Genomic DNA, 72089 nt, shown 5'->3' with positions numbered 1-72089 from the left:
ATCACCTCTCCATCTTATATGCTTATAAATGGAAATCAATGTCTCTGGTGAAATATAACAGCACCTATAACTTCCAGTTTTCTTTAATACATAATATCTAGAGTAAGATTTTTAAAGTTATGAGAGATGAGGAAACAAAAATCAAGAGGTAAGACAACAGAAGTAGATGCAAAGATGATCTGACTATTGGAAGACAAGGACAAGGAGTTCCCACTGTGGCACAATGGGATAAGTGGATTTCCTGGAGCACTGGGACACAGGTGTGATTCCCAGTCTGGCACAGTGGGTTAAGGATCTTGGTGTTGCCACAGCTGTAGTGTAGGTTGCAACTGCAGCTTGGATCTGATCACTGGTCCAGGAACTCCATATGCCAAAGGGTGACCAAAAAAGAGAAAAAAAAAAGAATAAAAAGAAGACAAGAAATATACACTGACAGAAACCAATATACTTTAATTGAAGATGGAGAATTTCAGCAGATAAATAGAATCTAGTATTTATTTATTTACTTATTTATTCAGTCATTCAGTCACTCAGTCTTTCATTTTAGGGGCACACCTACAGCATCTGGAAGTTCCCAGGTGAGGGGTTGATTTGGAGCTGCAGCTGCTGGCCTACACCACAGCAACAACAACGCAGGTTCCCAGCCATGTCTGCAACATACACCACAGCTCATGGACAATACCAGATCCTCAACCCACTGAGTGATGCCAGGGAATGAACCCACTAGTATCCACTCTTGGATACCAGCTAGGATCATAAATCACTGAGCCACAATGGGAACTCCTTAGAATCTAGTTTTTAAATGGATCTTCTGGAATTGAAAAATACAGATTTGAAATTGCTAATGCATTAGATAAGCTTAAAAGCAGAGTGGAACAATGAGAAACCTCACTAAATAACTAGAAAAGATATCAATGGAAAATAGAAAACATCCATAATAAAACACAGAGATTAAGAAAAAAAAACAAGGAACAGAAATTTAAGAAGAATATGGAACATAAATGGGATAGTCAAAATGTCTAGGATGAATTTGAAAGATCAACAAAAGGTAAAAGTAATATTTGAAAAAATGATAGCTAGAGTTTCTACTGAGACCTAAAGAAAAGCCTGAATAGCAGCTTCAGAAATAAAAGCTGGGGTAAGGTGTGTGGGGAGAGGAGGATGAGGAGGAGACAGGGACACAGTACTACCAAAAGTGAAACAAAAGCCTATACTGACTTCTCCGTAGAAAATATAGAAGCCCAAGCATAGATAAATTACATACAGGAAATGCTGGAAAAAAAATAAGACAACCTATACAATGAAATGCTTTTCAAAAATGAAGGTTATGGATTTTCTGCTGTAGCACAACAGGATAAGTGGCATCTCTGCAGCACATAGACATGGGTTTGTTTCCAAGTCCAACATAATGGGCTAAAGGATCTGGCTTTGCCACAGCTGTGACATAGACTGAAACTGTGGCTCCGATCTGATCAGGAGCTCCATATGCCACAAGGAAGCCAAAGAGGAAAAAAAAAAAAAAAAAAGAAGGTTATACCATAATTTAAAAAGACACATTCACCTAAATGTTCACCGCAGCACTATTTACAATAGCCAAGTCATAGAAGCAACCCAAATGTCCATCAAGAGAGGAATGGATAAAGAAGGTGCGGTATGTACATGCAATGGAATATTACTCACTGTAATGTAAACCAGCTATAATGGAAAAAATAAAAATCATTATTAAAAAAAAGGAATGAAATCATGCCATTTGCCACAACATGGACGGAACTAGAGATTGTTATACTGAGTGAAGTAAGTCAAAGACAAATATCATGTGATATCACTAATATGTGGAATCTAATTAAAATGATACACAAGAAGTTATTTATAAAACAGAAACAAACCCACAGATTTCAAAACCAATCTTATGGTTAACACAGGTGAAATCATTCATAGTAGGGAGGAATTGGGAGGGTGGGAATAATATATACACACTACTGTATAAAATAGATGCTTTACAAGAAGAATCTACTGTATAGCAAAGGAAAATCTACTCTATAGTATGTAATAACTTATATAGGAAAAATAATGGATATATTTATATGCATAGCTAATTCACTTGTACACCTGAAACAAATACAATGTTATAAGTCAGCTATACTCCAAAAACATTTTTTTTAATTTTTTTGCTTTTTAGGTCCATACCTGCAACATTTAGAAGTTCCCAGCTGGGGGTTGAATTGTAGGTACAGCTGGCAGCCTATAACACAGCCACAGTAACACAGGATCTGAGTTGCATCTGTGACCTACACCACAGCTCATGACAACACCAGATCCTTAACCCATTGAGTAAAGAAAATTTAATTTTTTTTAAAATGAAGGTTATAATACACTTAGAAATTAAATATAAGGTAATAATAGCAAAATATGTGAGATAGTAAAAAAATTACATTGGAAAGTTACTTGCATAGTTTAAAAAGTGATAAAAAAGTAGAAATAATAAAGAAGATTTGAAAATTATTTGCAATAGTACCTGTCATTTATTGGACATTTCACTGAAAAGATGCAGTATATAAATTCTTTTCAAGTGTATATGTAATTTTTCTGAAATCAAACATATCCTGAGTTATAAATCAGGTCTAAACAAATTTTATAGGATTGAAATCATACAGAGTATGTCTTATGACCACACAACAGTAGAAAATATTTTTATTTAAATGAACTGAAGGAAGTGAAAAATGTAACTTAGAAAAAGTATAAGACCTGAATACTTATGATAATTTATAAAGAAACTAAATCCATAATTGAAGATCTTTCCATGAGAAAAACGCAAGCTGCAGTTTGCTTTACCAGTGAATTTTAATAAATATTTAATTAAATTAATTAACATACTCAGACACTCCTCCAAACATCAGAAGAACAGAGGACACTGCAGCCCATTTTCTGAGGCCAGTATAATGTTGACACGCACATGTAATAAAGATATTAAAATAACAAATATATTCTCTCATGAATATGGATGTGAAAAATTTCTAAAAATGTTAGCAGGAAAAAATCCAGTGATATAAAATAAATACAATATATAATGAGTTTATCCCATCAATGCAGTTTGCTTAGCATTAGAAAACAAATCAATGTAACATCATATTAACAAAAAGTTGAAAATCATAATCTTGAGATTCAAAAAGATTCAATCTCCATTTATAATCTTTAAAAATGTATAAGCAAATTAGCAATAGAAGAGAATGTTTGTTATCTGATTAAGAATACTTACTAAAAAATGTACAAGTAACATTATAATCATTAGTGAAATGTTCAATGTTTCCTCCTGAATTTAAGAAGAGGAAAAAGATGCCTAGTATTACCACTTCGAGTCAACACTGTGTTGGAAGGCTTTACAACTGCAGTAAAGCTGTAAAAAATAAGTAAAAAGTAAGGAGATTAAAAGGAAGAATGAAAACTGACTTCATACATGAATGGCTTGATTGTTTGCACTGAAAAAAGTTGAAAAGAGCCTATAAAATCTGCTATTAGAATTACTAAAGGAATTTAGCGAGGTGGCTAAATTCAAGGTTGATAGATTTAAAAAATAAATTGCAGTTATGTTGTGAGCCACATGGGAAGTGCAAAGAGAATAATGTGAGAAAAATAATGTATATATGTATGTGACTGGGTCACTTTTCTGTACAGTAGAAAACTGACAGAACACTGTAAACCAGCTATAATGGAAAAATAAAAATCATTAATAAAATAAGTAAATAAAAATTTCACTTCTGTATAACAGAGACAAAAATGTAAAAGAAATTTTAAAATGCAATTTTAAATCCTATAATTAAATATAAAATATCTATGAATGAAAATAATGAAAGATATATAAGGACATTAAACTAATAATCACAAATTTAGCTGAGAAAAACTAAAAACAAATAAATACAAGGTGTAGAGCAAATGATAAATCCCATATATTGCTGGTATGAGTCTAAATTTGTACAGTTTCCTGGGAAAAACTTTTGCCAACAACTACTAACACTTTATATTCACATAATCCATGATCAAGTAATTGCATTTTGAAGTGTATACCCAAGAGAAGTGCATACTTCTGTACATCAAATCTACTACACAAGATGTTCATCCATAGTATTAATATTTGTAATAGCCCCAAACTGGAAACAATACATGTTCCTATTTAAAGCTGAATAACCAGCAAACTGTGGTATGTGTATACAATTACTTATTACACAGAAATCACAAAAAAATGTAATTTCTCCTACATAAAACAATACAGATGAATCTCAAAGCCATAAGTTGCATGAAGAGTTCAGAATAGCCTTTATCTGGAGAAGCGTATTAATTGGAAAGAGGCATGTGGGAGCCTTTCAAATCTAGAAATATTTTATAGATGGTCCTAGGTAGTTATTAACACAAGTGAATACACATGGAAAAAATGTATCCAGTTGGACACTCAAGATGTAGTACTTGACTATTTAAATTATACTTCAATTTTTAAAAAGCCAGCAGATAGGGTAATGGAAGTGAACAATTCATCTTCTGAACCAGAACTGTCTTTTACACAGACTGCTCAGACTGCATTTTCATTGTGTATTTCTAATATTAGTTTATATGTGTTTTTAATTCTTGATTCTCTGCTACATGAAAATATACCAGTATATTCTAAGATCCTACTTATGACTGTATCCTGAGTTTCTAACTCAGTGCCTGACAGCAATATGAATACAAGAATAAACATGAAACGTGGCTGTGAGGGATAAATGTTCTAACAATTATTTTGAACGTATTAGAGAACAGTGCCAGAAAATAGCATGTTTTTAAAAATACTTAGTATTTTTCTTCCCTTCCTAGCAACACAAGCTAATTTTACCTGCTTCTTTCATTCTATAATGAAGTTCCCTCTGTGAAACGTACTGTGGGGTATATTCCTTTTTAATAATATGGATTTTGTGTAAAGTATGATTCAAAGTATATAACAGAATTACCATGTTGGTCAAATAGCAAAATCTTGAAAAATGTTGACCTTCCATCAAAGGTGAGCCAGAGTGATCTGTTTATTTATGGCAATGTAATAATATCCAGGGTATAAGACTTGATATTCACCTTGTTTTTAAATAAATATTATTCAGCAATAGCTAAAATATATAAAATATTTCTAAAAATTTCCGGAGTGATGAAAGTCTAACTTGATTAAACAATTGAATTATTTTAAATGATTTTGTGAGTAAAAGACATATTCTCAACTTATTATTAAGATTCTGTCTCTTCTATTAATTACTTCTAGGCTATGTATATAAACAATGTCTTCTTTGGATCTGGGGCAAAGGAAAGCGACATATAAAAGAGATAGGCAATTAACATTAAAAGTAGTTGAAAGTAAGGAACAGGACAGACTCTTTCTTGTATTTCCCAATCAGAAGTAAATGGCACGACTCCAATATGAGCCTTAAATTGTAATTCACAGGGACAGACACAAAATTACTAGCATTGATTTGTGATTAAACTGCTGCTCACATGAGTAATTCTATGAAGTATATTTCTCGGGTGAGTAGCATCAGGAATATATTCATTTTAAGAAGGGAAATGATTTTCCTCAGGAATGATGGGAGAGGTCAGCTAATCAAACATAAATTCATATGGCTGATAAAAGAGTTGTTTTAGAATGCTATGGGATAGAGTTGTTCTCAAAGTGTTAATTGCCTATGAATATGATATTTTTGTTATTGGGTTAATTTTTAGTATTATATGATAATTGTTATTTAAAACAATTTTTAAGCAGAATTTTAAAAATATTTAGCAGAGAGATTTAGGATAACCCCAATAACTTACCTAGATTATCCACATAATTTTACTAGCTCTTCAATTTATACTGAACAATTTGTCTGTATATTTGTGTATGTATCTTCCAGACACTTTATCTATTACATGCAAGAATGCAAAAGTGATCCCTCTGTGATGTATCTCCATATATCTCTCTTCTAATGAGATGTTTTTACAAGTACATATTTTATGTATTTTACAAATAAACCAAAGGTAACTTAGCCAAACATAAATCTGGGAAGTCATTGCTACTTCTAAAGAAAGAAAATAGTAATATATATTTACTTATCTGTAACCACAAGATAATTAAATGTTAAACTTTAAAAAAAATAATGTGCATGCTGACATAAATATATTGTTACTTCTTCATTAGCGAAGGTCAGAACATCCTACCTGTAGTAGAAAGTATGGGGACTGTAAATATGTTAAAAGCATTTGCAAAAGGTAGAGAGCTTCTCTAGCCAGCTACAATTCAAAGGCAAAAGGAGTAGGAACCTTCTCAACAGATGGGATGGTGTAATGTGTCTGGGGCCAGGGATTTGCATGAATATGAATTACAAATAGCACAGATAACATGGTGTTCAAAAGCTGTTACGAATCTTGAATGTCAAAGTCATTTAGCTGACATTTGAAGGGACATAATTACCTTAAGAACATGGAAATGGGTTGGTCTAAATTGCATGGGCAGAAACTCACAGGACACACAATGGCATTGCTTTGGCAATAATTGTGACAAGCGGGCATGGCCAAGAAGCCAAGAATGGCACACATTAATGCAGTGACATTTTTTCAATGCCTGCTGCCCTTTCAGAAATATGCATATGAGGCCTAAATAACCTCTGACCCACTATAAAATAACAGAAGACCAAAAAAAAAAAAAACAAAACCTACCATAAGCCCTATTACTGGCAGTCCAAAGAAAAGTGTTCATTCACATTTGATACATACAGTTTTACATATCTCAAACACTTAAAATGCATTTTACATTACCAGACTTCAAAGTTTCATCATTTGTATGTAGGTTTTCTCACAAGTTGCTAATGGTACCTGAGTATTTACATTGAAAAGACTGACAGTTCCTGATTGGAGAATATGATGCTATCAACTCATTTCCTATATTATCATAAATTATGTATCAAAAATTAAATATGCATTTATAGAGGAAAAATGTTTTTCATCAGTTTCTTATTCATTCAGGTGTGTAAAAAAGATGCTTGAAAGTGAGGCACTGTAAGATCTGGAGGAAGTGTACTTGACATGATATTTATAATAATAGGTCAGTTCATGGTTTCCAGGAGGAGGTAATTTACCACATGTGGTGGGGAACACAGGAGAGCATATTTTACTTCCTAATTTTTGACATTGGTGCTACATCTTTAGTATCAACCAGGATATGAGCGGACACAGCAAGAAAGTCATGCCCCATTAACATTTAATCAGATAATTCACGTATCATTTCTGAAATATTGATTAAAATTCAACACCAGTGATGCAATGAACATTTTAATATCTTCCCACTAACAGGAAATTTGTGAACTCTAATTAATATTTCATTTTCAAAAGTGAATGAGATACTTGATTTCTCTAACAGATCAATATCTCAGTCTGTAACAACATTTGGAGCCCAGCAAGTAGAGTTCAATATGCACCTCTATTCACCTCCACTCTGATGCTCTGATGAACCCAAGCCTCACCAATCACAAATTCCCCTTATCTTCAATGGCACCTGTGGTCTATTTCACATTGTTTAACACTTGCTCACTCCTGTATGGTTTGCTAAGCTTTCATATATGTTAGTATTTCCTTTTTAGTGGAATTATAAAAATTATTTAATTATATATATATTTGCTTTTAAGGGCCACATCTGCAGCACATGGAAATTCCCAGGCTAGGGGTCGAATTGGAGCTGTAGCTGTCAGCCTATGCCATAGCAATGCCAGATCTGAGTTGCCATCTGCAACCTACACCACAGCTCATGGCAATGCTGGCTCCTTAACCCACTGAGCAAGGCCAGGGATTGACCATGCATCTTCATGGATACTCGTGGGATTCGCTTCCACTGCACCACAGTGGGAACTCCTGATTATTATTATATTAAGGATGTAATAGCTGCTGATAGAATTAGTTGATAGATTAGAAAGACACTGATTGCTATATGGTGATGAAAATAACAAACATGGATTGTTTATTTATGCTAGAAACTGTGTTTAAAATACAGAATAAAAAGACAAACATGTAGTTACTTCTAATGAAGATCACAGGCTGGAAAAATCAGAAAGTAGATGTATACATAGTCTTAGAAGTCAGAGTGATTGAGAGCCAGAGAGACATGATAATAATTACTACATTAGAAAAACATTATGATAGCAAGTAATGTCAAAGATTCAAGGAGTTTCTATTAGTGAAACGAATACAACCACCCATCACAGAGAAGCTTATTTTGTAACTGTGAAATATTTCAAAGTCAAACTTGAAGAATAACTTAAGATCAGGAAAAATAAACTGACATAGCATTTTCAAGATTCATGAAAATAAAATCAATATAAAACTATCTCTAATCTAGATGAACAAAATAGGGAAATCATAAGATATGTGTAAAGGATTCTGTCCTAAAGAACCTGATTCTGAAATCTAATCAGCAGAATCAAAACTGGTTCATTTATTCAGTCATTGAATATTGAGCCCATACTCTACTGAAATAAAAGCTAAGGTGTTGAAAGAGAAAGGTGAGCAAGGTAGACTCAATCCTTTCCTATAACAGGATTTCCCTTTGTACAAAACTGTCCTTATTTAATTTGACTCAGTACAAATCTAAAATTTTAAATGGTTACAGTTACATTTCCTTGACAGTAATGATAATATATACACACTGTGGGAAAATTAGAAGACAGAAAAAGTATAAAAACCTGAAAAACCATCACTTTGATACTTAATAATAATTTCATTTTTCCTGAATACCTCTTTTTTCTGTTTAAATATCATATTTTAAAACCTGATATGTCATTGTATAGAGAAATTATACCATGCTTTCATATAGCTTTATGTTTTAATTATTATCCCCATAAATCTTCACAAGCATGAGTATGAATGTTTTCATATTACTTCAGTTCATTCATTCAACAAATAGCTTTCAGGGCACACTATGTTCCTGACACCATCCTAGATGCGGTGATACATCAGCAAACAAGGCAGAGGAAAGTCTTAGTCTCAGGGATCTCTCAGCAGCTCATATGGCTTTGCCATAATTAACTCCAATTCACTGGTTTGGACAACCATTTATTATTTACCGCTAGAGTAAGGAAGGGCAATGAAAGACATATAAATATGTCATCAAATACTTGATTATTACCTAATGATACAGTTCTTGAAATGTAATGTTGTGAGCATGAACAATTTAATATTATTGATGCATTATGCAAATTTCTTTAAAGAAGAATTTCAGAACTATCCACATGCTCACCTACAGTGTATGAGTGTAGACTTCATTACACACTCAAGGTTATAAAGGATGTTTTTATTTTCATTTATTTATTTATTTATTTATTTATTTGTCTTTTTAGGGCCACACCCACGGCACATGGAGGTTCTCAGGCTAGGGGCTGAATTTGAGCTGTAGCTGCCAGCCTACACCACAGCCACAGCAACACAGGATCGGAGTTGCATTTTCAACCTACACCACAGCTCACAGCAACCCTAGATCCTTAACCCACTGAGCAAGGCCAGGAATCAAACCTGAGTCCTCATGGATATTAGGGTTCACTAACCACTGAGCCATGACAGGAACTCCAAAGGATGTTTTTTAAAGTCTTTGCCAATTTAACAGTCAAAAAACAACATCAAAAATTGACTTATTATAAGATTGCACAGATTTTCTTAAATTCACTAGTAACTTGTATTTCTATTATTTAAACTGAAAAATGTTTACTTGCTTGTCAACTGATGGCGTCTTTAGTGGATTGCTAAGTACAATTTGTGTGGTTTAGTCTGTAATTTTTATATTTACCTTTTAATAAAATGGCTCTGTGCTGGAAAATGCTTTCCTACTTAAGATTAATTACCTTTTTTATAGAAATTTATATTTTACACTATTTTAATACATTTATTTTTCTCATTGACATAATGTATGAGATACATTGATTTTTGCTCCTATCATCACCATCAACATAGTAGCATCATAAGCTCATTTCAAAATAGTGGTTTAACAAAAATTACTAAAGTATTTCCCTCTTAATTGAAATGCTAGCTATTGAGATATATATATATTTCAATGAAGTTAGGGAAATAGTCTCCTGTTTTTAGTTCATAAAGAAGTTTTTTTCATCAGAAACAGGTATTAGGTTTTCTTAAACATCTTTTAACCATTTACTAAAAACTTGATGTTTTTACTTTTACTTGGTGATAGACTATATTTATTTTTCTAAAATTAGGTTCTCATTTGTATATCACAAAGTATTGAATCAAATTTATTATATTTTAATAAGCTTCTTAAATTTATTTACTGGTACTTTATTTGTATATTTACAAATATTATTTGTAAATCTCATGTATTCCCACATAAGATTTGTGTGTAGTTTTGTTTTATGCTCCATTTTTATGAGGTTTTGAAATTGGCATCTTTAGACCTTCATACAATAAATTTGAAAGAATTTCAAGATTTTTAAAATAGGAGCTCCCACTGTGGCTCAGCAGTAACAGACCCAACTACTACCCATGAGGATGTGGATTTGATCCCTGGCCTCACTCAGTGGGTTAAAGATCTGGTGTTGCTACAAGTTGTGGTGTAGGTCACAGACATGGCTCAGATATGGCGTTGCTGTGGCTGTGGTGTAGGCCCACAGCTGCAGCTCCAATTCAACCCCTAGCCTGGGAACTTCCATATGCCGCAGTGCAGCCCTAAAAAGAAAAAAAAATGTGAGATATAATTTCATGTGGCACATGATTTAATATCAGGAACCAACAACCACATATTTATATAGAAATTTTTGTTTACACTAAGTCCAAGCTTTCTCTTTGATGTAGACCCAAATAGACATAAAATAAGTAATAGTTAACACACAGCACAGATTTACACCTGCCTTTCCATACCAACATTTTTGTTTGCTTGTTTCTTTCATGTGTTTTGCTTTGTTTTGTCACTGTACTCAATAGTGTAACAATTCCAATCTGGAGCTATAAGGAGTGGGCATATCAGCTTAAAAAGAAATGAAATTTATGGTAACCAAAGGGGAAATGTGGGGTGGGAGGGATAAATTGGGGGTGTGGGATTGACATATACACACTATTATATGTAAAATAGATAGGTAACAAGGACCTAGTATACTGTGGAATAACTACTCAGTACTGCATAATAACCTATTTGGGGAAAGAATCTGAAAAGAAATGGTTTTATGTATATGTTTAACTGTTTTACTTTGCTGTACACCTGAAACTAACACAATTTCCTAGGTCAGTTATACTCCAATAAAATTTATTGAGAAAAAAAGAGAAAGTTTTACCACATTCCTTTTAAATAATTAATGTGATTTGTATATTTTATAGATGTTCCTTGGCATTAATTATTCCCCAGAAGTTAATAACTGTGAATGTATAAATAATGAACTAATTGAAGGTGGGGTGTCATTTAAGTGGTCGGCAAATTGTTTTAAGATTTACACTCTTTTCTCCAACTATTTGCACTTATTTTAAGGTGCTACTTTCTTCTTAATGTCTTTAAAATCTCAGATAACTACACATGGAAAAGGCTCTGACCGCGGCATGACAAACTTAATTAGAAAAGGGGAACTATGGTGTTATAGATCTTATGAGAACATAATATTTTCATAGTTTAAACTGCTGACTTTCAAACGTGTGAGGGAAACAATATCGTATTCTTTGTCTTGCATATCATGGGTTACTTTGTACATGTGCGTGCGTACTTGACTGACGTCATTTGGCTCAATGAACAATGCCAACTTATCAAGGCATCCATGAGAACTGCATTTATGGAATTCATTCAGTTATTTTCTTTTGTATATATCCCTTTGGCATTTCCTTCCATTAAAAAAAGTAGAACGGTTTTAATATTTTTACTGCGGAATTTCTCCAATCTGACTTGCCAAAATAATTAATTCTTTTCATGTCTTCTGAGTCTTAGTTCTTTCATATTTAATACATTCCACTAAATTTGAAAATTTCTGAGATCCAATCCCCATGTAACATTATAACTAATAGGCCATAAAAGATATGGGTATTGTAGACAATATTAATGACTTGAAAGTGAGTTTTTTTTAACTTACATACATTTCTTCATAGCTAATTCAATTAAATCAATTAACTCTGAGTTATCTACATATGAAAAATAATGATAGCAATAGACACTATATCATAGGATTGTGGGCAAATTTTTAAAAATATGTTTGCAAATGCTTTTACTGTACCTAGCATATTGTGAGTACTTAATAACTCTTGTTATTATTATAATGATTATTATTATTCCTTCACATTAATGGGGATGTTTTTAATCATGTACTAATATCAGTGAGGACAAGGTAGCCTATAAAATATATTTTTAATAAGAAGTTACAATCATAATCTATATCATTATTTTTAGTTAAATTCTATTCAACTGCCATAAAATTTCTTATGTGCCTGTTTTGGAAACATTTAACAATTCTTAATTTTAATCTTCACATCTTTATTGTAAGATTATTAAAATGTTATAGGCAGGAGTTCCTACCGTGGCACAATGGGTTTAGAATCCAACTGCAACTGCTGCAGAGGTGCTATTCAATTTCCAGCCTGGCTCGGTGGGTTAAAGGATCTGGCATTCCTGTACCTGTGGCACAGGTCACAGCTGTGGCTCAGATTCAATCCTTGGCCCGGGAATTTGTATACACTGAGGGGATAGCCATAAAAAATAAAATAAAATAAAATGTTATAGGCATAGTGTGGCTGATTTTGAATAATAATTTTAATAGTCTTAGATTTCATTTTGCAAAAACTAAAACAATGAGTGCTGAATTAATGTTTAATGGCTTTTCTGTGGGCTGAATTGTTGTTCAATGGGTCATTACTAACTGAGCAAAGTTCACATGAAAAAACAACTCTATAAAATTCTGGGTACAACTTTAGCTACCAAAACTGTCGAATTTTTGAATAAAGAGATAGTTGACATCAAATTCAGAGGTGACATAGAACTGGATATAAAAACCAGAAAAATAATAGGTTAGAATTGTAAGAAATCTTACCAGTCTATAAAAATTGGCAAAACTGAGCAAGTCATGAAAAAAAAATTTTTAAGAATGCCTCAGGATATTTTTAGGACATTGTAAAACACATGTTTTTATTTTTGTTTAAATATGAAGTTCCATCAGAGAAATATCTTCATTATTATTGACAGAAAAATGTTGATTCCCCAATCAGGAGAATTTTTCTCTTTATTGGACAATGAAAAGTCTGTAACTGCTCATATTATTCTTTTCCCCTCTATTGCTTAGAAACTCAGAATTCACTTACCCCTTTATTCAGTGTTTATGCATAATATTTGTGCATTTTATTACAGCAGCTGTTCTGTCCTGGGTACTGGAAATGCAAGAATGAAAATGACATGTTCTTGTGGAACATCTATTCTTATGGCCATGGAAGGTGAAAAGAAAAGACATGAAACAAACAAGAAGCACATGAGAAAAATGCTTTCAATAGAGAGACTGTTTTGAAGGAAATTAAATAAGTTGACATAATCAAGAAAATCTGGCATTTAGATAAGGCATTTAAGTTGATGATTAATTCAGGACAACTGACAAAGCTCTAGGACAGGGATCTAAGCAAATGGAAAAGCAAGAATCAAAACCCGAAGGAAGACAAGAATTTGGACTGATGATGGAAAATAGGAGAAAAAGGCTACAAAAGTGCTGAAATTAGTGTGCAGTCAAGGAGGTCAGAGACCTGGGTAAGAGTAGACAATACTGATATTGTAGTATGAAGAAGTAATTAGAATTTTACCAATTAGAAATTAGAATTTGCTAATTCCCCTCCATGTGTGAGGGGAAGTCATTCAAGGATCTTAAACAGAGTACAGAATGATTTGTTCCTGGTCTTTCAATAATCAATCATTCTATAATGCTGTCAACTCTGTAGAAATCTATGATATATATATATGCACATGCATTCTTAGTTTCTCCCATCTTGATCTCCTATTCTGATTTCTTTGCTGTCTAGCCTTGTCAATTTATTATTTACATCTCAATATTTTTGTATATATATATATATATATATATAAATATCCATATATGTATACACACGTTTATACACACACACACACACACACACACACACACACACATACATATATTGGCACACAGCAAGTGGAAGTTTCCAAGTCAGGGATCAAATCCATACCACAGAGGTGACAACACTTGATCCTATAACTGCTAGGCCAAGAGGGAACTAGAGGGAAGTTCTACGTATACATTCTTTTTTCCTCACAAGCTATTGAAATCTTAGGGGAAAAAAAAGTAGATTATAAATTTTAAACTTGAATGATTATGGTTTGTTGAAGATTTTTTGAAAAGAATTAATTTCCAAGACTTGAGTTTGGTCTTTAAAAACTCTATCATATCTGAAATTCTAAAGATCTCTGTTATTGTCCACAGAAAAGGGTAAGTTGAAAAGCAAATTTCAGGACAGGCTGAAGGATAAAAGATAGTTGATCAAAGATTAGAGAATACCGGAAATGCAAGCTTGGCCTAAAGCCATATGCACTCATTATTTCCTAAAGTTGTGTTGACCAAGCAAGATGTGATTCTCCCTCAGAATTTGGTGTTTTCCATAACACTTGTTGAAGATCTTGGTCTACAAACTTAGGAGTGAGAGAAACACTGTTTTATTTTCCTTATGTCAACTCCTTCCCCACTGAGATGTGAGAAATTCCACTGACTAATGGCATCTGTCCTGCATTCAGCCGCATTAGAATCTGGAACTTCAAATGATGCCAAGAAATTTTGGAAAGGAATGCTAATTTTTAGTATATCCTGGTCACTGCTGGTACCCTCATTTTCCAAGTTCATAATGACCACCCCAAATCCAATGGCTCTCCATTTCTTGCCACACACTTAGTATAGGAATATTACTTTGGTTAGGATCCTGTGATTCAAGTCCCACATCTCTAAATGCACCATGCTAACAGTACTTGTAAGGACTGGTCACAGAGCACTTCCTGGGTCCCCATACTCCCTAAACAATGCCCCCAACATACCTCCACTCACCCCACCACCTCATTCCCTTACCCAATAAACCTTCTATCAGCTTTTAAAAGATACCTTCCCTTTCCTTTTTTGCCAGTAAATCAAAGGAAATCTCATCAGCTGGCTTTGAATTTCTGAAACATAGTCTTTTTCAGGCTATTCTTACTGTTCATGTAAAGATTCTCCAAACCCATCTGACTCAAATAAGAGGGAAGAGATAAATAAATCAAAAACAATTATTTAAATAACAAATCATACCTTTAACAAACTATTTCTGCCTGAAAGTATGGTCTTATTTTAAAAATTATCTGAAATTCTGGTAGGAAGTCACAGAAAAATCATACATATTACTTTACTTTCTGCGCTTTCTTAATGTAAAAGAAATTAATTACCTATGTTGAAGATGATATATGAACAATATCATTTCAAATTTAATGTAAGGGCACACACTATCTTAAGCAGTAGTTTAACACTTTTTATATTAAATGCCACCTTTTCATAAAATTCTCCCTGATCTCAATAAAAAATAAAAGTATGTTTCCCCACCTGCCATGGTTAACCCCTTTCTCATCACCATGTCAATTTCCTTTATATCACATATCACAATTTGTAATGATTTTAATTTATATATCTGTTTGTTTTGTTTAACTGTCAGAGCTTGGAGCTTGGGACTTATACTTTACTTATTCTGTGTGTGTGTGTGTGTTTATACTGGTTCTTTGATTGGAATGAAAACTTCTTAAAACCAGGGCCATTTTGCATCACACAAATCTGCATTGCCTTTGTTTTCACAGTGCCCGGAATGTAGATGATCAATTATTTGTTGAATAAAATAATGATTCTAGATCATTAACCAGAATTAATTACTTCATGTTCTCATTCCCCTTTCTCCAGTCACTTAGCTTCATTTTAGCAATTAATATTGTGTGCCTTCTTGAATGGGGGGCACATCTCACTTGTCTGTGTACATATGTAGGTCCGTTACCCAGCGCCTGGTTCATAGATGGAGTTATTAAATGCAGCTGAAATGCAAATGGAAGACAGCAAAAACTGTTTCTATTGCTTCCCCATAAAAAAGACACACTTATCTGGCCAGACTGAGATGTTTAACTACTCAAAGACTGACTCTCAACCACAGAACACGAGGTTTATTCCAAGATCATATGAGTTACAATAAAAAAAGAAGAAAGGAATGCAAACTATTTCTGCCTGAAAGCATGCTCTTACTCTAAAAGTCGTACAAAAAAAATCAGGCAGCAAATCACTGACAAATCATAAGCACTGCTGTCTGAGATTTTGGGGATTTTTCGGGTTTTTTTTTGTCTTTTTGCCTTTTCTAGGGCCGCTCCCTAGGCATATGGAGGTTCCCAGGCTAGGCGTCGAATTGGAGCTGTAGCCACTGGCCTACGCCACAGCCATAGCAGCTCGGGATCTGAGCGGCGTCTGTGACCCACACCATAGCTCACGGCAACGCCGGATCCATAACCCACTGAGCAAGGCCAGGGATCGAACTAGCAACCTCATGATTCCTAGTCGGATTTGTTAACCACTGAGCCACGACAGGAGCTCCCTGAGATTTTTGAATTATATATTCCTAATATTTCCTCTTAGGAAACAAATAATTAATAACATAACCTAATTCTTATGTCTCTTCCAGCTTTGGGAAGCTGGGAAATCAATTAGTCTGAGAAATGGACAGCCTAAATCTTGTTCCATCTCAAAGAACCAAGGATACTTGACTTTCTCCTTTAAGGCTATTGATTTGGGACCCATAGTATGATTGTGTTAATTTTTTAACAGTTTAATGCAATGTATCAAACACAAGAATGAATGCGATGAATTGGTAAAGTTCTACATTTAAACAAATGCCAGCAGGGTGGGGGCCCTTTTTTTTTTTTTTTTTTTTGCCATTGTTACCACATGGCTATTTTAGACCAAATGTTTAGTGGCAGGTGGGTCTTTGCAGTTCAGTTGAGGAGAAATTTCTTTTTTTTTTTTTTGGTTTTAGGGCCACACCCGCAGCATACGGAAGGTTCCCAGGCTAGGGGTCAAATCAGAGCTAAAGCTGCTAGCCTACGCCACTGCCACAGCAACGCAGGATCTGATGTGCATCTGTGACCTACACCATAGCTCACAGCAATGCCGGATTCTTAACCCACTGAGAGAGGCCAGGGATTAAACCTGCAACCTCATGATTCCTAGTCGGATTTATTTCCACTGTGCCACAACGGGAACTCCGAGAGATTTTTATTCATATCAAATTATCCACATTATTTATTTGAGAATATCCTGGAAAAATAATAAACAGTGTTTTATACGTTTCAATTAAAAATTACATTGCTCTTAAGAATGTAGAATATAGTGTAATTATGAAATTATGGACACAGTGTATATCTTAATGACTCTAAGTAGGGAGGCCAGATTTAGCAAATAAGATTACAAGATTTGTCAACAGGGTCCTGCTGTATAGCACAGGGAACTCTACTCAATATTCTGTGATAATCTATATGGGAAAAGAATCTGAAAAAAAAAATGGGTGTGTATATATGTATAACTGAATCACTTGGTTGTACAGCAGAAATTACCACAACATGGTAAATCAACTATACTTCAATAAAACTTTAAAAAATGGAAACAATGAAATAAAATTACAGGATATCTAGGCAAATTTGGGCATTAATAAAGAACAGTTTTGTTTTGTATAAGTATGTCCTATGGGACACACTTACACTGAAAAAAAGTTCTTGAGGTTATAAAAAAATCGAATTTACCTGGGTGTTTTGTATTTTATCAGACAACTCTTCCCTAAATTTAAATTCCAATTTTTCTACCAACTATGGTTGGCTTATAATTTAACCTCTCTGAGTTTTCCTGTAGAAATGAGAGTGGACACATTACCTTGCAAGGTTTGAGTTAATGAGACATTGTGTTTCTTTGCATGGATGCCAGATCAGAAATAAATTTAAGCATATCTTTCAGTGTTAAGGCATATTATCAGTCAAGATAAGGTTAAGCATGCATTGTGTTAACAACGTCCAAATGTCCAGTGTCCTAACATAAGAAGAGTTAATTTCCTATTCATGAATATTACTTTGGATTCCATGTAGCTTATCAGTTGTCTAGACCGCCTGGATCCTGTAGTCCTACCATTTTGCCATAGGGCTGCTTTCATAATTGTCAGCACAAGAGAGAGAAATAAGAAATACGAACTGTGCCAGCCATTAGCTGCTTCATTGACAAAACCTGTCACATAGCCCTGACTAGCTACAAGGGGGCAACAAAATATAATCTCCACATGCCTGGAAGAAGAAAGGACCAGTATGTGTGAGCCCTACAAGCTATTACCAAAAAGTTATCATGATATTAGAAGCAATAATAGAATCTGCAAGTTAACTAAGCACTCAGTAGTCCAAACTTCATCCTCATGTGAAAATCTCTTCCAAGATGTCATCTCATTCTCCATCCTCCATTAGCTTGAATGTTTCCAATGGCGTGAGGCTCACAGCTCATTATTAAAGATTCCTATCTTTGTTGAACTTAAACTCTGTAGCCTTACATTTCCTAAAATTTGCTCTACTCTATGGCTGTCACTATCAATGTTTCCACTTTATTAAACAAAGAAAAACTAAAGAAAATAAGATTTAAAAATGAGAAGGCATAATTATTTTAAGATTGATGAATAGATACTTGAGAAAAGACTACATCTTTTTTTTTCTTTTTAGGGCTGCATCTGCAACATATAAAATTTCCCAGGCTATGTGTCTAATTGGAGTTGCAGCTGCCACCCTACACCACAGCCACAGCAACACCAGATCCGAGCCACAACTGTGACCTAGCCGCAGCTTGTGGCAACGCCAAATCCTTAACCCAAAGAGCTAGGCCACAGATCAAACCCACATCCTCATGGATACTAGTCAGGTTCTTAACCCACTGAGCCAAAATGGGAACTTCTAGATCACTTTTAAAAGCTAAGCACGCCTAGGGATAATTACAGTATATCATCTGTCAATTTGTTTTATTTTAATTTCTAAGAGGTTATTCTCCCAAAGATGTGGATAGAGGTGCAATGGGTTGGGAGGGGGAGTTGTTTACTGCAAAAAGAAATTGTGGCTTTTCATTCTAGTTGCTGTGTGTATGTACCACTTTTATTTTGAAAGAAGAATTTTATGTGGAAAATTTCTAACTACAAAAAAAGGGAAAGCTTAATAGCCATGACTAATTTGGGGCTACATTTTTAAATGCACTAGCCAGGTAAAAGTGTTTTGTGTACCACATTATGTCTTGAAAAATAATAAACTGCCATGATGGCAGTGCCTAAGGTTTTAAGAAATTTCTTCCTATTGTTTTTTTACTCAAGGGCTGAAATAATAGAATATTTAATATAAATTCTATGACTAGAGAAAATAAGTTGTTTTGTAACTGGATTACTATTCTTCATGTATTCAAAAGAAAAGTTTTGTTTGCTTCCCTTTGATCCTTCCAACTTATTAGCAGCTGGTCTTAATTTTCTTTCTCATCAGGTTTCTATTTATTCGTTAAAACCTTTCATGCATTTTGGAGGAAAATCACTGAGCACTTCAGAAAGGATATAGAGTTCTATTTTTATACTGACCTACTTATAGTTCTGAATAAGAAAATAACCTACAGATAGAGATCATTTCAAATTATAGGAAAAGATTTAATAATGACCACTGAATAAAGGGAGACTCAAATAGGACCTGGAAAATTACCCTAGGACTAGACAAGAAGATTGATATTAAAAGGTTATAGTCTATAATAGTTAATACAAATCATTAACATAGCTTATAAATGAAATATATCTATTAACCAATTTCTGAGCCCCAAAGACATCAGTTGACTGTTCTTTATAATTCCCTCCATACTTATTCCATTCCTATACTCTACTTACAATTGTCCTGTTTAGTTCAAACTGTATAATAACACAAGGCCAGTCAGATGTAGTGCTGTGGAAATGTTGATGGAAACGGCACTAAGAAAACATGTTCAATCCCACTTTGTTTCTTTCTTTTCTTGAATTTAATTTTTATTTTATATTATATAGTTTATTCACGATGTTACGGTAGTTTCAGGTGTACAACAAGGTGATTCAAACATATACATATATCCATTCTTTTTCAGATTCTTTTCCCCATCCATCTTGCTTCTTTACTGATATACAAATATAAGCAAATAGTTCTGTGAGCCTCTATGATCAAGGATATCTACCTTATAAAGTGGGTGCAAGATTAAATGGAAGATAAGCTACAAATTTGTCCCCAATATTGTAAGTATTCTTGGTGTGTGAGTTCCCTACCCATTTTGATGTCCACAGAGACAAAGGATTCATAAAAGATGGTTAATCTATGTAGGTGTTTACTATCAACAATCTAGATAAAGAGCTAAGTTATAAAACAAGTAAAAAGCCAATGTAAAATTTGAAAAACAGGAGTTAATGAGCCCTGGGAGTTCCCACTGTGGCATAGCATAAATGAATCTAATATCCATGGCTCAGATCCAGTGTTGCTGTGGCTATGGCCGGCAACAATTCGACCCCTAGCTTGGGAACTTCCATATGCCTATATCATGGGTGTGGTCCTTAAAAAAAAAAGAAATTAATGAGCCCTTGAAAGATAGATAGAAAATATAAAATGAGCAGTGTTAATAGTTTTTTTTTAAATGCTTCTTCTCTATAGAGTTTATAAAGCACATACAGTCATACTTAAGAATTCTCGTAAATATTTTACAAAGGTAAGTCACTGTTGACATTAACTTGAGGCCTTTTTGCAGGTCTCAAGTTATCTCTAGACGCTGAGAGCAACAGATGTGAATAAACAGGCACAAGAACATTTGTAATAAGTAGCTTGTCAAGCTACGACCAACTGCCTCACATTCTCAGCGTCACCCATATGAAAATAACACATTTTTTCTTCCACTTTTCTCCATAGATATGCATTTATGCCTGAGGACTGCTGCTTCCTCCCACACCCTCATACTGAACATTCCAGGAGAACAATCAAGCGCAGAAATTCTTTTATATTACGATAGCACTGGTAATCTGCTTGACTCCAGTGTGAAAAGGCGGGGTGGTTAAGAGCTCTCAAATAAAAGCCCTGTCTGATAAAATTCATCCAGTTACAGAACTTGTTTTAATCATCTACTTAATTTAAAGGTAAATGTTTAACCTCCTACAGCTCAATACCAAAAAAACAAACAACCCCATCAAAAAATGGGCAGAAGATCTAAACAGACAGTTCTCCAAAGAAGACCTACAGATGGCCAAAAAACACATGAAAAGATGTCCAACATCACTCATTATTAGAGAAATGCAAATCAAAACCACTATGAGGTACCACCTTACACTGGCCAGAATGGCCATCATCAAAAACTCTACAAACAATAAGTGCTGGAGAGGGTGTGGAGAAAAAGAACCCTATTACACTGTCGGGATTGTAAATTGGTGCAATCACTGTGGAAAACAGTATGGAGATGCCTCAGAAAACTAAAAATAGAACTACCATTTGATCCAGCAATCCCACTCCTGGGCATCTATCCAGAGAAAACCATGACTCGAAAAGACACATGTTGGAGTTCCCATCATGGCTCAGTGGTTAACGAATCTGACTAGGAACCATGAGGTTGCCGGTTCAATCCCTGGCCTTGCTCAGTGGGTTAAGGATCTGGTGTTGCTGTGAGCTGTGGTGTAGGTTGCAGACGTGCCTCGGATCCTGAGTTGCTGTGGGTCTGGCATAGGCCAGTGGCTACCGCTCTGATCTGACCTCTAGCCTGGGAACCTCCATATGCCATGAGAGTAGCCCAAGAAATGGCAAAAAGACAAAAAAAAGAAAAAGAAAAGACACATGTACTCCAATGTTCACTGCAACACTATGTACAATAGCCAAGACATGGAAACAACCTAAATGTCCATCAACAGAGGAGTGGATAAAGAAGCTGTGGTACATGTATACAATGGAAAATTACTCAGCCATTAAAAGGAAAGAAATAACAGCATTTGCAGCAACATGGATGGACATAGAAATTATCATGCTAAGTGAAGTCAGTCAGACAATGAGACACCAGAATCAAATGCTATCATTTACATGTGGAATCTAAAAAAAAGGACACAATTAACTTCTTTTCAGAATAGATACTGACTCAAAGACTTTGAAAAACTTATGGTTTCCAAATGAGACAGGTTGCGGGGCGGGGGCGGGGGGTGAGAGGATGCACTGAGAATTTGGGATCGAAATGCTATAAACTGTGGTTGTGATGATTGTTGTACAACTATAAATGTAATAAAATTCATCGAGTAATTAAAAAAAAAAAAGGTAACATGTTTCTCAACCACACAGAGTCCACAGGGTACTAAGTACTGAGAGTGCCTTCCCTAGACCCCATGTACCTGAGAACCATCTCTGTTTATAGATGCTCACCCTCCTAACTTAGTCCTTTATAGACAACTTACAGGACTGCCCACACCCTTTCCCTGCTGCCCTCTAGCCCTCCCACCAGCACTCTGCTGCTCTTTGCTTCCTCATTCCCTCCCCTTGTGGTGTAACTGCTGATGTCCAGTCTCTATGAATGAATGACCAAATGGAGGAAGGAGGAAGGAGAGAGTAAATTTTGATCTGAGGAAGAAGTGGAAAGAGCAAGAGAGCTCCACCACTGTTTGACTTCTGAAAGGTTATCTAAAAATTAAGAATGCATCTTTAATGAGAGTATTAGCAATACTCTGTTGCCTCTTCAAACTTCTTATGGTTAAAAAAAAGAAAACAAACAAAAAAAACTCTGTCTTCTTACCTATATTTGGTTTACATATCCAAATAAGACAGATCTAACAGATTTCAGTGTACCGAAGATGTATGTGCATGAGTATATGGATACAGAGAAGGGTGATAACCTATCTAAACATTTCAGGAATACTTGTAGGAAATAATAGCAGTGATCATGCACCTACACAAAGTCCTTCAGGGTTTTCTTATTTATCTCTGTGGATCCTCTAATTTTAACTTCTTAAATGTCTCACTCTATCCATCTATAAATCAGAAAATTATCTAACTTAATTCAATGAGAAAACATTTATTTGAAATGATGACAAATAACTAGCTTTATCACACTAGATGAAATTCAGAGTTCCTGTTGTAGCTCAGTGGCTTAAGAACTGACAATAGTGTCCCTGAGAATGTGGGTTCAATCCATGGCCTTGCTCGGTGGGTTAAGGATCCAGCATTGCCACAAGCTGTGGCATAGATTGCAGATGTGGCTCAGATCAGGAGTTGCTGTGGCTGTGGTGTAGGCCTGAAGCTGCAGTTCTGATATGACCCCTAACCTGGGTGCCTATGTCATAGGTGCGGCCATTAAAAAAAAAAAAAAAAAGGTAATCTTCCTCAATCCATTACTGTATATAGATGTCCTCTTATTTTATTAGTAAATTAATTTTTTTGGCTGCCCCTGCCAGCATGTGAAAGTTCCCAGGCCAGGGATCGAACCTACACCATGGTAGCAACACAAGCTGCTACAGTGACAATGCCAGATCCTGAACTCCCCTGCACCACAAGAGAACTCCTTATTAGTAAATTTGACACTGATTATGGTATCTTTCGAGATCTTCACTTCTCCATCTATGTATTTCAAAGTTTAATTTTACTTTTTAAGGATGTTTTAAAAGTTCAATCTTTTATAGGTTTTCAATATTAAATATAAAATAATTGAAGTATAACTTGGAAGTATTATTTAAAAAGTATTTAGGGTACTTAGGCTTCGAGTTAGTTCTCTTTTATACATGAAGCTATTTCTGTAAGCAAAATGATGGATCATGGAGGTGACTGGAGAGCTGTATTATGGTTGAAAATTAGTAAATAACCTAAAGGCAATGACTTTGCCCTCTGAGCTTCCCCATAACCTGTTCTTGAATATACTATTTCCACTTAACAGCAAGTTCTCTGGATCTGTTCCCTCTTTAATTTGAATGTTTGTCTGAAATTATCCAAAGCTAACAGATTTTTTCTGGTCTCAGAATTATCTGATATCCTTTGGTAGTGAGGTTTCTATAAGAACCAAGCTAAAAAATTACCAACTATCCTTCAAGTGGGCAAAAAGGAAGAGAAATTGAATCTAAATCTCAGGGTCTCCTTTGACCAACAGTATTTAATTTCTGGTAGCGCTCATTTTACTGCATTTTAGTTAAGACACTAAAAAATGGTCCCAACAGGACAGCCATACCTTTGTAAATTTTTTAATGCTTGTCACTGCATTATTTGTGAATAGGGATTAGAAATGTTTTTAAATGGGAAATGTGATTTTGCCAACAATGAGAAGTCCCATCAATCTCAGCTTCCTGTCTTGTAGATGTAAAACTAAGAGGTAAAAATTGATTTCTCATTATTGGAAATGTTCCTGAATTCTCTAGCCCAAAATTTATAACCCAGGTTAGGGTTTGGATTTTGCCTGTGTCTTTCAGTTAACATCTATGTGTCTTATGAGTTATCAAAATCCTCACCTCCTTCCATGCTTTCTCAGTTATCATGGTATTACTGATGCAGTGTGCTACTTTCCACTTAATAATATTACAAATACATGACATCCCTTCCAATTAAGTCACAGAAATATAACCGTAGAATATTGTCTTGGCACCATAGCAGCACTACCATCTCCAAGCATCAATACTCTGTTTTTTTCATATTCTCCTCTGGAAAAGAGTCTTGATAATGCATCAATCCATAATGATCTTACTCAACTAAATTTCCATTACATTTGTAGCCATTATCAGGCATTTCAGCAAACACATTTTGAGGATCATAATTCTTTCTCCCCAGTTAGAGGCAGGCTCATAGAGGAAGGGTGGCATTTCCTACTCTTATGGTTGAGGCACTGACTAATATATGAGGAATTTAATCCATCAGATATTACCATCTATTTAAGAATTATGTTAGGCCACTTGTAAAGAATGAGCTTAAGTCAGAGCAAAAAGGATCAAACAAGAAAACAGAATCACTAATGAACTCGACATATAAAAAATATGATGTCTTCCATCTGGAACAATAAATACATATTTATAATTATTATGCTAGCTATTTTGGAATCTTCAAAATAACTAATAACTGGTCACCAAAATAGGGACTGCTAACTTATCGACAAACCTATTGCACTTTTTTCCTTGGTGACATTTCCCAACTTCCCTTGCAATAGTGTGGGGCCAAATGATTAATTTCTAGCCAGTGGAATTGCGTAGGAAGTGATGAAATCTGCTTTCAAGTCTGGCCTGTTAAAAAAATCTTCCTTATAATTTTAATCCATATTCCTCTCTTTCACTATACTGATGCAAATACATATGATGACCTTTTAAGTCAGGTATTGAAGATATGAGTTTCACAAAATGGAAGTAATATAAATTCTCTATCTTAAAGGAGAATCACTCTGATTAAAAACATCCTTTACCCTTCACATGAGAAGGAAAAAATTAAATATGATAAGCTACAGCCTGTCTGAGATTTGTCTATAAAAGCAACTAGAGCTTAAAATAAAGTCGGTCATCCCTCCTTTTTGCACAAGGCAACATACTGAAAGAAGAGGAGGAAGAAATGTCACCACCAAACCTCCAACCTCATTTCATCCATGAAGCCAGATTGGAGTACCATAGAAGTTATTGGGCTCTCTCATGTCATTACATAAGACATGTCTCAGAAATAAGAAATATATATATATATATATATAAAATGTATATTCTGTACATGAGTATATAGATACACACATGTACATATATACTATATATTTCATATCTATATATTTATACAATATACATTTCATTTAACTATTATATATTATACACTGCATATCTATATAAAACTATTATTAATAGTATATTATGTTTAAAAAAATTAAAATTACAACCCATACATTAAACTTTTCAAGTAATTAATAAGAAAATGGTTTTATATTCATTCTTTATTTATTTACTTATTTTTTGCTTTTTAGGGCTGCACCCACGCATGTGGAGATTCCCAGGCTAGGGGTCAAATCGGAGCTATAGCTGCCCGCCTACACCACGGCCACAGCAACACAGGATCCGAGCTGTGTCTGTGACCTGCACCACAGTCCACAACAATTTTTTTTTTGTCTTTTTGCCATTTCTTGGGCCGCTCCCGCGGCATATGGGAGGTTCCCAGGCTAGGGGTCTAATTGGAGCTGTAGCCGCCAGCCTATGCCAGAACCACAGCAACGCAGGATCCGAGCCACGTCTGCGACCTACACCACAGCTCACCGCAATGCAGGATCGTTAACCCACTGAGCAAGGGCTGGGACTGAACCCTCAGCCTCATGGTTCCTAGTCAGATTCGTTAACCACTACGCCACAATGGGAACTCCCCAATGCTGGATTCTTAACCCACTGAGCAAAGCCTGGGATCAAACCTGTGTCTTCATGGATGCTAGTCAGATTTGTTAACCACTGAGCCATGATGGGAACTCCTCATTCTTTATTAATTGACACTTCCTTTACTGTAGAAAGCTTATGCCTTCTTAAATATTTCTTTTGCTAGAAAATCTATTACTATTCCTAAGGTAATTATGGATATACTAGACATTAAAGTAGAATATGTCAACATTATTGATCAATTATATAGGCTTGATATTTTGTTCATTTCTACTTAATTTCAAAATATGGTTAAAAATATAAATGAGCCAATATGCTCATTATATACATATTTAAATGTGTGTATATTTAAACAGAGCATCAGTCCTGTTTCATTCCCTAGCACAGAGTAGATGCTAAATAAGAGGATATGATGATAATAATGACCATAGAGATATGTTTAACAATCTCAGAATAATGGAAATTTTATCTTTCACAAATATTACACACATAATCTTTGGAAGTGGGCACAATGATCTTAATTACACACAAATGCCCTATTTAATTCCTCTCCCCAGACAAGTATTGATTATTTTGACTTAAATGCCTAACACACACGTATTTAAAAATGTCTTTGTGGGAACTCTTACAAGGTCATTTGTACAAGCAAGCAGAATACAAATCATCAGCTAAAAAAAATACTTCAAATGATTTAATCTTAGTAAGAAAGGATTTCACTAAATAGATGTCAAATAATTGTTAATTGGCCCTAAACCAGTATTTGTAATATTGTTTTAGAAAATTCAATTAAGAAATAAATGGCAAATTTTATGGGAATTTTATGGTATCTGAGATGTAAACTTGAAATATTCTGTCCTAACATAGCAATGTTATGTTTGACTTACTCTATGCTAAGTGACACAAAAACACTGTCTTAACATTCTCCCTCTTTGCATTCACAGAATTTAAGCTTCTGCATGAGGCAAAAACACATGACTGGCCTAACAGATGACTTTGAGTTGTCTTAATGCCTTTGGAATTCTAGGCATTAGTCTAAGCTTAGTACAACTATGCATATAATTTAATAACATGTAATCCAATTGGACAATTAATATATTCAATATCATTTGCCACTAATAATCACTAAAGATATTAATATTCACTAACAATTTTTCTGAAAAAATTAAGATGCTCCTGAAACCCTTCTCATTTAGCCTAAATTTGTGGTCTTTATAAGTTAGCTTTTTTATTGCATATTTTATAAATGACAATCCTTAAGACTTCAAAGGAAAAACTAGGATGGGGAAATCAGTCCTTTTTCTTGAGATATAAGCTTCACATCAACTCTGTATATATATGACATGCCCAATAATAGTGGTTACTAATAAATCTATCATGCTGCCTGTGTGTATCTTTCTGAACAGCCCAATTCTTCATCCTCCAATGTGCTTATTTCCTATTGTCCTCAGAGCTATTTCTTTGGTTTATTAATGATTTAATATTAAGAGGTAATTTATGCAATTCAGTAGTATCAGATATATAAGTAGTTTTTAATAAATGCATGCATTATTTGTTATAGACAGATGTAGGCAAAGCTTCATACTTAGCTTGTTGTCTTATCATAAAGCAAAATTACTGCCTAAAACTTAAGGTCCATCAAATAAATATTTCTTAGAAATAATTTCTGCAGGAGGCCAAGGAATGTTACATGTATATTTCTGACCTATCCTCTGAACAGCTTTGTTAGAGTATGGCAGTTTAACCATTCCAAAATATCTGATTAAAGAGGAAGGACAAGATACATTTTTCTTTTTACACTTTGCACCAGCCTCCTGGTTGAGAAAAAACTGTAAGCTGAAGAGTAATGTCAGTATGTGCAGATGAATACACTGCTGCTTTTCTATTGCCAAGTTTTCACAATGAAGAGAGATTTTCATTTCAGCTTTTCCTCTTCAATGCTTGAAGTTCTTGTTTCATAGAACTACTCGTAAAATGAATGGAATATTTAGCAATAGCAAGGCATGGTGTGAATTGTGTTCCAGTCTAAGAAAATTATTTATTAAAATATTAATTTCAGTATTTTTCATCTACTTTAATATTTCTTTTTGTTGTTGTTATTGTTTTGGGATTTGTTTGTTTTTCACTTTTTAGGGCCACATTTGCAGCATATGGAAGTTCCCAGGCTAGAGGTCAAATCGGAGCCACAGCTGCTAGCCTATGCCACAGTCGCAACAAGGCAGGATCCGAGCAGTGACTGTGACCTACACCACAGCTCACGGCAATGCTGGATCCTTAATCCACTGAGCAAGGCCAGGGATCGAACCTACATCATCATGGATCCTAGTTGAGTTCATTAACCACTGAGCCATGAAGGGAACTCCTAGGCTTTTCTAATATTCATGTCCATGTAACAGGATTGTGCAATGTTTAAAAAATAATATAAAAATGTATTTTGAAAGAAAAAATACACTGCAAAATTATTGCGCAACATGTGAGTATATTGTATACACTTTTCAAGAGGTACTACATATATGATATTCAAACAAGAGTACAGGTTATTTTAGCATAAATACCAGAGAAGATATACTGCAGCTACATTTGAAAACAAACAAACTAAGCTTGTAGAAGAATATTTACAGATTCCAACTAAGAAATACAAAAGAAAAAAATATTCAAATATCAAACTTAGTTTTGGATAAATATCTGGTGTCTTTTGAGGTAACTTGCCTTCTTCTTTTTTCTTTTCTCCCTACAAGTGTGCAGTAACAGAAAAACAACTTGAATTATTAATATAAACACTGAGCCTGGTAACTTTAGATCAATTTTTATGGTTAAAGAACTGCCTGTTAAAGATATGGGTATATTCACAGTCCATTCTCCTGGGAATAGAGTCATTCTACACTATAATAATAAAATTCCCAGCCTGGGAATTCCCCCTGTGGCTCAGTGGTAATGAACAAAACTAGTATCCATGAGGATGCAGGTCTGGTCCCTGACCTTGCTCAGTGGGTTAAGGATCTGGAATTTCTGTGAGCTGTGATGTAAGTTACAGATGCAGCTCAGATCCCACGTTGCTGTGGCTATGGCCTAGGCTGGCATCTCTTGTTCAAACCATAGCCTGGGGACTTCCATGTGCTGCAGGTGGAGCCCTAACAAAATAAAAAGAAAAGAAAAAAAAGTCCCCAGCCTGTGTTTTGTGATTCTAATAAATTCAGGCCTAGGCTGCTGACCCAAAGAATATGGGTATTATTTTCTTTACATATTTTAATATTATTCTACTGATAGAACCAATTTCTATTTGACTTTAGGTAGTTCCATCTGACTGATATGACAATACTTTAAATGCTCAACAACTTATAAATATACTTCTTCTAATAGAAACCATTAACCCTGCCAATTCATACAAAATAAAAAGACAGGTTAAGTAATATGAAGTACAGAGTAAGAACATATGCCTAATCATTGATCCAAATGATGTAAATAGATTATGGAGATGAGGGAAAATTTGAAGCGAAAAATCACTAAAATATTTTCAGTACTGACAAAGTAATGAATCTGTAAGTACATAAAGCAAAAGTAGAATAAATAAAAATATATCCATTTCTGTATGATGCAGAGACAAAAATAATATTTTAAAAGCAGTCAGAGAGAAAAAATAAAAAGATAACTTACAAAGGAACAGCTGTAAGAATAACAGCAGACTTCTGAATAAGTTCAAGGTCAATGTAAAAACAGCACAGTAGTAGCTTCAAAACTATCATTCAGGAACTAAAGTGAAATAAGCCATAAGGAGATAAACAAGTAGTGAGAGAATTTACCCTCTGATTAAAAAAGTCAAAAGAAGGGATAGTCATATAGACACTGAAGATATTTAATCAGTGTTAAAAATCTATCCACAGAGTAGTCATCTCAGATAATTTTACAAGAGTTTCTACCAATTTGCAGGGAACAAATGACCTCAATATAACTCAAACATCTTCATAGATTTTTTTTTTTAAAAAAAGGAAAATGTATTTAATGACTCTAGAAAAATTTTTTTCCCAAATCCAGAGAATGACAATTTGAGAAGGCAATTTAAGGTATAACTCACTCATTAATATAGCTGCAAAATAACTCTATACAAAATGTTACAAGCCTAAGAGTATAAAAATTCTGAAATTAGAACAATTTGGTAAGACTTTCTCAACTACAACAAGATATATTATAAAGTAATAGCAATCAAGAATATATAGTATTAAGACAGGGAGAGTCAAATTCACCAATAGAATAGAACAGCAATGCCAGAAATAAATCCATTCATACAGGAAAATCTGGAAGTGTAATTATGCAGATGACTTAAGAGAGGATGAATCCTTTTGTAAATGGTACTCAGAAAAACTGGGTTTTGATATGGAATAAAAATGTAGCTGACATTCCTATTTTACATCAGGCATAATACCCAGTTTTACTTGTGTTTAGAGACTGTAATATGAAAAGTAATACTTAAAATACTCGAAGACTATTAAAAAATAGTTCAATGTTTATGGAATGGGAAGGTTTTCTTAAGACATGGAAGCTACTAACCATAAAATAAGATAGATATAATGCCATTAAAATTAAGAACAACTAATCATCAGAAGACTGTATCAGGAATGCAAAAATTAAGCCATATTTTCAAAGAATTTATCTGAAGGAAGATTAGAAGCCAGAATACATAAAGAACTACTATATATCCAAAGGACAAAAAAAATTAAAAATGGGCAATAGACATGAAAAAATATTTCGTAATGAAGGAAACAATAGTGATAAAAATCACAAGAATAGTATTAAACATTTGAGTTATTAATACGAATGAAATATCTATATCTAATATGTCAGTTAAGTCTCTTAATACCAGTGTTAGCAAGTGTGTGACCGAATAAGAAATCTTAAGCACTTGTGGTGAGAACATAAACTGATACAATCACTTTGGAAAACAATTTAAAATTATCTCATAAATATTCACAAATCCTATGACTAGCAATCCACTGTTTAGATATTCACCACAAGAAATTCTTACATAAGTTTAAAAAGAAATACTCTTCGTAGCAACTTTGTTCATAAGATCAAAAAATAAATGGAAAATCCTTGAAAATAACCCAAATATTCACTAACAAAAGAACGGATACATATGTTGAGTATATACTTACAATGATATATAAAACGTACATTAAAAAAATGTAAAATATTGCTACATACAATAACTTGGATATGTAGTATTAGTGGGGAAAAAAAATATCTGGGAGTTCCCATCACGGCTCAGTGGAAATGAATCTGGCTAGTGTCCATGAGGATGCAGGTTCAATCCCTGGCCTTGCTCAGTGGGTTAAAGATCCAACAGTGCCATGAGCTATGGTATAGGTAGCAGAGAGAGCTTGGATCTGGTGTTGCCATGGCTCTGACGTAGGTTGGCAGCTGCAGCTCCAATTCAACCCCTAGCCTGGGAACTTCCATATACTATGGGTTTAGCACTAAAAAAAAAAGGAAAAAAAAAGTGTCTGCTCATTAAAGTGTACATATATAGAATTAATGATATCATTTTTGTGAGTCTAGTATCCTAGAGATCCAGGGGCAAAAAAGAAAAGGGACTTTTGGCCTCTATGCACAGGACAGATCACCATAACCAGGATTGTTGTGTTTTAAAAACATTTTAGGATATATCCTAATATGTATTCATATTAATAGATTATTGTACACATAAAAGATCAAAACATAATAATAAATTTTAAAAGAATAACATGTTAGATTTATAAATATAAATCTTAATAACCGTGGCTTCGTATGGTTGTGATAAATCATGCTGATAGTCTAGCCAAGGGGCTATGAACAGGAAATACTTGTTCTTTTTTATCTTAATTTATAGGCATAGCCTTGACTAACTTTTTATTTGTAACCATACATCTAAATCCCTTATATAGGTTTCTGGACAATTTTATGGCTGAGAGTCAAATAAGACAGGTAACCCTGATCATGAATTCTGATAACTTCTATACAGTAATTATATATTCCAAACTAAAGATTCATTTAGAAGATTGATTCACTATGCATGGGTTCTCAACCCCAGAAGAAAATTCTTTTTGAAAATGAATCCCTTAATTTTAGTGCCATTAACTTAAGCCGGCATGCAGAGAAGGTGGAAATGAATAAGCCAAGTAGTGGTCACTTTCTAAACAGACGTAGCAGTGACTCTGTGATGCTTGCCACAGAGATGAACACCACCCCAAATGGAAGTAAGGTGTTGGAGGACCCAAATGTCCATACCAGTAGACCCAGTGATGGCCAGCATCATGTGAGTTTGTGTAATTGTAGCTGATCCTTCTTCTACTTCATTTATTCTCTCTGGAAATTACAAGAATGGTAGCGTCTATTTTGAAGATGGAACAAAATCAAAACCTATCATCAGGTACAAGCACTAGCCTAGCCCTTTATCACTAAGAAAAGGTAAGTAATTTCACTTTATCCTCTAAAGATATACTATCAAAGTTGAAAATAAAATCTCTACAATGAAAACAAAAGTCCTCTAGTTTCTCTGACTTGTTGCATTCCAAATTAGTGTCTCTGACCTTTTCTTAAAACTTCAAGCATCACCAGGAAATCAGTGGGAAGGCAATCATGTGCTAACCAAATACTTAAAGGGCAGAAAAACTCACTGAAGTGAAAGAGGATTAGTAAAGAGTGGAAAAAGAGGACCAGCCCCTCCCAGTTTGGGTGAACAGATTTGGGATTAGTTATCAGGCAGAAACCCACAAGCAATTAACAGCTCTGACATCAGGGGACAAGCAAATATAAAACACTCAGTTCTAAAAGAGGTTCAGCAGAGAATCCCCTCAGGAGTTCAAGGTACTGGAGAGAAACTCTATGGGAAGTGGGTGGACTCCCGCCAAAACTCCACTAGGATATGGGGGACTTTAAAACATGGAAATTAACTTGCTAGAAATCTGCTCTCAATGCTTCTTTCAGGTTTATAGATAAATGTAATTAATGGTGGTGACCTGCTAATGAAGGCTTTTGGCATTCGAGATAGATATTTTTTTAATATAGAAAGAAATTTAAAATGAAGAAAATTAAATGATTAGGATGGGGAATTTAATTATGTAGGAACTATACGTTTCAATTTTTTAGAGGTAAATTACCATTTTTATGATTTTTTAAAATGTCATTTTACAGATATTAAAAGCATTTTAAAGGTGGGTGGGAAGGGGCTCATACTAGTTATAATGGTACAAAAATTCATGCATAATCCATTTGTTTTTTTCCTTTTCAGACCGAATGTTATCTACTCCTTGGTTTCTACACAAAGGGCTACAAACCAAAGCCTCATCCTACACCCTTGCCTCAAGCAGGATGAAAGCTCAGAAACTCCTCACTCTGGGGTACACTTTCTTGCCTCTGCTGTTTTTTCAGCAGGCCTGGGCTCAGTTCCCCAGAGAGTGTACCACCATTGAGGCTTTGAGAAATGGGGTATGTTGCCCAGATCTGTCCCCACTGTCTGGGCCCGGGACTGACCGCTGTGGCTTCTCCTCAGGGAGGGGCAGGTGTGAGGCCGTGACAGCAGACTCCCGACCCCACAGCCACCACTACCACCACGATGGCAGAGATGACCGAGAGGGTTGGCCCACACGGTTCTTCAACAGGACATGCCACTGCAACGGCAATTTTTCAGGACACAACTGTGGGACTTGCCGTCCTGGATGGAGAGGACCTGCCTGTGACCAGAAGGTTCTCACAGGTAAGTGGGTTTGTGAATGGATCCACAGTCCTGCAAGGGACTCAACCCACTTAATAGACTCCTGAGTCACTGAGCTGGAAGAACCCCTAGAAATAAGTCATCAAGGTCAAGGCTTACTTTTTGCAGCTGAGGAAATTGAGGCTAAGTGAGGCTAAGAAATGTATCTGATGTAAAGAACTGAAGTTGAAGCTCAAATCTTGTGATTGAAAATGTTTCCTTCTAAAACACTTGTGGAGCAGCCACTTTATGCTAAGAACTCTGCTAGGTGTTTATGACTGGACTTTTCAGTAACTTCGCAAGGTAGTTATGTTAATGGTCCTAAGTCAAGTCCAAATAGCTGATGCATGGGAAACCAGGAATTCACACTGAGACCTCTCCAGCGCTAACCCTTGAGCTTCTTCTGCCATCCTTGCTGACCCTAAAGACATTTCCCACTATGATGATTAAGTTTAGCCATTTGAGATGATGAGCCTGGCCTGCAGGCTAAAGAGCATTAACTGTAGGCTACAGAGTAATAAACAACAAAGCTTTAAATACCAACAGCCTCCAATAATACCTTGTTCTCTGTATGCCAAACATGGGACCAAGAGTTTCCGTGAACATTTACTGAGTCTTTGTTATTAACTAGGCTCTGGTCTAAGTGCTTTTTATGTGTGTATTCTTTAATCTTTATAACTGTATGAAGCAGATATCTTTATACATATTTTACAGATGAAAAACTGGCGCTTAGAGAAATGTGCACAGTCATAGAATAAGGCTCTTAACCATTTTGCTATAACACATACTATGGTTTTGCAAAATGTGTGATATTAAAAAGGTAGAAAACTTCAAGAAAGATGCCAGTAGTGAACAGAAATAAATAATAGAGGATCACAGAATTATAAAGTTCATGCATGGTAAGGTTAAGGAAAGCTCATATAAATCCTAGAGAAAGTTGGAGAGAGAACGAGAGAAGGGAAGGGGGGGTGAAGAAGGGATTTTGCAAGAGGTATTTTTTAAAGCATAAAACGATGTGAGTATACACACTAATTGCCATGAACGGGTAAATGCGACATGGCATTACAAGACCATTAGGCTCATTTTCATGCCCACCAGGCATATGTTTTCATGCTTGAATCTTGTATCCCTAAAGTCAGGAGAAACCTACTGGACCTAAGTACAGAAGAAAAGAACCGTTTTGTACGGGCCCTGGATATGGCAAAGCGCACAACGCACCCTCAGTTCGTCATTGCCACCAGGAGATCAGAAGAAATATTGGGGCCGGATGGCAACACACCACAATTTGAGAACATTTCCATTTACAACTACTTTGTCTGGACACACTACTACTCAGTCAAAAAGACTTTCCTTGGGGCAGGGCAGGAAAGCTTTGGTGAAGTGGATTTCTCTCACGAAGGACCTGCCTTTCTCACATGGCACAGGTACCACTTACTGCAGCTGGAGAGAGACATGCAGGTATGCTAAAACATTGCCATGTTCACACCATATATAGAGGATGAAGCTTGTTTGCAAGTGCTTTTAATGCTCTGTGTTCTGAATGATCCAAAGGTGCCATGACAAATCAATTTCATGAAATTGATCTGCCATGGGCATTTTGTTAAATTTCTCCCTATACTAGTTACTTCTTTCCTCATCAATTAATCTTTATCCTTTGTGAAATGAAAAGCGAGTTATATCAGTGATGAGGAAGCCAACTGAAACATGTGTGGGTGTGAATTAAAGTACTGGGCATAACTGCCAACTTTGCCATTGAAAAAAATGATCCTCATATGGTATGCAACAAAGGAATCTCACTTGATAGTTCTTTCTCCTCATATGTAAACCAATACCCCCTCCTGGTTTGGATGAAGCAAGGGGCCATAAAGCTTTAGTCATCCAAACCCCAAAAGTGTATATGGCTCGTCATACCAGTTAATGATTCTTTCTGATATGGCACAGGCTTTAAATTATGGGGAAAAAATTACATTTCGCTTATATTGTCTTCTTCTTCTTTTTTTTTTTTTTTTGCTTTTTGGCCATACCCATGGCATATGGTGGTTCCCAGGCTAGGGGTGGAATTGGAGCTGTAGCTGCTGGCCTATACCACAGCCACAGCAACGCAGCATCCAAGCCACATCTGCTACCTACACCAGAACTCACAGCAACACCAGATCCTCAACCCACTGAGCGAGGCAAGAGATTGAACCAGCAACCTTACGGTTCCTAGCCTGATTCGTTTCCTCTGCGCCACAACAGGAACTCCTATATTGTCATATTTTAACTGAACTGCATTTTTTCCATGCCCCGCCCCCATACCACTTTGAAACTTATGGTAGAAACCTACTGAAAACATCCCATTGGTCAGACATCATTTTAATTGAAAAGGCTTTTTAGGCATAAAGTGAAACTCAAACCAAAACAGTTATTTCTTGCTTATTTTTAAGGAGATAGGCTAAAACCATGGCGCCTTTGGATCTGAATAATTTCCCATTGTTTATTTTATTGATTTTCTCTTAAGAAAAGCGTTGTAATTTTAAAATGAATTTTTAATTATTAGATCTCAGCTAGGAAATCCACAAATAAAAAATTGTCTTCTATGCAAAACAACACCAATGAATCTCCACCACAAATTAAAATCTAAAAATTAACTGAAAAATATCTGAGGGCAGAAGAAATACCTGCGGGCAGATTCATTTATTGATTTGCAGTGCACTTGTGTCCAGGGTTATCCAAGAAAATAAATGGTAAGAAAGTGGAGATTTAATGCACTAAAATACAGAACAAAATATTCACATGTAAGTGGTCCATCCATATGCAGTTTGATGATTAAATGAATTCATCTGATACTCTGAACTTCCTATTTTATAGCTCTGATTTCAAGTAAGATATGTAGTAGATTATGAGTAGATAAATCTGTCATTTGTAATCGACTCCAGATCTTCTTGCCTTCAAATCATTTTCCCCGTGGGCACACCAAAATGAAAGGGCAGGTGGAAAGTATTTAAAAGCTTCAATTTTGTCTGGGTAAACTTCAGCCTCTACGACTTGCATTTTTAAAACCCAGCAGCACAAGGGATCCAACAAATTACAATCTAAATGTAATGCACCACTGAAATGCCACATGAATATGCTCCAGCTCTCAAATGTCACTTGCTGAACCACAAACTGACTCTTAATGATGCCCTGGAAGCTGTCACCGATTTGGGTAAGCCAGAACAATGGCTTCTAAACAAGGACTCTAAACCCCTGGAGATCAATAACAGGGGATACCTTAAAAGCTTTTGACCCTCTAAAATACCCAGAGGACAAGGAAATGCTTCCTAGAAAGGGTTGAAAGTAAAAAAAAACAAAAATGTACTAAATGCTTGCAAGGCAGGATAAAACAATGGCAATCCCTATATGTATACCCCAGACTCTAAATAAAACTCCCCACAGGCCTGAATCCATACATAAATATATGTTTTTTAAGGAACCAAATAAAATGAGCATGTGATCTTGAGCCCAGCATTTTTTAAATTGTTGAGACCAGATCTACATGGAAACTAGGTCCCTGGTCTAAAGTACAGTGCACACAAAGAAACAACCTGCTTCCATTTGGCACTTTCTGTCTGTATGAGTTTCAGGCCGAAGCCTGAGTCTTTACAGTTCAGACTGTGAAGGAGGGGTCTCTAAATAAAACACCTTCCCTGCCCAGGCAGATAAGGCAAGTATGAAAGAGTCTCTGCAGTCTGTGGCCAAACCAGAATCTAAATGCCAAGAGCCTTTCCAGTTACATTGAAAAGCAGAAACAAAACAAAAAGCACTGCTTCACACAGCATATTTCAAGTCTGGATCTGGCTACAGACCCAGAGTTAGTGATGCTCAAATTAGAGATGGGAATATGGAGGGAGGTGGAAATGCCGAGTAGAAGCTATTATTGATAATTTCTGTTATAACCAATAGAAATGTAATTATCCACCAAAAGACAAAATGGAAGATACCTCCCCAAAGCATTTGCAGAAACTTCTGTATAATGAGTGGAGTTGTATCCCCTCCAGTGCCTAAGTGACTTCTTGTGGTAAATTAAAGGCTTTGGTAAATAAGCTATTTAAGTTCTTTAGCCCTCCAGACACCAATACCCTAATTTCTAAGGGGCTGGAAGGAACTAGTAGAAACAAACTGCCAAGGAGTAAACTAAAGAAAAGGGAGACTCTTTGGGGGTCAGGGGTCGGAGAGGAGGTTCACCCGCAGCGTGTGGAAGTTCCCAGGCTTGGGGTCGAACCAGAGCTGTAGACACTGGCCTGTGCCACAGCCCCAGCACCGCAAGATCTAAGCTGTGTCTGCAACCTACACCAGAGCTCACCAAAATGCTGGATTTTACAACCTACTGAGTGAGGCCAGGGATTGAACCTCATGGATGCTAGTCAGATTCATTTCCTGCTGCTCCATAACAGAAAGCCCACAACGGGAGGATTTAAAACAAGAGCAGAGATTGCTAACTGAGTTTCTGTAATCTAGGAAATGTTGCAGGATCCTTCTTTCTCCCTCCCTTACTGGAATTTTGCCACTGGGAAGAACACCTGTGACATTTGCACTGATGACTTGATGGGATCAAGAAGCAACTTTGATTCCACTCTTATAAGCCCGAACTCTGTCTTTTCTCAATGGCGAGTGGTCTGTGAATCCTTGGAAGATTACGATACCTTGGGAACCCTTTGTAACAGTAAGTTCCAACTGATATCTAGGATGCAGAATTCCCTACTAGGTAAAGTGATGAAATGTGCTGCCTGAAGGCCCTTCATTCAACTAAGGGCTTCAGACTAAAATCTACTTTTTTAGGGAGTATTGATGTACAGATATCCACTCAGCACCTGGGATAGTCTGGGCAACCTAAGGTGATCTAGGGGGAAAAAGAAAGTCCCTATACATTTTTCTGTTGCTTTTCTCCAGCAATTTTGTTAGTGCTTTGCTCACTTTCTTATTTTGGAAACATCTGTTTGTATTCATTAATCCTCTTAGTACCCTCAGCACTGGCTAGTTGTCATGTGCCTTGTGTTGGAATTTCACAGAAAATGTGTTTCTAGGAAAACTGAAATATGCAGAAAGAACTGGAAGTGCCCCGGAAGTAAAATATACATACTACTACTACTAGTAGTAATAATAATTAGTAGTAGTATATAATAGTCATTACTATTATTTTATGTTATTTTACTATGTTAATCTAATCAAAAGGTTAAAAAACAAAAGGGAAGCAATATGGAGGATACCTTTAAGAAAAGAAAGATACTGTACAGAACACATTTGCCAACTAGCTCTTTCCAGGTTTCCCAAAGTAAACATAGAAAGAGAATGCTTAACCACTTGTGCTAGCATCCTTTCTCCAGTGATCTGAATGCCCTCTGCCACAGGTCAAATTTCTGCCATATGTAGATCTGTTCCTGTGGAGCTTTGTATTCTCTTCCTTGGATTATAGTTTTATCATTTCCATTGCTACAAATACAAGGTCTTAATTATCAGAGTCTTATTATCCCATCTTATTTTTCTTCTTCAGGCATGTGTGACTATTTTGAACTATTGTTCTTGAATATAAAAACTAGATTTATGAGAATTTATTTTTTATTAGTATAGTCCTAACATTTATTCTATATATACTCTTTTAAGCATCAAATATTAAATTACTTTGTGAACTTAAGAGAATATTTTAAATAGAACAAAGAAATTAGGTAGATTTTTTTCATCATTAGTTTATTTAGCTGTGTATAGGGATAAGAGAAGTAATATCATATAAAACTTTCTTCTGTAAAATTTAAAAATTAGAATAAATTTTTATTTCTTCGTTGTGCTGAATGAGTTGTCCCACCTTGTGGCAGGGAAATGAGAATGAGATCAGCATATCTTTAGATATCAAAACATTCATTTTTTCTGACTGGGATGTTTTATTTTGGCCTGGGAGTTTTCCAGGTATTTTCTGATCATACCAAAATTTAGCAAAATTTAAATGGGTAAATGAAATTACGTCAAAGGAGACAAGAAGAAAGGGTAGAAGACTGTATCACAATTTTTCTTGTCAATTAATATAATGTCTCATCTGACACTTAGTTTCATGAAATATTAAAGTTACATATTTTAGGTAAAACAATTGTCACGTTTACCCCTTGCCTTAATTTGTGATGTAAATACTAAGCATTTTCTTTATCAAGAGAGTGAAAGAAAAAAAGGAAACTTACATTTTATACAACACATATTACAGGTCTGATATGGTCCAAGTGCTTTAGTGAGATATCTGTTTAGCTGTCATAGTAATTCTTTCCTCTCTCCACTTTTCTTCTTGAATGAAATTATCCATTCCTGTGGTTTCACTGATCATCTTTTACAGGACACCCATACAGGTACATCTTTATATAAAACTGTCCTAAGACACCCCATGCTTATGTTGTCATAGGCTTTTGGGACAGCATCTAGCCAATATTCCATGAATGCATCAAACTCAGTGTACTAAAAGAGTTAATTATTGGCACCTAATATTCTTTTAGCCACTAAAATATCATCTTTGATTCATCATATGAAAAATAGGCTCTTTTTTCATATTCGTTCTCAGATCTAATTTCTACTTCAGATACTGTGAACTTTCCATTCATTCCTCCATGCAAATTCCACAGACCTCCAATCCATCCATAAGATGTTAATAGGTGCAATGACAGTTGGCTGCATGCAAACAAATTTAAAAATCACTGGATTAAAATTAAATGGGTTTAACCAGTTGCTTTACTGTCAGAATTCTCTACTATGAAAATCCATGAAGGCAAATTAGACCACAGTGTTTCGAAAACCCATGTAATCAATACTTTCTTCTTGGGATGTAATGATAGCTCTCCGAACAGTAATCCACAAACCACCAGTTTGAACTGATAGTTTAACGGGTACTGTTTGAAAGTTTTAATGATAATGTATATCTAAAAAATATACATGCAGTCTCCAGTCTCATTATAGGCATATGTTTTATTTTTGTTTTCTATAAATAAAGTCAGGTATACTAATTCATCAACTACTGATCATTATGTTAATTATAGAGCATGCAATATAGGCAGTTTTGTGAATGAGCTAAAATAAATATAAGTAGACGTTACAGTATCATCTCTTCTACTTCGTTGGATTATCCTCTAGGGCACAACACTCCTTCCTGGAGACTACTGGGACAATATAATGCCAAATGTTCCTAATCAATCTCTTCTCCAACTTTCTAATGAATTAAACACAACTTTCTCATCTCGCTTTTTGATTTCTTCACAATACGGTTCTGGTATAGCTTCCTATCTTTCTCACCATCTACTCTTGCCTTACATTGCCACTCTACACACCACCCCTACCCCTGCAAGCTATTCCCCAGGCAGGCCCTCTTTTGCAGTCAATCTGATTTTTTTTCCCTATATCAACATGCACTGAACAACTACTTAGCTTCTACTATATCCCGGGCACTGTGTCAAGACTGGGGGATACAACAGTTACCAAGAACAGTTTTTGCTCTAATGGGGCTTATAGTACAGATAGAAAAAAATCTTATCATTTCTTATTACCTCTGCCTAAAATGTTTGCATTGTAAAATTTCTATTTTTACCTATGGAATTTTTCTTAGTCTTTCAGGGCTCTTTGCAAATTTTTCTTCCTTAATGAAGCCTTCCTAAGGCCACCTAACTGGGTAGAACTGATCTCTAGCCTCTCTCCCCTTACCTCCCCTGAGGCAACCAAGTATCCCTAGGAGTACATATTATCCCTAGTATCACAGATCTTTGTTTACCTGTTTGTCTTATGGTAGCTCTATATTTAGTTTTCTGAGGTACCTCCATACTGTTTTCCATAGTGGTTGTTTACCTGTTTGTCTTAGTGACCTTCAGATTTTTTAATTGCTTCTCATTTTAGTTGCTGAAAAATACTTGTTGATTGAAATATAGACTACTTCCCAAAGAGATTTAAGATTGTTTTGCTTTATTTCTCTGATGGCTTGAAACAGACAACATTCAAAGACAAAATTTCTTATATATGCGAAATAGGGATTTCAGCATAGAATTTTGGTTTATAAGATTATTTTGAAAAAATTTTAATTTTCCATGGAGTTTTCATTTTAATGCACTCTCATGAAAGAAGTATATGTTGATTTAAAAAAAAATCTTTGTTTAGGACCTCTTTCTTTTATTGGGATCCTCTTTTTCTTCACATGATTTTATATATCATATATTTTCCCTATTCACAGAAGTTGGACATGATAACTTAGATTTTTCTCACTTTAATGCCACTAGGTATGCATTTAAAAATTTTCTCTTCTACCAAGAAAAACCTATCATTCAGTCTTAATGTTATGCATTAAAAATGTAAAGAGCAATGATAAGATCTCTAAGTGTACTATAAATATTCACATACCCCATCTTTTCCCCAGGCACTGAGGGTGGGCCAATTAGGAGAAATCCAGCAGGAAATGTGGCCAGACCAATGGTGCAACGTCTTCCTGAACCACAGGATGTCGCTCAGTGCTTGGAAGTCAGTTTATTTGACACACCTCCTTTTTATTCCAATTCTACAAACAGTTTCCGAAACACAGTAGAAGGCAAGTAAAAGAAAATGGTGCTTTGAATTGATCGAATTGTCACAGGAAATGGAACTATTCAAATTCAGATTTCTTTGAAAAAGCTTTGAATGCCATGTTGAGCCTGTCAGGTGATGTGAAAAGTGCTGCCAGTTAGGATATAGTCACAATTCTCTGCTCAAAAAGAAAAAAAAAGAACTTTCTTAAAGAAAAGTGTAAAACCATGAAATTCCTTTTAATTATCCAAAGAGAAGGGCTTGGAAACTGTTTTCCATTCTCTTAAAATACCTAAAAGGTATTTAAACTCAAATTTCTGTGAGGTGGCTGGTCAATATGTGTATAACTGTTTCAAATTCTAGTATAGGCAAATAATATTCAAGATGACACGTTATTAATTTTTTTCTTAAAAACATAATAAAAATTCTGAATATTAGTTGACATCTAATAAAGCCTTCTTTGTTCATATGTTTTATTTATGTATCATCCTGCAGTTATTTTTAAAAATCCATAGAAATTCTAACTAGCACCTAAAGACATTTAATTTGTTTTTTCCTTACTTAATTCAAAGTATTTTAAAATGAGAAATGAGATCCAAAGAAGTAAACTGGATTTCCAAAGGTATCCAGCTAGTTATTAACAGAGCACAGATTCAAATCCAAATTTTCTAAGTCCATTATCTTAAAAAAATAAATTTTGATACTTTTAAATCATGCATGACACATACTTAGTTTTAAAAGAATAGAATCACAATTAACTATATTATAAACTTATTACTATCAAATTTTACCTTAAATACAGCATTGCACAGTAGATGCCTCCCCCCATAACTAAAAGGAAATATACCTCTTTCCCTATGATCTAAGATGCTTGATGTATAAATCTGATCATTATTTTCAATTATCTCTCCTTTTATCATAGAAATTATACAACATTCTTTTCTAACTTGATGTTAATTTTAATAACTACATATGAATGCACTGACTTGAAGATAACTCATTAAATATCACTATATTTTGACTAAGCTGGTGTATATAAACTAAAGCTATAAGTAGTGATTTCATAAAGAATTTGCAGATTGTGTCAAATTGATGCCAAAACAAAAGACAAATGGTTCTCATTTCCTGACAGAACAAATGAGAAGACTAACCCCATCCCTATACATTTTAGGCAATCTTTAAATATTTTTTGAGTCAAAAAATAATGGAATAAATACTTGAATGGGTAACTATAATTGTACAACTGAATTCAAAAATTTTAAATTCTAATCTTGTTATAATATCCAACCTTTCCCTGCTCTTCCTTCTCTGGTCCTTCAAGCCAACTGGACACACTTAAAAGGCAATCCCACATCAGAGACCTCTGTTGTTGTTTATGATCTATGTTTGTCTTCTCCCTTATATATAATAAACATATACCTATATTATATGTTATAATATATACAATCAATATAATACAATATGGGAAATACATATTCATTATATATTATATATATACACAATGTGGGAAATGTATATACTATATGTAATAGACATATAATGTGTATATTATATATATGTGAAATAGAAATATATGTATAATATGGAAATATATTTGGAGAAGACATATATATAGAGAGAGAGAATGAGATCATTATCAAAATTCTATAAATGTTTTGACAGCAGTCTTTTAGATGTTTAAAACTAATACAGAGATGATAAGAAAGCTCTGAGAAATTGTAACTTCTCCAGAAAAATAGTTCTCTAAAAATAAACATGCTGACAGTCATTCAAAAGGAGTAAGGCAGGAGACTAAAGTAACATCTGGCAATTTTAGTTTCAGGACAATCAGATCGGTGTTCTCCCAATTGTATCAGCAGTTTTTGTAGAAGCTAGAGATTTTTACTGTCTTATTTCCATGTAGACCAGTGTTAGCCTTGTCAAAATAGAGTGGGCTATATATTTTGACTGGTATCTTTTTCAGGTCATTATTTTTTACCTAGAGGCTACATTAGAAAGTCATACCACTTGCTTAAAACTAACCTAGCTCACAGTATAGCAAACGAAAGTCACCAACAATAGGTACAGAGAAGCAATGCGATTATACCAAGGTAAAAATTGGCCTGACAAGCTTAGGAAAAATTGTTTCCCAATATAATCACTGTTTTTGACTTGAAAAATAAGACATTTGCATTGTTTTTACTATTCTTATTTTTATATCTAGGTTACAGTGATCCCACAGGAAGGTATGACCCTGCTGTCCGAAGCCTTCACAATCTGGCTCATCTATTCCTGAATGGAACAGGGGGACAAACTCATTTATCTCCCAATGATCCTATTTTTGTCCTTCTACATACTTTCACTGATGCAGTCTTTGATGAATGGCTAAGGAGATATAATGCTGGTGAGACTCTTTCACTTGATTTTTGCAGGCTCAGCAAAGGAGATTGTTCAGATGGCGTAGTTATCCGTTGAGGCTAAGCACTTGACACATTTAAACTAACCTTTGCAAAAAGGATAAAATGGCTATAATATCTTGCCATTTCCAAATATTCCAAACCACTTGGCAAAGGCAGAGAAGTAGTCTCTCAGAAAAGTAATTCTAAGATGATACTTATTAGCATTCACTAGACTAAAAAAGGTAATCCCTTCTTTTTACCATGTGAAGATGACTACCACGTTCCTGTAATTTTTTTTCTCATATCTTCCAATGAACATCCTCATTGCATTTTATTATGAATGCAAAAACCTTAAAGAGTTCTTGATACCCTCAAAAGAAAAATCATACTCACAATCCAGTTTTGATTTTTATTAATTTATGGCCTCTCACAAACAGAAATTTTATTGAATTTGAAAAGTTAATGCTGGTTTTTATATCACACCAAAGAAATTCTCTTAAGTTCACTTTAATGCATTTTTTAAAATATTATTTAAAAGACTAATCTCTCTTCACTTCTTCTCAGCTGAGAGGCTTATATTACTTTTCAAACAATGAATGGGTTTCTACTGGTTAAAACATCATAAAGTTTCATATTTATAATGTTTTAAATTTTGGCTTTTGTGCCTTTACTTCATCATGCACATAACATAATATTGGAGATTATCTCTTGATTCATCCATCTATTCATCTCTTATTTCCCTGTGTGTGTGTGTGTGTGTGTGTGTGTACATGTATTGTACATGTATAACATAAGTATATAATATGTAAAATATATATATATTTACACATACAGTACAAGCTTCTAATATAACCCGGTTAGTACCATTAATTGATAAATTGGTCAAAATAGTTTGTTACATCTGAAAATCATTTTAAAATAACTTAAATATAAATATTTATTCATGTCATGTGTCAACCTGATATGAATTCATTGATTGGAGCTTCATCTCATTTTTCATATGTATTTATATACATACATACAACTATATTGAATTATCTATAATTCACAGTTTCTTTAAAGTAAAACAAGATTGTAACAACTCTCGTAATGCAATCTGAGTACAGTATTATTCTAAATTTTCATGTTTCCTTAACCCTTTATAATCACATTTGCCCATTCCAAATTCTATAGCAGTATTTCAGCCATTCATACTTAACAAATCTTTCCAAAGCAATTTACTTATTATGAAAATGACATCCTTCTCTTTTTGAAATCCTAATTATCAATTTTACAAATGTTTTGTTCAAGTACAAATATTTTACAATGTTTTGTTTTATTTCAACAACAAACAACTGGAGTTAATAGGTTTAGGAATTAATGAAACAAACTATTTTGAAACATGCACTTTTGGAAACTAGACAGCAATATATAAACCGTAGTTATCCAAGCATTCACAAGGCCATGGATGTTAGTTTTTCAGAGAAAATAAAAATCTTGGGTAACCTGGCAAGTCTTTTAAATGGATCTTTCTTTCAACTATGAAAACATATATTCCTTTGCTTTGCATATTGTGATTGAAAGTATAGTTATTTCATATTCCTAAAAATTTGTTAAAAGTTATCCAGATCTTAATCTAAAGGCCATTAATGAACCAGAAAAATACCTCTGTTTCTTATTTTCCTCCTGATCCCTCTGTACCACACATAACACAAAGCCTCTCACTGGGTGCTACTGCTGGTAGAATTATGAAAATTAGATAACTAATCTGCAGCATATTTCTGATAAAATGTGGCCATAAACTTATAGAACAGGCTAATATAAACACTTATAAATAGTATGAAAGCTAGCCTGAAACAATTTGTCACCTTCTTAAATTTTCCACATACAGGCAAATATTCCTTAGAAAACAGTGTCATGAGGACAACTGATAGGAAAAAAAAAAAGATTGGAAGAATTTCTAAAATTTTTCATATAGCAGAAGTATTTATTGAAAATAAATCTACGAATAGAGAACAAAATTATTTTTCAAGATATATCAGGAATTTCTTTTAAAAAGTAAATTTCTTTTAAAATATGCAAACTTCTTTAAAAAGTATAGCATTTAGAATGACTAGGATCAGAATGAAATAAGAATTACATTTTATAACTGAAGAAAATTACCATCATTCACACTGCAATGTCCACTACAGAATCCTCTCATTAATAAGAGATGACACAATTTAGAGCCTCCATACTCTATTTAATGTTAATTTTTATTTGCTAACATATGTATCCAGGTAAACATGTAATTTCCTTTTTAAAATTTTTTAGTTAAATTTTTTTTTTTTAATGGCCTCACCCATGGCATATGGAAGTCCCTCCACCAAGGATGAATCCAAGCCACAGCTGCCAACCTATGCCACAGCTGTGGCAACACCAGATCCTTTTAATCAAAGAGCTGGACTAGGGATCCAGCCCAGGCCTTCGGAGAGACCCAAACCACTGTAGTCGGGTTCTTCACACACTGTGCCAACAATTTCCTTTCTTTAAACTAAAAATCACATGAATTAATTATTACATATAGTAACCTGGAAATTCAGCGCAATTTATTAACCCAGTTGTTCAGTGCAATTTTCAGAAGTAGTTTATACATGTCCCAGACCAATCAACCAATCACCACTTTATGGTATTACATCCTGAAACAAATGGAGAAAACACACACACACACACACATATACACACACACTTAAGTCTTATACAAATATGGTTTGATTCTATATCTTGGGTTTTGTGAATAATGCTGCAATGAAGAAGAAAATGCAAATTATTTCTTCTAGATAGGGATTTTATTTCCTTTGGCTATATAGCCATAAGTAGGACTGCTGGATCATAAAATAGTTCTACTTTTAAACCTTCAAACTTCTTCCTGTAATGATTGTAGCAGTTCCCACAAATAATGCACAAGTGTATCTTTTTATCCACACCTTTACCAGTACTTGTTATCTCTTGTCTTTTTGATAATAGTCACCCTAACAGATATCTCATTGTGGTTTTTGATTTGCATTTTCCAATGATTAGTTGTGTTGAGCATTTTTTCATATGCCCATTGGCCATTTGTAAATCAACATGTTGTTCTCCCGAAATATATTCAATTTTTATTTGTCAGTTATGCCTCAACGGGGCTTGGAAAATATTATTTGAGCACCTGCTGTTTCCTAGGCATTATTCTAGGTATGAGAAAAAGAGTAGCATACAAAACACCCAAAAATATTGTCCCTCCTAGAACTTTCCAACCTGTTGATAGGACTGACAATAAGCATATGTAAATAAATATGTACGACATTAGATAAGAGAAAGTCTTTGAAGACAAAATCAGGAAAGGCAATAGGGAATCCTGTGTCAATATATGGGGAAGATCGTTCCAAGACAAAGGAACAAAGGAGCCACTGTAGCTAAAGCAGAGTTGGAAGTAGGGAAAAAAAATGGAAGGAGATAACAAGGTTAGAGGGGAAAATGGGGTCAGGCATGCAGATCCCGAAGGGCATTGGATTTAACTCTCAATGAGAAAAGATATGGGGAGCCATTGAAGGATTTGACATAAGGAAATAACATGGCAATCCAATTGTTATTTTTTGTTATTTTTACTACTATTCCTCTATTGCTCCACTTGGTTCAATGGGCATAGATTTTTTTATACAACTGAAAGTGAACAAGGATGAGACTGATCAAGTCAGGGTTCAATAAAGATAAATAGGAAGTTTCTGGAGTTTCCATTGTGGCTCAGCAGTAATAAATCCAACTAGTATCCATGAGGACTCAGGTTTATCCCTGGCTCCACTCAGTGGGTTAAGGATCTGGTGATGTCACGAGCTGTGGTGTAGGCTGAAGACATGGTTTGAATCTGGTGTTGCTGTGGCTGTGGCATAGGCCAGAAGCTGCAGCTCCGAGTATACCCCTAGCCTGATAAATTCTATATGTCATGAGTGTGACACTAAAAAGACAAAAAAAAAGGAAAGAAAAGAAAGAAATAGGAAGTTTCAAAAATTATTTAATGATCATCTTTAATATCTAACTTTAATAAATAACTGGTGTTAAGTTCCTTGAGGACTGAATCTTATGTTTTGTTCAATGCTGTTGCCCAGATCAGCCGCTGGCACTAGTAGGAACTCAAGTGGTTCTAATAGCTAAATTCTTAAGTAGCAATAATTCACTGTAAATTTGAAATTGCTCAATTTTAAAGTAACTAAATTTCAACTTACAAAAATATAAACACTACCTGCTGTTTCTATGATAAGTTTTCTTCAGAGTTAATGCTGTATCACTCTTTTAACCCATAAAGACAGAAATTCACTAATAATATAAATGTCCATGATTTCTATTTCAGTAGAAAGATGAGAGGCAGTAGGAAACAAATAGGATTCTAAGCCCTTGATTCAAAATGTTAAGTGATTTTTGCTAACAGAGGAAAACCCAGGGAATGAGTTCATATTTATTTCCCTAAGAGTAAATAGAAAAAATGAAAACTTCATAAGAGTTCCACTGTGGCTCAGCAGTAATGAACCTGACTAGTGTCCATGAGGATGCAGGTTTGATCTTTGGCCTTGCTCAGTGGGTTAAGGATCTGGCATTGCTGTGAGCTGTGGTGTAGGTTGCAGATGCGGCTCAGATCTGGAACTGCTGTGGCTGTAGTGCAGGCCCACGGCTACAGCTCTGATTTGACCCCTAGCCTGGGAACCTCCATATGCCTCAGGTACAATCCTAAAAAAGACCAAATACAAAAAAATGAAAACTACAAAACAGAAATATTCATAGTTGACGACAAACTTCCAGTGGATACACTGTCTCCCAAATTTAAATTGTAGATCTTACAGATGATGCTACAGCAAATTATAGGTCCATCTTTTCTTTAGCTTTGAAAAATAAATTCTATGAAATTTATTCAAAATAGTTTCTATAATTTAAAAGTGAAAAAAAAACCCTAGTAATCATCATAAATGAGAAAATACTAAAACTTCCTTTCTTTTTAAACTTTCTTCTTCTATTGGATGATATGTAGTTCTGCACTCAAAGCATCTGAGCTCTGTTTTATGTAATTCCTTGTTCTGCTGCTGTGAAAATTTTGAATTATATCTTTGCTAAGTGTAAAGTATGAAAGAATTTTTAATATCATCCTCAAATATTTGGGGTCACCTTCAGAACATAATAATGTGTTAATACTAACTTTATTATATCTATTAATAAGGTGTCTTTGACATATTTTAGATATATCCATATTTCCACTGGAAAATGCCCCTATTGGACACAACAGACAATACAATATGGTACCATTTTGGCCTCCAATTACCAACATAGAAATGTTTGTTACTGCTCCAGACAACCTAGGATATACTTATGAAGTTCAATGGCCAAGTGAGTATTGAAAATGTATTTTTACCATGGAAATTTCCAAAAGCAAATTCGTTACCCCTAAAGTAAACAGTTTTCTGAGGTAAAGTAATCCAGTTTTCCACTTTAAAAGCTTTCATTGAGTTTTTATTGGGGGACAGAGAGAGTGGATCTAACATTTGTTGAGATCCATTTAACCTAGTATTGAACTGATTACATAGCACATTATTTCATTTAATCCTTACAACCCTCTCAGGTAAGTATTAAAATACTCATTTTATAGATATGGAAGATGAGGCTTAGAGGGAGTAAATGTCAAAGATCACATTTCTAGTAAGCATAGAGAATGAGTTTTGAGCTGGACTCTATGTAATATGCCCTGATTTTTCTATTACATAATGTTATTTCCATTTATTAACACTATAGAAAGAGAGATGGAATAAGATATTCAGCTTTTTTTTTTGAGGTTTTAAAATTTAAACTTTCTTACTTAATTTTAAATCCCTCCTCCACAAAAGCAGTAGGGCACGGTGGATTTTGGATCCTGAAAGACCTGGGCTCCAAAACCAACAGTATTGCCAATTAACTCGGTGACCTTGGGCAAATGACTCAAATTCTGAGCCATCACTTCCTCACTTTCAGAATGAAAATAATAACTATACCAATAGGTCCCACTCATTATGAGAAATTAGGAGGTACCTTCAAGATGGCAAGTGCTTTAATAGGCAATGTAGCCAATAAAAATTAAATATGAAGATTTCTGTAAAGTGCTTGGAACTATGCCTTCATTTAGGTTATCCACTTTTTTGGTGGCAACCATTTCACTATTTATTTTATTTTCTGCTTTCATTTTATTTTTCACATAGGTCGGGATTTTAGTGTTTCTGAGATTGTTACCATAGCAGTAGTTGCTGCTTTATTACTGGTTGCAGTCATTTTTATGGGTGCCTCTTGTCTGATTCGTGCCAGAAGCAACATGGATGAAGCAAACCAGCCTCTCCTCACTGATCAGTATCAACACTATGCCGAAGAATATGAAAAAATCCAGAATCCTAATCAGTCTATGGTCTGATGATAGATGACATATTCTCTTATGCATTAGTATCATAAAACCACTTGGTTCAAAAATAATAGATGAGTTACTAACTACAGTGTCTTTCATTCTGTTACTTCATTCCTTATGCATGCACATGTTGGAATTAAAAGCTTAGTTATTATTTTCCAGAACTGGGGAAAGTCACTCTCTTTTCAATGGTTTCTATTTCTCAGCTCTCTTTAGAATGATGGGTGGCACCATCTAGTATTTAAGCAGATAGTGTGAAGATTTTTGGTATGTTTTAAAGGTCAACTATACAACAATATGAATAAGTTTGTGTACTTTCTTTTTATTGTAAAGTAAATCTCTGATAAAAATACATGAGTAGGACACAAATGAATTTATTTATGAAACAGAAACAGACTTAGAGACCTAGAAAACAAACAGACTTATGGTTACCAAAGTGGGGAAGGGGTGAGAGATAAATTAGGAGATTTGGATTAGCAGATACAAACTATTACATATACAACAGAAAAAAAACAAGGTCCTATTGTATAGCACAGGGAACTATATTCAATACCCTGTAATAAACTGTAATGGAAAAGAATATGAAGAATATGTGTATATATGCATAACTGAATCACTTTGCTGTATACCAGAAACTAACACGACATAGTAAATCAACTATACTTCAATAAAAAAATTTAAAAAAACATAAGGAGGCATTTCTACAATGTTAAGATGTAAATACATTTTCATTCATTGACAGTGAATAACTGATATAAAGGAAGCTACACTTGTACTTATAATTAATTTTGTGAAGTTATAAATGGGATCCCAATCAACTTTTTCAAACTTGTCTTCCCATTTTGGAATCATACTGTTTAGTCTAAGATTCAAGGGCACAATAAATAACAATCTTTGCCACACTTTGGAGAGGTAAATGATTTATTTTGTTAAAAGATAGTTGGTGGTGCCTTTGTTTTCAACTGCATTCTTCTACTTTTCAATTCACTACCTACAATATATTTTACCTCACAATTTCTCTTCTAAGATCTTAGAGATCCACAAAGAAAGCATAAAGGTAGAGAAAATGTGTGATAGTGCTCTACAAACAGCACTTGGTTCATAATGTTGAATTCAAATACCATTCTCTTGTCATTTATCAGCTTTCTTTTCAAAATAAAATATTAAAATATTATCTCATCAGTCCCCCTTTTCTGTGCAAATCTACAGGAAATGTCATTCTTTAAGGTCTTCCTATCTTTTAACAAAATATTTTTTCTCTTTTTGATCTTGTTCTGCTGAAACAATATTCTCAATGAAGAACTCCCATAGGCTACTCACAGTGAACAATCATTTTAATTAAAATCTGTAAAAAGAAATAATATCAATAGTGATCGTACCATAGAAAACGGGTAGTGTGATATTCTCAATTCAATAAACAAAAGCAATTCAATAACTAACTGGTTACTGGGTTTCCCTATATTAAGCAACCGTAAAGCACATAAGATAAGCAGACAAAATGTATTAGTGAGAGAGAAAATATATAACAGTTATATTGTTTTAACTTTCAAAGAGCATTATACAACTTAAATACATTTTGATTTATTAAAATATTATATACTCAAAGTTTTTCAGATAAATTATTGTAAAATGTAATATTTCTTTTTATAAAAATATCAATGAAACAAAGTTCCACACTCTATTTTTCTTTTTCTTTTTTTTTTTTTTGCCTTTTAGAGCTGCACCTGTGGCATATGGAAGTTCCCTGGCTGGTGTCGAATCTGAGCTGTAGCTGCCAACCTATGCCAAAGCCACAGCAATGTTGGATCCTTAACCCACTGAGCAAGGAGAGGGATCGAACCCACATCTTCATGGATACTAGTTGGGCTTGATACTACTGAGCCACAACAGGAACTTCCACACACTTGATATTTTTGGAGATTTACTAAGTACTCATTTTATAAATACATATTAAGCACGCACTGGGGATCTGGGGAGGGAAAAACCAGGAACATGAAATTGAGGTCACATTTGACTGGGGCCTTAAGGAATGGCAATAGATTTGTCAAATATTAAGTGTAAATTAGGTCATTCCATGCAGAAGTGATAGCATGAGCAAAGTCACAGAAGTGTGAAAGAACATGGAACATTAAAAAATATAAACCAGGTCACTGTGGTTAAAGCATAGTTCACATGGAGGGGAATAGAAAGATAAATTGATAATCAATCTGAAGAAATCTGGGGGAGTTCCCATTGTGGCACAGAAATCCGACTAGGATGCATAAGGATGTGGGTTCAATCCCTGGCTTCGCTCAGTGGGTCAGAGATCTGGCATTGCTGTGAGCTGCAGTGTAGGTTGCAGACATGGCTCGGATCCTGCATTGCTGTGGCTGTGGCATAGGGCATCACTGTAGCTCCATTTTGACCCCAGCCTGGGAAGTTCCATATGCCTCAGGTGCAGCCCTAAAAAGCAAAAAGAAAAAAAGAAAGAAATCTGGAATGCATTCTATAGGTAAGAGGGAACAGGGCAGAATCACAAAGTGTGTTTTATAAGGTTAAAGGTGGTGGTAATATTTGCAAATAATGTTTATTAAGAATGATTTGGAATGGTGAGAGTAGAAGCTAGGAAACTAGTTAGTATCACATAGTTCATGGCAGAGAGGAGAACCTGTCCCAAAACATAAGCATTAATTCTAAAAAATCCTGAATCTAAGAGAGAGCTACACCCAGTATCTTATAAATATAGCTTTGATATTCTCTCCCTCAGTGTGTTGCTTTATTTTTCTTTCACTTAAAGATTTCTCTTTATTTTATAGCTCTGTAAGGCCTTATGAGTTATCCTGATCAGGTGACCATTACTCCTTCAAAAAGATGCTATATTATTCACTGCAAATAATATTCTTTTGCAGTCTTAGAGATTTTCCACTCCTCTCTCAGTGTCTTCTTATGAAACACAGTAAATGCACTCACTGGAAAGCACATTGCACACCACTTAAACCAATTCTTTCCTGTTGAATAAGCAGCCAATGCATGCCAATGCCACAAAGTGAGCTAAGCTTTATAGTCTAAACAGAGTAAGTAAAAAAATGCCTAGTTGGACCTTCCTATACAATCAAAAATGAAAAGCTATTACTTTTGTGTCCCTCTGAAGTTATATCTTCTTTCATGGAAGCAGATTTCAGAGATAAACCACAGTTGCATGTAATCTTTAAAACTGGAAGAAGGACAAAAAGGTTTGTCTATTAAAATAACTGTTCCAAGGATTGGTTTTGAAACTTTTGTTCTGAGCTCAGTCCATAAAGACCCAATAACATCATGTATTTTGTTCTTTGCCATTGTCTAGTCAAAATTTTTATATAAGCAACCAATCAATGGAAGATCAAGTTGGGCTGAGAAAGCTAATATGAAATAGAAAAAAATATTCATAATTTTTTAAAAATTACAGAAGTTTTAAAAAACATTTTAACAGGAATTAACATTTTGTGGCACAGTGCAAATGAATCCGACTAGTATCCATGAGGACGTGGGTTCAATCCCTGGCCTTGCTCAGTGGGTTAAGGATCTGGTGTTGCCATGAGCTGTGGGATAGGTCTCAGACTCTGCTCAGATCTGGCATTGTTATGGCTGTGGTGTAGGCCGACACCTGCAGCTCTGATTCGACCCCTAGCCTGGGAACTTCCATATGCCATGGGTTCAGCCCTAAATAAAGACAGAATAAATAAATAAATAAACACACACACATATATGTGTGTGTGTGTATATAAGTATACATGTGTATATTAACAAACCAAGAAAAGAGCTTGATAGGAAGGAGATGAAATTTAAAAGGAAAAATGCAAATATCTTGCACTTTAAAAGCATGATTGAAAAATCAAAGGGTAGAACAAGATAGAATCTTGCAGATTTTTGTGGATTTGAAGTTCAGTATAAGCCAATAGTGAAATCAACCGATAAAAGGAAAAACACTATGTGGTTGATAAGGAGGAAAACATACTACGCAAGTACTTAAGTATTATGCTTCATTAATACTGAAACAAATCTGCAAGGTGTCTGAGTCACATGTGGAGTATGGATTCAATTTAAAGGAAATAGTTTAAGAGGCTTGTTGATATACTGAAACACAACTCTCCATCATTTAAGTGACACAATGATTCAGTTACTAGCCCAAGAGAAACTTTGAGGTTGCTTTCGAATTCTTCCATTTCTTCCAATCTTAACATCCGATTAATTAATACTCTTGTTATTATTGATCACTATATCCTGTATTCTGACTCTATCATCTAAGGCAATGGTTCTCAACTGGAGGGCAATTGTTCTCATCTCCATATTGGGATGCTATAGGTATCCAGTGCGTGAGACCACGTGTGCTAGTAAACATCTTACAATGCATGAAACAGCCTCACAAATTAAAAAATTATCCAGTCCAATATATCAATAGTGCTGAATCAAGGAAACCTGATCTAAGGCTACCAGTGTAAACCAGTTTATAGTGCTCCTAGCCTCTTAGAGCTTGGTATCAAATGAAAGAGAATGATACAAGTCAAGGCACTAAATTAGGAATGTGTTATTTTCTCACAAACAAGAAAGTATGAGAGTCACCGAGTCCAACGTAAGTAAGGCAGCACAATAATGCCTTCGGGAACACTGGATCTTTATAACTCTTCACCGCCACCTTTAGTGTGTGGTTTTTACTTTTTTACTTATACTGTCAGGGCTGCAGAATGGCTGTTACATCTCTAGACTACATCTATTCACACAGAAATTTTCTTCAGAAATGGATATCCTCCCCAATACTGTCCACATCTCATTTGAAGTTTATCACACAGCAAAGGAGTATAGAAAATTAAGGGGGGATTGTTCTTTGTTTTGGGGTTTGTTTTTGTTTTTGTTTTTTTGGTTGTTGGTGGTGGTTTGTTATTTAGTGAATTATTTAGCCTGAATAAAATCAGAATTCTAACCACAAGGGACAAATGAGAAAGAATATGGGATTGTGGCAGCTAGGGGTATTGCCACAATAATAACCACACAAACAATCAAATAGATAACAGTTATAGCAGAATGAAGGAAACACACAGTATGCTTTCCTTGGAAAATAAAAAAATCTGGTGTGTGAGAGGGTGGTATCGAATTCAAATAGGAGATTAAGTGGATTAGCTAAAGAAGTGAAAATTAAGCTAAAACCTAGAGGATGAGAAAATTGCTAGAAAAGTTAACAGAACAGGGTTAAGATAACTGTTGAATCCTCACTATCCAGAGTAGAGTGTTAAATCATGCTACCTCTCAATTTTTTTTTTTTAGGTAAGAAATAGAAGTTTCAATACACTGTTTAGAAATAAGGAGGCAAAATGAGAAGAAGCAACTTGAAGAGCTGAAAATTATTGCATCTTAGAAGTGAGGTGTATGTGGGGAAGATTAGAGCAAACAGCTTTCATAATTCTTCATGAAACTTGACTTTCCAAAAGAAAACTATTTTAAAGAAAAGAGTGACTTTTTTTGAAATCTCAGTAAAGAATGATAGATTTAAAATTTTATATCACTAAGCAGAAGTGTATTCTTAATTTTCTTTCCTATGAAACAGGTGATCTCAGACTTTTGGGGAAGAGGAAAAGGAAGAACAATGAATAAAATCTGTCATGGTTTTCAAATAGACACTGTTAACAAAATGATTAAGACCAACTATTAGTCAAATAGATTAAGTAAATTATCTGGAATATACTCTTGTATTTTTTTTATACAAAGCTTCAAAATATATCTTCTGGGGTTCCTGTGGTAGCACAGTGGGTGAAGGATCTGGCATTGTAGCATAGGTCACAGCTGTGGCTTGGATTGATCCTTGGTCTAGAAACTTTTGGACACCAAAGGTGTAGGTGAAAAAGAAAAAAAGAAACAAAAAAGAAAAAAAAATATCTTCTGGTATGTGCTAAAATGTATTTCTGCAATGTTCTTTCCTTCTTGTCTTTGGATTTGGTCAGACTTTTGTTAATATAGCTTCTAAAAATTGAAGAGGCTCTTACCACAAGATGGCAGCTTTGAACACATTTCAAAATGCTGATTATGGCCATCAACTGTCTCCTACTAAAATGAACAGTGAAGACATCTGCTATTCCTCTTCTGGTTTAAATACTTTTCATGTGATCCTTGAAAGCAGAAGGAATGCAATTTTTCATTTTGGTGGAAAATTGGACTGCAAGATTAATAATCTCCACATGGCTGAAATTCCCCACCGAATAATTATGACAAAAATGTGTCTTCTTACTGACTAGAAGTCTCTTGTATACATTAACCTCCTTCATCGTGATCAGTTTGTATCAGGCCCTTCAGGGCCACAAAATGAAGAGTGAGTGGCAGATCACCCAAATGGTTTCACATACAATAGATGATTATGCCAGCACCAAAGACATTGATAGTTTGTGACAAGGGTGAAAGGGCTAGTCAGCTGTGGGAATCAGCTCCACTCAGTCACTGAAACCACACATAATGAAAGTCACGGCTAACTTTGTAAATGTACACCTAAAGCTTCAAAGAATAACTGACCTGATAGAAAGCTAAAAAAATGCATCAATTCATTTTAACTTTGGAAAAAAACTCCAACCTAGAGAATAGTTGCAAGAATACAATGAACCCATGCATACATTTCCTACAGTTACCAATTGTTAATATTTTGTGCATTTGCTATTTTCCTATTACCTATTACATATTATGATTAATATTTTACCTGAACAAGACTGAAAGTAAGTAGCAGGTATCATGATCCTTTGTCCTTATTTCTGTGTGTCCCCTAAGAGTGGCATTATGTAACCACAGTCCAACTGGCAAATTCAGGAAAATTAGCACAGATAAGCACTATTTTATAACATAGAATCCATATTAAATTGCTCCAGTTGTTCCAATAGAGTTCTTTAGAGTAAATTTTTAATAACCAATTCAACACTTTAAAGAAGAAATAAAAACTATATGATATAAAAATGTCAAATACATAAGAAAAATTTATTTAACTTGAGTAAAACCAAGAAAATCCAAAGAGGAGGAAAAGGAGACCTTCTATCAAATTCCTTTTTTAAAAAGTACTCCCTATATATGATTGATATAGGCAACTTTATAGGACCAACTCTAAACCAAGACACCCCTAGGTTGGCCTCCCGTCTCTTCTATTTACTAGCAATGCATCATTGATCAAGTTGCATTACTTTTCTGTGTCTCATTTTTCTTATCTGTAAGAGAAAGATAGTTATCTCAAAGTAAGGATTTTTTAGAACATTAAAAATAACCTCGGATGGTGAGTACATCTCCCTGTGACTGGAATGCACTAGGTGCTTAATAAGCTTTAACTTTCATTCTGAGAGTCTTGAAAACTGAACTCTTCCCAACAACCTCCTTAAAAACCAGTTTGGCAAGAAAAAATTTTTGCTCCAAAGTGAAGTCTCGTGGTTCCTGATGCCATGTTGCACACTGGTTTCCAACTGAACGCTCTCGTCCCACTGCCATCGAGGGGCATGTCACAGCTAATTATCTGTCATCACGCCCTGTTGCATAGGCAGTACCTTGCCTGCTGCTGCTGGGACCTCTGTGCTGTCTGTTGATTCATTTGCATTGCCTCACGAGTGTCTCTGCTGTGTATGGATCACACAGAATGAAGCCCAGGGGCCAACTGGCAGGCCCATCTGAATTGTGGAACATATCTCAGGCCCCTCCTCATTACTTAGTGAGTAATGTGGGGGATGTTCGCTGGTTCACACACCCTGGCAGTGTAAACGGTCATCTGCTGCCTCATCTGCTTTTCCGCGTCTGGGGTGCAGGACCAGATCGGCTGAGGAACTTTGCTAGCACTTATGCAAATAGCTTTGGGAGTTCCCGGCTTTGGCAACATTTCCATTCAGAAGCCTCATTTGTGGCGGCACCGTCTGCCTCTTTTGTGCTTCCACAGCTTTGTGAGGTGACCTCAGAATATATCTCTCTGCTACTCTTCTTATACTTATGTCCCTTTACCACAGAAAGACTAAAACTCTTCTCAACAGGTTTAATGCCCTCTGTTCAGTGACTGCGATGTTTCTGTTTAAGCTCTCTGAAAGAACTTATATTAAGAGAGAATCGAACTATGCATATCTAGTTTTCGAAATTAAGGGGAAATGCATTGCCCAATTTAGACTTAAAGTGTATAAATAAAATTTTAATGCATGTATAGACAGAAAGAGTCCTAAATTGTTAAGCACACGCATATAATTTTGTTCCAAATACTATTCTCCCAAATATATAATACATATTTTTTAAAAGTTGCTTCAAATTGTTTAAATTATCATCAAATTACCAACTTCATAGAGCAACTGGGCTATCTGCAAGCGCACATTCCTAAATGATAAGAATACAACTTAATCTTGATTGAAATTCTTATTCTTTTTTTTTTTTTTTTTTTTTTTTGCTATTTCTTGGGCTGCTCCCGCGGCATATGGAAGTTCACAGGCTAGGGGTCTAATCGAAGCTGTAGCCACCAGCCTACGCCAGAGCCACAGCAACACGGGATCCGAGCCGCGTCTGCAACCTACACCACAGCTCGGGGCAACGCCGGATGGTTAACCCACTGAGCAAGGGCAGGGACCGGATGGTTAACCCACTGAGCAAGGGCAGGGACCGAATCTGAAACCTCATGGTTCCTAGTCGGATTCGTTAACCACTGCGCCACGACGGGAACTCCCTCTTATTCTGTTAATGGATGAATTTTCTTAATTTTTCCTTCTCTGTTCTCCACATCATGCTATAATTTTTACTATAACATACTGCTGTGGAAACGGAATTTAATTTTTTCTTAGAAAAAATAAAGCAGTATAAAAAAGCTTCAGCTGTGGGAAATTGACCTGTAAGGGACTGTGAAGAGCATCACTACAATAAATGACGCTTAAAACTGATTTCCTCTAGGTGTCAGTAGAGTCCTGGAACTTAAATCTTAGCATTCATAAAAAAATAAGAGCATGACAAAATAATGGTTTATTGCTAGTCCATCCTACTTATACATTTGAAAAATTTTTATTTTGCAAACTGAGCTAAATTTGCTACTATGAATGTTCATGTGCAGATGACAGAATGGACTTTGTACTAGAAAGAACAAAATGTAGCTATGCTATATTTCAGCAGACATGCATTGTTTTCCATGTTTTTGGCACTGTAAGACCCTATCATTCATTATTGTCTATTACAACTTACCATCTTCTTTTTAGGGACATTGATGTTTTAAAAACTCAATAAACTTTATTTTAGATAATTACTGATAGCACCTCAATAATTGGACTCAATTCAACAACGTCCATTGGCATGGAGGCTTGAATTATGTCTTTATCATCAACAGTATAGATTTGTTGAATTAGATGAAAAGCGAATTCTAAAAGTAATACAGCAACATACAAAGATTCTAAAGAGTGTGTGATTGATGTATATAACAATTTGTATTCTATTAAAACACTGACATCCCAATTCCCTCAGCCATAGAAGATTCTTCCCTTTCTTCTCTCCCAATTAAGTTTCTCAGTTGTCCGTATATCATCCTGATGCCTCCAAATGACAGGACCAAAGAAGGAATAGTGACAGTTCTACACTTAGAGACTGAGTGTATTTTAGAAATTCATTGCATTTTACTTCTTAGTGTTTCTGGAAACTGTATTTTGAAAACACCACACCTCAGAAAATTGAAAAAGTAAAATAATGAATAATGACATAAATTTTGCCTATTTCATTAGTTCTTAACATTTTAGGACATGTTTTACCTCTCTAAACAAACATCTTGACATGTAATTTTAAGGAGAACATATTTCTGAGGAGTACTGTTGTTAATCAAAATCTGATAGTATAAGTAACCCTGACCATGACCCATGAAATCCTAAAATTCTTATGCTATATGACACAAAAAGGGCTCCAGGATGTATGTTTGTCTGAAACAGCCAGATAATCCCTCAGTACAATCAGAAAACGCTAAAATGATAGGACGTATGCAATTCCTTCCAGAGCTCACACCACAGACCAGAACAGTACCACCTTTGTCTCCCCTGAACACCCGGGACACTTCAAGTTCTACACTGTTAACATTACTCTGAAATCTTGAGGTAGAAACTGGAATGATGGAAAAGACTACAGGGCCTGGATTACCAAACTATAAGGGTCTGGAAGTTATCACTGGAAAATTCAGAAAAAGTGGTTCTAATGACCTCACAGAAAACTTCCATTTATGGCAAAATGTAAAGTGGTCTCTTTCTGATCAAAGGAGATCAAACATTTTTTTAATGAAATTAAACTAAATTCTAAGGCAGAAATGACTCTGCCTACTAAATTTAAAAATTTAAAACACTGTGTATTTATTCATTAACAGTTTGAACAGATAAAAAATTATTAGCCTATCCTGGGCACCTAATCTTGGTCCACTAAATTTGCTTCCATAGCTCTATGGCCAGTTTTAATGAACACATCCCTACTATAGTTGAAAGTTCAAGTTCATGTATCAAAGCTCTCTGGAGAATAAGTTTAGAACCACATCCACTTTTTGGAGTTTTATTTTGCATTTTGCTAAGATGTTAAAAAATATATATATATTTCTCTCTTTTCTTAAGTAAAAGTTTTTTTTTTATTTTAAAGGGATAACTTGGGAGATCACTATAGCAATTGTTTTATGAATTTAAAATATTATTTTGGTTAGTTTCCTACTTGCCTGCATAACAAATCAGTACAAACTTGATGACTTTCACATACATGTACTCTCCTACTTTCTAGTAGCCATATGTCCAAAGGAGTTTGGCTGGGCTGAAATTAAGGTGTAGGCAGAGCCAAGCTTCCTTAGGAGGCTCTGGGAGAATCTTTTTGCTGGGCTTTTCCAGTTTCTAGAGCATCCTTCCTAGCATTTCTTGGATCAGAGACCCTTCCTCCATCTCTATAGCCAACAGGGTGCATGTTCTCTCTCTGACTTTGCTCTGCCACCTGGCCTTCTACTCTTCTGTTTGTCAATCCCTCTGCCTTTTTCTTAGAAGGATAACTGTGATTCCATTTAGGGCCCACTCAAATAATCCAGGATAACCTTCCCATCTCCAGATTCCTAACATAATCACAACTGCAAAATCCATTTTGGCATATAAGATAAATTCACAGCTTCCAGACCCTAGTTTCTGGATATCTGCGGAGCGGGGGTGGGAGGAGCATTTTTCATCCTACTACAAATACTTTCTTTGAGTGCCCATTTTGAGAAATTAGCTCAATTATTACCAACAGAGAAAAATGAAGCCAGTTGTAAATTCTTCATCTTTCTTCATTAAACTGCCAGGAAAAGTTTATCCTTCACCTCTCTTCTGGCAATGATAGAAGATGTTGAATCAAGATGGCAAAACTGACTGAGGAATTCTGCTCTATCCTCATAAATCTTCCATGAAATTTCCTGCTCTCCAATTAGAACCCTGCCTTTCTACCTGGAATCCTTATTTCTGCTATGTTTCTACTCAAAATACTTCCATGGCTATTTAGCAGAGAATGTTAAATTCTACTTCTTAATCCTGTGGGATTTTCCCCCTTTTCTTTAAACTTGAAACTTGCATGGAATCAAGATGACTTTATGTGTCACCATTTTTACAAAAAAGGTCCACTGGCCCTTATAAAAATTTCTTTCAGACAAGAAGAGTTCCAAGATGGAACGCTCAGTCTGCAAAGTACAAACTCTCCTTAGGTAATTGCAACCATTCTGGTAGTTTTAATTCCCTCTACACTGGTAATACCCAAATCTCTATATTCAGTCTTAGCCACTGCTGTGAGCTTCAGTAGGACATAATTTACTGTAGGCTGGACAAATCCATTTGACTTTTCTCAAGAACTTCAAATCCTCTATCTCCAAAATTGAACTATTTCTTTTCCCTACATAAAAATGCTTCACCCTTCCTGTGACTCAGTTAAAAGTGCCACCGTACCTGAGAAATTTTGGCAGAAATCTGGGAATCACTTTGTACTCCTCTTTTCTTCTTCATCAGTCAGTCGGCTACCCCATCTCTGTAACTAATCCACAGAATCTCTGCTCATTTTTCCTCCAAAATATCTTTCAGTTCTCTGCTCTTTCTCTAATCGTTTTAACGCTGCCAGGTTGGATTTTCCAGAACTTAAGAAAGGTCTTAGATATTTTCACTTTCTGAGACTTTTGGTATATTGAAAGCCAAAAAATAAAATAAAATCAATTATAAAACATAAAGTATATATTAATTAAGTTGAAAAAGGCTCTCGATACATCATGTAAACTATGCTATTCATGAGAATGATAGAACTTATAAAAATTCAGACTGTATTACAAGAAATATAGCTAATATTAGAATACAAATTTAAAATCATTTAATAATGTACTCTTTCAAATCTGTCAGTGTTTATCTGAATCTGAATGTTTCACCTCATTTGGAGATGATATGAAAAATCTCTATTTGAGGCTCTTGATGAATGTGAGCCTAATATCACATGGCTTTCCTGTAACTTCCCTCTGCAGTGTCCCTCCTACATTAACAGGGCATGAAGTTTGATCACCCGCAGTTCTGTCCCTTCTTGAATCTATCCTCTTGTCTGCCAAAAGACTGATTTGCTTAGTCTTAACTATCTCTCTGCCCCACTTAAAACTGTCAGTAAAGAGCAATTCCCTCAGCATGGCATCCAACACCTTCTGTGACCCATCTGGGATGGCTTTGCAGACTCATCTTTTATCTCTGCCACTTCCCAAATTTTAAGTTCTACCACTACAAATAACTTGCTTTTCCAGAAAACTAAGGCTTTTTCTTACTTCTATGCTATTGTATATAATGTCCCTTTGGGTACATTGTTTCTGCACCTGACTACTGTGCTTCTCAGGAGTCTGCTCAGATAAGGTCATCCTTCTGGGTAGCCTCCCCAGAGCATCACCTCCTCTAGGGCAGGTGCACTGCAATTTGCCCAAGGTATATTCTTGGCAGTTTCTGTGACAGAAGCGCTGATATACTGCACGTTCTTTGAGGGAAGAAATCATATCTTAATTATTTTTGTAACTAGAAACCCTGAAGATTACCTAGAGATGTATGGACTACCAAACTTGTTCACTTTCAGTCATGTTTGAACAGTCTAATGAACCTGGAGAAGAGGTCGTCGCATTTTCTAACTTCCACCAGATGGCAATATTTTACTTTCAATAGAGACCAAATCACAAAAATTAGCAAGTGCGAAGACTTCATACACCCTTACATCTGTATGTGGGTGTGTAGAGTGGAATTCTTCTCACTGCTACCCACTTACATTAATGCAAAATATGGCTAGTTGGTTTTGGATTTCCTTTTTGAACTTTACAAAAACGGAGTTGAAAAAACATTAAATTATCAGGCAGTTAACCATAGTCAATCTTCCTTAACAAAGGGACCTGGTATCCTTTTTATTTACAGTGTCATCAACCAAAAGTCTTTGAGAGTAGATATAACAGTAAATTTCCACTCTTGAACTCATTCAAGTTTTTCCCAACTAGAGAGACAGGAGGATGCAAAGACTGGGGTGCATATAAGCAAAGGGTCCTTGCTTTGTACAGTTTTAACTCTCTGAGATTCATGGTTTCAAGTATAAATGCTGGATAATGTACATAGGCCAGCACCTGCAGCTATGATTCAACCCCTAGCCTGAGAACTTCCATATGCCGCAGATGAGGCCTTAAGAAGAAATAAACAAACAAAAAAACTGGATAATGATGCTTACCTTTAAATCTTGATGTTAAAAGATTAAAGATTATGCAACCTATAATATATTTAAAGTACCTGGCCCAGTGAAGAAACTGAGGATGTGGATGATTATTAGTAGAAGAATTAGATGGAGCAAGAAACTTATAAGTTTTATCCGGTCTTAAAGTTTATCAAAAGCTACAGTGAGGCATGTTAAAAATGTAAAGAATTTATTTCAGAAAAAACTAATGGCATAGGGCAGGCCAAAGCACCAACCCACAAGCAGGTTAGGAGCACTCTATAGAGGAGCTGAAGGAAGACTTGTATAGAGAAAGGGAGGGGGGGGGGAAAGAAGGGAGAAAGAGAGAGAAAGGGAGGAAAAAAAGCAAGGAAATTGTTTGATTGGCTATAACTTAAAGCCTATTTGGCTGTTTATGATTGGTTGTCGGTAGCATTTTTATTTTGTAAATTTGAGGCATTTACAGGTTAAGCTTTTGGTTTGCTTATATAGACCTCCCTGGCATTAGCACCACCTTTGTTTAATGGCCTCCTGCTTTAATTTAGCAAGTTTAAAAAATTCCAACTACTCATAGTTTCAACAGACTGCCTGGGCTGGAATCTGTTTCAACCACTCTTTTGATGTGAAAAATGTCACCCGACCCTATTTTTCTCTGTCATAAAATAGTAATCCCTGCCTCATTTGATCACTACAGAGCCGGACTTAAAAACCAGCTTTTCGTCTAATGATTATAGCGGAGTAAGAGTAGTACAAGTCTGGATGTAGCAAATTACTTGCTCAAAGCTCTATGCATTCGTTCCAAACCTACCATATAGGTTCAGAATGCTAATCCTACCAATGGTGCTGGGTTCAGAGAAATTATGTTCAGCCCTTTCGATCAGGTTCAAAAATTGAACTTAAGGTGTATTTTGTTTCCTCTATCTTCTATAAGGAGGTGTTCTTTCCTTTTAAGGAAGCAAAGCCCTTTTGCCTCATCTGCATATTTATAGGGCAATGCAACCATGCAGCTACTACCTTAATTCCCATGCTTAGTGAAAAAAATGTTTGTCTACAATGTCATTATTAGCAATAATATTCTGTTTGGGAGTTTCACACTTCCTAGAGATTAGGCACTTCTTTCTTAAAGAAAAAACAGAAGAAATCGGATGTCATTTTAAACAAAAACTTAACTACCAAGAAAATTCTTTTTTTTTTTTTTTTTTTCCTGGCTGCAGTGGAGACATATAGTAGTTCCCAGTTCAGGGATCAAATCCATGCCGTAGCAGTGACCTGAATCACTGCATTGACAATTCTGGATCCTTAATCTACTGTGCCACAAGGGAACTCTAAAATCTTCCTCTTTTTTTTTGCTCTTTTTATGTTTTTAGGGCTGTACCCGCAGCATATGAATGTTCCCAGGCTAGGGGTCCAATCGGAGCTGCAGCTGCTGGCCTGTGTCAGAGCCACAGCAACATGGGATCTGAGATGCATCTGTGACCTACACCACAGCTCAACAGCAATGCTGGATCCTTAACCCACTGAGCGAGGCCAGGGATTAAACCTACATCCTCATGGATGCTAGTTGGGGTTTTGCTAGCAGGTGATCCACAACGAGAACTCCCAAAGTTATCCTTTTTTAATCCTTTTTTAATCTTAGTCACCACTGCCCACGTGGATGTTGGCTACTAAAGTATGCAGACTGCCTTCTACTTCTAGCATTGGAACAGAAAGCATGGGGAAGTGAATATCTGAGCAATGAATAGCTCCTTCAATAATTAGTTAATTCCTAAAATACCACAGTTAAAGATTCATTCTTTGGGCTTAAAACTTTTGGCCCCTGGTAAACACATACAAGGTCAGGTACATTTGAAGTCTTATCAGTTATTTGCATCTAAATATGAATGAATAATCTTATCAGATCCCTCTCCCCTTTAGGTTTTGAAAAGGTAAGAAGCAGCGTAGTCTCCAAAACCCGGAGGGCTAAGGGGAGGCTGTTTAGGATACACTAGTTACTTGATTTTGAATACTTTCAACCATGTCCTAAAGTTCATTTTTTTATGCTAGTTAATCACATTTTAAAGATTAAAATGAAGCCATGTAAAATCAAGTGGCAGAGCTTACACAGGCATACCTTTACAGGTTCTGTTACAAACCATGGCAAGGAGGTAAGTCACATGAATTTATTGGTTTCCAAGTACACATAAAAGTTATGTTTATACTATACTGTCATCTATTAGGTGTGCAGAGCATTATGGCTAAAAAAAATTTTGTATACCCTAATTTTAAAATCCTTTATGGCTGAAAAAAAAAAAAGGTTAAATATCATCTGGACCTTCAGTAAGTCATCATCTTTTTGCTTATGGAGAGTAGTGCCTCAATACTGATGGCTTCTGGCCAATCAGAAGGGTGGTGGCTAAAGGTTGGGGCAGCTGTGGAAATTTCTTAAAATAAGACAACAGTGAAGTTTGCCGCATAGATTGATTCTTCCTTTCATGAATGATTTCTCTGCAGCATGCAGTGCTGTTTGACAGTGTTTTACCCACAGTAGAACTTATTTTAAAATTGGAGTCAATTGTCACAAACCCTGCTGCTGCTTTATTAACTAAATTTAGTCATCTTCTAAATCCTTCGTTATCATTTAAACAATCTTCACAGCAATCTTCACATGGAGATTCTGTCTCAAGAAATTACTTCCTTTGCTCATCCATCAGAAGCAACTCCCTATCCAATTCAGCCACATCTTCAGGCTCCAGTTCTAACTCTGGTTCTCTTGCTATTTCCACCGCATCTGTAGTTAACTTCCTCCAGTGAAGTCTTGAACCCCTCAAATTGTCCATATGGGTTGGAGTCAGACTATTCCAAACTCTTGTTAATGTTGATATTTTTACCTCTTTCTATGAATCATAAATATTTTAATAGCATATAGAATGGAATGCCTTCCTGAAGGATTTCCACTTACTTTGCCCTGATCCATCAGAATAATCATTATTTATGGCAGCTCTAGCCTTACAAAATGTATTTCTAAAATAATAAGACTTCAAAGTTGAAATTACACCTTAATCCATGGCTGAGAATGGATGTTATGTTAGTAGTTATGACAAAAAGATTAATCTCCTGTACGTCTTCATTAGAGTTCTTGGGTGACCAACACGAAGTGCTATTTTGAAAGGAATCTTTTTGCTGAGTAGTAGGTCTCAGCAGTAGGCTTCAAATATTCAGGAAACCATGCTGTCAACACGGTTTACTGAATGACACATCTACTGTCATCCAGTCTTTATAATCCCATTTGTAGAGCATAGGTGGAGTAGAATTAGCCTAATTCTTAAATGCTCTAGGATTTTCAGAATGGTAGATGAACACTGGCTTCAACTTCATGTCACCAGGTATATTAGGCCAAAGAAACACAGTCTGCTTGTCTGTTGAAGCTTAGAAGTTAGGAATTGACTTCTCCTCTCTAGTTATGACAGTCCTAGATGCCTTCTAATACATGGCTATTTCTTCTACATCGAAAAAATCAACTGTTTTGTATAGCCACCTTCCTTAACGTTCTTTGCCAGATCTTCTGGATAGCTTGCTGCAGCTTTTATATCATCATCTGATGCTTTATTCAACTTGTATTTTTATGTTATGAAGACTGTTTGGCTTTTCTCTTTTCTTTAAACAACATGAAACAACTTCTGCTAGCTCCAAACTTTTCTTCTGAAGCTTCCTTACCTCTTTTGACCTTCACAGAACTGAAATGAATTAGGGCCTCTCTCTGGATTAGTCTTTGGCTTAAGGAGACATTGTGGCTGGTTTGATCCTCTGTTTTGACCACTGAAACTTTCTTCAGACATTGTGGCTGGTTTGATCTTCTGTTGAGACCATTGATACAATTCTTTATCATTTGTGTATTCACTGGAGTAACACTTTTAATTTTCTTCAAGAATGATTCCTTTTGCCCTTGTCTAACTGGTGCAAGAGGCCTACATTTCAGCTTGACTCAACTTTCAATATGCCTTCCTCACTAAGCTTAAACATTTCTAATTTTTTATTTAGATCGAGAGACTTGTGACTCTTTCTTTCACTGAACTTGAACTTGAGGTCATTGTACAGTATTAACCAGCCTAATTTCAACATAGTTTTATCTCAGAAATAGGGAAGCCTGAGAAGATGGGAAGAGGTGGGGGGATGGCCAGCCCAGGGAAACAGAGCAGTTAGAACGCAGACAACACACATAGATTAAGTTTGCCATCTTATGTGGGGATGGTTCATAGTGCCCCAAGACAATTACAATAGTAACATTAAAGATTACTAATCACAGATCATCATAACAAATTTATCAATAATGAAAAAATTTGAAAAACTGAAAAGTTTTAAATTATGAGAATTACCAAAATATGACACAGACACAAAGTGAGTAAATGCTATTAGAAAAATGGTACTAAGGTTGCCACAACCCTTCAATTTATTTAAAAAAAAAGCACAGCATCTGTGAAGTGTAATAAAGTAAGGTATAATAAAATGAGATATATCATATTTAGATGAAATCTGTATTCCTAAATTATGTGTATTCATAGTTCAGACTGTGAGACCAAGAGAAGACTGACTTTATCAATACCACAGTTCTCTGTTGGATGCTGTATTTCACCCTTTTTATATTAATACAAGACTGCCAGGTTACGAAGAGTTAAAGGAAAAGGAACTCTCTAAATAAAAAGCCCTTGTTGAAATGGCAAGTGAAACTTTACAGCTCTTCTTCATACATCTAGATCTTTCTTGCTTGTCATTCCACATATGTTATTAAGTTTAATTTGATACAGGTAAGAAAGTTGAACAATATGTTTCAAATTCTAGGCTATCTTCCTTCAGCTATGAGGGTTCACAGAAAATATAATTATATGAGTTAATTACTTTATAAACTTTTCTCCACAATCAAAAATTATTTGTTCTTCATCTTTTTCTCCACAACTCAAAGCAACTACAACATGTAAGAGATGCCAAAAGGGGACCTAAAATGATACTATACTGTTTTCCTTCACAAAATTGAGTATAGAAATTGGAACTGATCTCTGCCAAGATTTTTGCAGAAGTTTCACCACACAGCTTGACATAAATAATAGCATTTGCTTAAAGAGATGACTTTATCATGAAGTTCTTAGCATTTCTGTCACTAAGTTTTTTGACAGGTCATAAAACACATTTCTACTAGTAAAAGGACAGGAATGAATCTATCAAAATCTTTTGTAAGCAAATAATGTTAGTACAATGCTAGGCCAGGTCTTATATATCACTTTTAAAAACTAACAATTTTGTTGAAATTCAAAAATGATACAAGGCCTGCTCAGTAATTGTGATCTATGGCACAATTTTCTTATTTGTCTACAAATGTGGTTTTCCAAAGTGCTCTCCTCAGTTGATTAACCAAAGCAATATAAAAAGCATTTTTCAAGTAAAGAATTTATATTATGTGGCTATATTTATTTCATTTATATGTTCATTTATTTGTTCATTGGTGTAATTCATTCAACAAATAATGTTATAAGCCGACTGTGAACAAGGCCAAAGGATTTGACAAATATGTGTAAGGCAGGGGCCTTGATCTCAAGAAACTTATAGGAAATTTACATATGAAAACAACCATGCAAAGCAGTATATAATAAGCCAGTACCAAAATAACTTTGCCATTCTAAAAGTTCCACTAAACTATGGTAGGAGTTAGGTGTCTATAGGAGGCATGAGTGGATATAAATTAATGAAATGCTTCAAAAAACACCCTTTAAGAGGGCAGATTCCATCCAATCTCAGCTAACTTGCTATCATGCAAGCATGCAAGTGCAAGATTGTTAGGGCTCATTAGTTTTCAAAAGAAAGGCCAGATTTTTACATAGAAATAGTGTCATCTACAGATTTTTAAAAGTACACTGAAAATTAAACACACACACACACACACACACACACACACACACACTCACACAGGACAAAATAAAAATCAGCTATAGTTTTCAAAAGAACAAAGAACCACATCTGACCAGAAGGACCTGGAAAGGCTGTATGCAAAAGGCAATGTTTTAGTTCTTTGTTTTTCTTTTTCCTTTTTTTTTTTGGTCTTTCTAGGGCCAACCTGCACCATATGGAAGTTCACAGACCAGGAGTCAAATTGGAGCTGCAGCTGCCAGCCTATACCACAGCCACAGCAACATAGGATCTGAGCCACATCTACCACCTACAACACAGCTCATGGCAATGCCAGATCCTTAAATCACTGAGCAGGGCCAGGGATTGAACCAGCATCCTCATGGATATTAGTCAGGTTCATCATCCCTGAACCACAAAGGGAACTCCCCAGTTATGTCTTAAAGAGGAAATAAAATTGTCAAAAAATGGGAAAAATAAGCATTCCAAATGGATGGAAAGGTTTAAAGAATGGCAAGGGAGTTGGCATTTAGAAAAGTCTAAAATCTTCAGAATTCTTTGTGATGTGATCATAGTGAACTTTTGATCTTTTAAAAATTAATGGTGACAAAAATAAAACTATATGATCCAGCAATCCCACTCCTGGGCATATATCCAGAGAAAACCATAGTTTCAAATATAATGTACCCCTATGTTCACTGCAGCCCTATTTACACATGGAAACAACTTGTGTTCATAAAAAGATGAGTGGATAAAGATGTGGTACATATATACAATGGAATATTACTCAGCCTTAAAAAAGAATAAATAATGTCATTTGCAACAGCATGGATGGACCTAGAGATTATCACACCAAATGAGGTAAGTCAAAAGGAGAAAGATAAATATCGTAGGATATCATTTACATGTGGAATCTAATTAAAAAGGATATAAATTAATTTATTTATGAAACAAAGAGATTCACAGATTTTGAAAGCACACTTACAGTTACCAAGAGGAAATGTGTATGGGAGGGATAAATTAAGAGTTTAGTATTAACATGTATACACTATTATATATAAAATAGATAACCAACAAGGATGTAAGGGATAGCACAGAGAAC

At 35.2% G+C, this 72089-nt stretch overlaps 1 protein-coding gene across 1 annotated transcript; it reads left to right on the top strand.

Annotated features, from left to right (window-relative positions):
- The first annotated feature begins 33071 nt into the window (after positions 1 to 33071).
- TYRP1 (tyrosinase related protein 1) lies at positions 33072 to 51609 on the top strand. The gene is made up of 8 exons (XM_047767648.1): positions 33072 to 33237; positions 33662 to 34126; positions 35259 to 35581; positions 38603 to 38807; positions 42516 to 42683; positions 44862 to 45041; positions 50260 to 50406; positions 51249 to 51609. Exons 2-8 carry the CDS (start codon positions 33667 to 33669, stop codon positions 51452 to 51454), a joined length of 1689 nt encoding a protein of 562 aa, XP_047623604.1. The 5' UTR covers positions 33072 to 33237; positions 33662 to 33666; the 3' UTR covers positions 51455 to 51609.
- Positions 51610 to 72089: the final 20480 nt, after the last annotated feature.

Source organism: Phacochoerus africanus, chromosome 2 (assembly GCF_016906955.1).
Source record: "Phacochoerus africanus isolate WHEZ1 chromosome 2, ROS_Pafr_v1, whole genome shotgun sequence".
Classification (NCBI taxonomy): domain Eukaryota; kingdom Metazoa; phylum Chordata; class Mammalia; order Artiodactyla; family Suidae; genus Phacochoerus; species Phacochoerus africanus.
Note: the sequence above shows the minus strand (reverse complement) of the source record. Positions and strands in the feature narration are given on the sequence as shown.

Coding starts and splice junctions, on each gene's coding strand:
- TYRP1 (XM_047767648.1), top strand. CDS start 33,667: ATGTTATCTACTCCTTGGTTTCTACACAAAGGGCTACAAACCAAAGCC. Junction 35,582..38,602: donor AGCTGGAGAGAGACATGCAG/GTATGCTAAAAC, acceptor TCTGTAATCTAG/GAAATGTTGCAGGATCCTTC. Junction 50,407..51,248: donor TTATGAAGTTCAATGGCCAA/GTGAGTATTGAA, acceptor TTTTTCACATAG/GTCGGGATTTTAGTGTTTCT.